We start from the raw sequence: 60,948 nt of genomic DNA on the forward strand, positions 1-60,948 counted from the left end.
CACTGCCTCAAGCAGAGCTCTATAAAGGGAGCTGGAAATGGTTCAGCGGCCAAAACCATGAACATTGCAGCCCATGTAGATTGCCCTGTGGTCAGGGCACACCTCCAAGACCTCCCACCCTACAAGGGTCTGACAAAGGCACAGCTCTGTTTGGACAAAGTCCTATTTTGTCAGTTATCTTGTGTTGAGTGGTGCAGAGAAACTAGTTCTAAATTCAGTGCAGGCTGGAGGTTGGGGTACCTTTGGGAGGGGGTCTGGCTGTCACTTGAGTTGGGGCTGGGATTGAAGTAAGGGGGAGTTGGGGGGCCAACAAAGTACCATGACAGGCTCAAAATAAACTGTAACCTAGGATCCGGGGAGGACCTGTGTGTCAGTCAGAACATACGAGCCTCCATGGAAGCTCGGGAAGGAAACAGGACCATTCCGTCCTCATACGTCTTTCAAATAATGGTGGTTGAGTCACTCATTCCATAGCATCCAGGGGAGCCACGAATGTCCCCCAGCAATTCTGCCCGGCAGTCACATTGCACCCTCTCTGGACTCAGATAGACCTGCATTTGAATACTGGCTCTGGCTCCCATTACCTATGTGTCTTGGGCAAGGGGTATAATCTTCTGAGCCTCAGTTTCTTCATATGTTAAAAAAATGGGGGTAGTAACGCCTCCCTCAAAGGGTTGCTGTAAGGATGAAATGAAATCCTGGATCAAGGCACAGTGTCTCGCTTATAGAAACACTGAACTGATAGTAATTCAAAAAATTCAATCAGGTCCTGGCAATAAACACACTGCCTGGGACTTAAAGGCCTATTAAATGCTGGTTGGCCCCTCGGCCCATGCCCCCGCAGCCCCTCTCCCAGAACCCTAACCCACGCTGTGCCAGCTGGGTTTTGTCCATCTCAAATGTATAACTGGTACAAGAAATTCTGGTTCTTTTCTGTCGGTGCCTGAGCCAACATGACAAGTAAGAGCTGAGGCGGTCATTCTGGGTCCTGTGTCCAAAGAAGCACAGAAAGCCTGTGGGAGGAGGGAAAGAAGGAAACAGAGAGGCAGAGTGAGAAGCAGAGATGAGAAGCCATTGCCAGGGGAGTGTGGCTTGGGGAGAAGTAAAGGAGGAGGAGAGAGGGAACCCAGATTCGCTTTTCATGAGACTCGCTAGGATCCTCCCACCGAATCCCGTTCGTGCTTAAGTGACTTGCTGAGCCCAATCTAAGACATCGTTCCTTCCCGTCGCCCCTCAGCTCGCTGATTCCTCTCCCAGCCCTCTGGTTATGGGCATCCTGGTTCCTCCTTCTGCAGATGACAAGGTGAGAGGTAGAGAGCTCCAGTGTCTTGTCAAGGGCACATGTCTGGTAAGCATCCGAGTCAGCACTCAAACCTCCATCGGTCTGTCTCTCTGAGGAACGAGCATGGATCCAGGAGTCAGAAGATGGGTGGAGGGGTGGTGCTGCCACTCACCAGCCACCTGACCCAATCAGGTCACTCAGTCACCGAGCATCCTGCCTGCCTGTTTTGCCAAATGGGACTCCTCCCCAGCCCTCCAGGGTTATGGGTGAAATACCATATGTGAATTCACTCTTAAATGGCAAAGTACTGTACACATCCTAGCCATTATTCATTCGTAGATCTTTCTATATCTTTGCCTGCCTTATTAGACTAGATTTGAGATAGGAGTCATGTCTATTTGAATGCCCCTCCCCCAAAGCTCTTGGAAGCCTGCTGGCCCTTGGAAAATGTTAAATAACTCCAAGTTGAGAAATAGCAAACACATTTATTTTCCTAACGCAGAGGATACAGATTTCATAAGGAAAATAAATATGTTAAGAAATTACTCAATGTCTTAACTCACGTTTCCAGCTGTTCTTTGGAAACACTGTGGATGGTATTTGGGGTGATTAACAAAGAAGAAATAATTTATGTGAGCGTCTGTGTGTTGTTTCTTAAAGTAGCTATTAAAAACACAACTGAATAACATGTGTTTTTCCATTCTCTGGAAAGCAAGAAATATAGAGCTGTTTTTACTCAAACTTTTCCAAGGCAAATCACCTTTTGTGATGGAAAATGTTGCCCTAAGGAGAGAGCTTTTCAGAAAAATTCTGAGTAAAAGAAAACAGCACCAAATAGAAGCCCTGTCTACTGAGAACGAGACCCTTGCTTAGCAGGTCTGAGTCTGTTCACCGCCTATGTCAGTCAGCTGTCTGTCATCGGCAGAAGCCTCGAAGTCAGACAGACCCGGATTCAAACCCAGCTGTGCTTGCTGTTAGGCGAGCAGCCCGGGATATCTCATCACCTCTCAAAGCCTTGGTGTCCTCATCTGCAAAATGGGGATGAAGTACTTTCTTCACGGGCTTCTGGAACAATCAAATGAGGCGACATATTTAAAGTAGCCACCATGTTATAAACTCTGAATATTTCGCTATTTCTATAGTGGTTCCCGAGGTGTATAATCCCAGTGAACAAACAGCACTGCCCTGTAAGGCACCTCCTAGGTCTAAAGACCATGCTCTTCCTAGTGGTGCTTACTAGAATATTCTGGTCCTCGAAACTGAGATTTTAGGTCTCTCATCCTAGTATCTAACAAAATAGGGATTGGGTATAGAAAAGTAAATTCTTTTGCTCGTTTTTATTGTTCCAAACAACATCAGGGTGCCTGGATGGCTCAGTCGGTTAAGCATCCCAACTCTTGGTTTTGGCTGAGGTCATGATCTCCTCACGGTTGTGGGATCGAGCCCTGAGTCGGGCTCTGCACTCAGAGCAGAGTCTGTTTCAGATTCTTTCTCCCTCCCCCTCTCATTCTCTCTCTCAAATAAACAAATAAAATCTTAAAAAAAATTGCCACATATAAAAGGAAGATGGGGAAACCCACTAACCCACGTGATACAGGCACCTGTAATGCATGAGGCAGAAAACATAGGGAGAAGAAGGAGGAAGGGGAAGTGGACTGAGAAGAAGGGAAAAGAGAGTCTCAACTTTATCTGTAACTTTTAAAATTTCGTTCATATAAAAATACTTAAAGCAAATAAGATAAAATGTTAACAGTAGTAATTCAAGGTGGTGGGTACACAGATGTTTGTTGTAATGTTTTCTGTACCTTTCTGTATTTTCCACTGTCAAAGTCATTTCCAGCTAAACAAATTATCCATTATAACCACAACAAATTCTCAGTGCAGGAACTTCTCCAGCATCCTGGCTACCCTAACAATCGATGTCATTTATATCTGGGTGCTATTTTTTTTCTTGTCTTTACGACAGACATAGATATTTTACAGAGCACGATGTATAATCCTCTTCCACTTAGGGGTCGGCAAGGAAGGCAGAGTAGCAGCCGCAGGGGGGCACTTTGCTGGGCAGTTTGCTTAACACACGTAAAAGGGCACAAACCTGATTGCTCGCATTACACCTGAGAACCTGATTGTTGGCCCCTATGGTCTCGAGGGCGGGCTGCCTCAAGGAGTTTTGATGTTGTTTTTTACTAGCCTGGTCGTTAAATTTGCAAGTTCTCCATCAAAACATGCCGTCTCCCTGCTCAAGTTCATCGTCACTCACGGACCCGTCGATTCATTCCAGATGTCTGTCGTGCACCTCTCTGCCCCTGCCCCGTGCTGGGCTCCAGGAAAGGGAATGAGTCAGGCCAGGTGCCCCCCCACCAATAACTCAGGGACAGACATGAGAGTCAGGCAGGTAAACACCATTTGTGCCAGGACCTTCACATGCCCCTTTGGATTTTCACAACTTTAAGAGGAAGGGCACCTTGGCTCCTCCAGGGAGAGGAGACTTGACCAGAGAGGCTCCGTTCCAGGATCTTTCAGGGCAGAGACAGAATTCAAACCGCACTTCCTGATCATAAGTCCAGGGCCCTGGCCCCCAGGCCTCCAGTCAGAGCCCTTCTCTAGGCCGGAGGAATCTCCCTAACAGAGAGATAATGGGCACCAAGAGGCCAGTCGGGGAGAGAGTTAAGGGGGACACATAAGCGTGTTCTCTCTAGACTATACCCTATGCCCACTTCCTTCTCTATGGCCTCATAGAGAGGTGTGCCTGGGTAAATGGAGAGAGCGAAGAGACTAGTAAGACATTCCCAGCCCAGAGTGAGCTGAAAAGAGGCAACAGCTGAGAAGAGTAATCAAAAAAGGCTTGACCTACTATTGATAAAAAGCCATAGAATGTCTGAAATGTTCGTAGACTCAAACTCAATAATGGGATATTTATTGTGGTGGTGGTGGTCGTAGTGGTGGTGGTGGTGGTTCAGTACCAGGCACCAGGCCTCATTTCAGCTCTGACCACTGGATCCTTATAACCTCTTGGCAGGGAGGCTTTTAACCCATATTTTAGAGATGAGAAACTGAACCTGAAAAACTGAGAGGGTATGTGACTTGTCCAGGGTCATCCAGCTACTGACAGCTGGAGCTGGGATACAGGCCCTGATTGTCTGACTCAGAGGCCTATGATTTTCCCATTAACCATAAGCAGCTGCCTCCAACTTCTGGGAACCTAGCCTAAGAAGATAATTTCAAACTTGGAAAAACTTTATAATGTATAAAAATGTTTGGCCTGGGTCTGTGTAAACTATTACAAAAATGGACACAACCTAAGTGTCTACAGTTCATATGGTGCCTGGCCCAGCCTGGGCCCTCGACAATCATCTTTCAGATGAGCAAAAAGAAAATAGTTAAATTCTGAGTCGCCAATCTTGACGAAGTAGTAGATGCCCTTTACTAAGTGCACTTGAGAAGAGTTTGTGATGGGGGCACTTGGGTGGCTCAGTCGGTTAAGCGTCCGACTCTTGGTTTCAGCTCAGGTCATGATCTCAGGGTGGTCGAGCCCCACGGCGAGCCCCACACCGGGATCTGTGCTCAGTGCAGAACCTGCTTGAAATTCTCTCTCTCCTTCTCCCTCTGTTCCTCCCCCTGCTCACGCACTCTCTCTCTAAATAAATAACTAAATAAAGTCTTCAAGAGTTTGTGACAATATCTTAAGTGCTCGTTAGAGGGAAAAATCAGGATACACAAGTATCTGTGTTCTGGGATCCCAATTATATTCAAACACATTCTGTAGAGACAAAAAGTATGCAGGAAAATATGACATGGGGCTTCAGTATCTGTATGTGGCTTCTTAGTTTTAGATTAATGAAGATTTCATTTTTTTCTTCTTTCCTGATTTTCCAGAGTTTCAGTTATAAGTATGGATCCCTTTTATAATAAAGAGGAAACACTTCGTTTTATTCCAAAGAGAACCTGCCTCCAGAATTCCCATCTCAGACAATGAGGCCGTGGAAATGAAGCCTGCTGGGAAAACTGGAACACTGGCCATGCCAAATGGCCAGCCCAACAGGCAGGCCCTGGGGGGAGCCTCGGCTTAGCAAAGGGGCCAGGCTGAGAAGCAAACCTTGTAACCTCTGTGCCACCCGGGCTTTGCAAGGTATGGCAGACAACCCAGAGCTGCGGGCAGTCTCATGAAGGAGACCCCCACCCCGGATAATCCCCAGATCCAGCAACCCAAGCCTGATCTTGCCAGCAGCCCTGAGTTTTTATAGAGTGTTTATGTCTCCTGTGCACACATGATAATCTCATGGTTGTGGAATACTAGACTCAGAAGACATCTTAGAGATGACTTAGTTCAACCCTCTCTTTGATGAACAAAGACAGTGATACCCAGGGAAGTAAAGGGACTTTCTCAAGGTCACATAGCTGAGCCCTAAGTCTGTCTTAGCTCTGCTGGGACCAGAACTTGAAGGCTCCGCCTTCAAGCCCACTTTCCGTTTTTCCCTCTCTACATGAAATTCTCCCCAGTTCCACTTCGTTCTTCTAAGGAGAATCAGTAGTCCCACGTGGAAGAGAAAGCAAACTTTTTTTGTTCCGTAAAGATTTCATTTCCAATATTCAAGGGATTATTCCAAACGACAATAATATTAAGTCATTAAAGCAACCCCAAGGAAAATGAAAAAGCCACTTCTCAGAAACTGGCTCCAAAGTCATTTTTCAAATTAGAAAAAACAAAACAAAATGAAGACTAGAAGAGGGCAGGGATAGCACATTGATCCAAACTAAACACACGTAAGGTCCAGAGCTCAGCCAAAGGGAGGCCGAAATAGCCAATTTCTTTGAATTACCCCCATTTTCCATCCCCTAATTTAAATGAAGAGTGTCATTTTGTTGGCTTGTCAGCTCTTAGGAAACTTGACCCTGTTCATGTATTCAGCTGCCTCCCCATCCCCAGCTCTCCAGCCAGAGGAAAGCAGGTGGCCCAGCTAACTTGCTCGCTCCTCCTGGGCTCCTCTGTTTACATCTCCGCCAAGGAGCCACTCATTTTCCTATTTGCTTACTTTTCGTTTTCTGACATCCCTAAAGTCCAACTTCTACCCACCCCTCCAAGAGCAGAAACTCCGGAGTCAGCCTGAACTTGGGTCTTAAACCCAGTAGGGCCATAAACTACCTGGATAGCCCTGAATATTTGAGCTCTCTGAGCCTCTGTTTCCCAATCCATAAAATGGGGATAATAAAATTATACATGACTTTTGTGAGAAAGAAATAAGATTATGTGTGTAAAGTGACTAGTACATAGTAAGCGCTCATTTAATAAATGCCAGTTTTATCCCACACGACACCTTGCGTGACACACATATCAATCATCCCTTTAGCTTGGGAAACCTTACTGGTTAACATCCAAAGTACCACAAAAGATTCCAGGTTCTTTAAGATTTAGAGGACACAAAGGGGGAATAGTTACCCAAAAATAAATGGAAAAGTAAAGTTTCCCCTTAAAAAGAAAGCAGGATTAGTAATCCTAATCATGAACAGAAATGGAGTTGGATAAGAGGCCAGCTAAAGGAACTGAGAAGTCCTGCAGAAAGAAATTGATATCCCTTGCTTAACTAGGCATGTTCTTTAAACTTACTTTTGACAAGTAATACCTATTTATTCCCAAAGAACCTGCATTTCCTTAACACACGTTCGGAACTGGTGTTCATTATTTTAAGAGTATTAATAGCTATCATTGGTCAAGTTGACGCCTACAAGTGGAGTTGTCTCCACCCACACATACATAGAGCAATTGCTGTCCGTATAAGGCGGTGGTCTCTAAGGAGTTGCCCATCATCCACAGACAGCAAGGCAGCCTGTCCCCAAGTCTGCCCAACTCTGCAGCCCATGACCTTTCCCCATAACAATATGAGCTCCCAATTTTATCTAATTTCTACCCTTTTCTCCCCAAACTGAGTTGTCACTATTTCCTCTCTTCCCTTATGTTCAAACATTTTACCAAAACTCTGCGATCAAGCTGGTGTAGAAAGGTTACCTTTAGTGAGCAAATACACACCGTGAGCTCTACAAGACACCGTCCAGACTGCACCTGCCTCTAGACCCTTCTTTCACAGATCATCTCATAGGACGCACTGCTGGAAATGCTTCATTGGCGTCTCCATCAGAAGTCACAGGGAAGGTGGAATTCTGGTTGTTTCAGTGTAGTGGAGTCTTGATTTTTCTTTACTGTGTGAGTGAAATTGAAGTCAGGGACCAGGTTCTTAAATAGCTCTGGTCACGAGAACTGTGCATCCTTGAACAAATCCTCAAAACTTCTCCTCTTGAGACTTCTGATGTGTCGGCTATGGAGTAAGCTGGGTATTCTAGGTAGTTCATCTGTGGCATCCCCGACTAGCACTTAGGCAATGGGATAATCCGAGTTTATTTCGTAGAAACTTAGGTTCTAAAGTCTAACTGCCTGGATTGGAATTCAGGCTCCACCTTTTACTGTGCGGCCTTGCACAAGTTACTTAACCTCTCTGTTCCTCAGTTTCCTCATCTGTCAAATGGGGTTAAAATCATAGAACGTGATTTGAAGGATAAAACAATTAGAACAATGCCTGGCACATTTAAGTGCTTGATGAATGTTATCATTGTTAGCTTTAGCCTTGTTCCAAAGTGATGCCCCAGAGATTAGAAATCCCCAAATGCCCGGGTTCGTGGATGGAGCCGAACTCTTGCCCAAAAGATTCATTCCCTCATCCCTTTCTCTCCCCTCTCCTCATCTCCGTTCCTTCCCACCCCCAGCCCTCCCCTCTGAGTTTGAATCCCTCCAAGAGGGGTCTCAGAGGAGCCTAAATGGAAGCTGTCCTCCCACAGCTGGACCGGGCTCACAGCGACCACTTGAGCCACACAAGGTCAGAGGCAGCAGCAGGTCACCAGAGAGATTGAACGGGTCGCCAGCCCAATCATGGACACCTGACTCCTGTCTGTCTTCAAGCCTTGGGGTCTCAGGGCCCATTGTGAGGGCGGAGTCCTCCTGCTCTGCTGGGCTCCACAGCACCTGGCTGCCCAGAGCTGCCCCCAGGAGGGGCTCACAGCAACAGGGGGGCTCCTTGCTGCCTCTGGACCGGGCAGGAGCCGGCAGGGGGAGGAAGGGAAAGGTGGGGGGTGAGCAACAGTTAAACATGCTAGGATTTCGGCCCTGAGCCGACTCTTCACAGGACGATCAAACACAAGTTCTGGGGAGGGAAACAGGTGAGCTCAAACACAGCTGACACCCCTGTGTCAACTACGTGTCCCCGTGTCACCTGGCCCTTCTGTGCCCCATTCACTGAAAGGATAAAATGAAATGATACATGGAAAACTCTCAGAAGAATGGGAAGCTGGCGCTAAACCCTAACTTATTAGGAACAATTACTCATGTATCCCTCACAACAGTCCTCTCAGATAGAATTACCATTTCCATTTTCCCCATGAGAAAACCAAGGTTCACAGAGCTCATAAGCTTTGGAGGCTGGGTTCAAAGGCAGCTCTGCCCCCAAGTCCGTGATGTTGCAATGTCCCTCCCACCCCGGGGTGTCAGACTGCCCCCCGTGCACACTCTTCTCCGGCGCACACACAAGCTGCCTAGTTTGCCAGCTCAGCCAGGATCCGCGATGCGCGGGGCGCTGACCGCAGGGTCAGGGATACAGCGGGAAGGGACCTGCGTCTACCCTGGTGGAGCGTAGGGTCTGTGACTGAGACAGAAACAGATCGAACCAACAGGAGCGAGGGAGTAGAATTCCAACGTGAGACGAACGCTGCAAGGCTGAGCCAGCCAAGGTGAAGGTCATGCCCCATGTGGCTACTGAAGTTCAACGTGGAACTAGTTAAGATGAAACAAAAGGAAGAATTCACTTCCTCACTCACAGGAGCCAAGTGCCCAACGACCAACGCAGCCAGTGGCTACCATGGTGGTCAGCACAAACAGAGAGCCTTCTCATCCTCACCGGAGAGCGGTGCTTGAGAGGAAAGGGACCAAGGCTGTGAGCTGGGGCGGGGGGAGGGAATCGGACAGGGAGAGGCTCCCCCAAGGAAGCGCGTTGGAGCCGGAACAGAAGGGGGAGGGGAAATACAGTGCTGAAGGAGGTGGGGGGAGAGCGGGAAAGCACGCGAGGTACGGAACAGCATCTGTCAGAAGCCCATGCTGGGGGGGGGGGAGAACCATGAGAATAAAACACAGAGAGGGAGCACAGTGGTTCAAATAGAGTCCCCAAGGGGCTGGCTGCCCGGGTTTGAATGCCAGCCCCAAGTCTTCCTAGCTGTGTGCTGTCGGACAAGTGATTGACTTCTCTGTGCCTTACTTTCCTCACCTATAAAGCAAGAAAAATAACAGTGCCTCCTTCTCAAGGGTTGTCCTGAGGTTTGAAAGAGCCGGACACGGCCCCGTGTGTGTGTGTTTGCTATTATCATCCCCAGCACAAGATGAGGTGGGAGAGGTGGGCAGGACTCTGGCCGTGCAGGCCTTATGGGCCATGGGAAGAACGTTGGTCTGTCCCTAAAAGCAAGGGGTAGTCTGAAAGCTTTTAAACAGTGAGGGCAGAGGGTAACGGTGGGCAGTGAAGAGTCACAGCCCATCTGAATCTCACCAGCCTGGCACGCGAATACGGGACAGTATTGCCGGGCCTTGCAATTTTCCTAAAGAGGCTGGAAATCCAGATTTTTGGATGTAAAATTTCCTAACTTTTATAAAAGTAGGCCTATTACCCCCAAATTTTTAAATGTCTTGAGGGACAAACCAGCCACCTGCTAGGACCTCTGGTCTACCCACAATCTGCAGGTCCCTGAACCTCAATAAGGCGAGGTCTCTAACGAAAGCCACATCCCCTGGCGAGCCAGCTGGCCCCAGGAAGAAATCAGTGATTGCCCAGAACACGAGCGGCACATCAAAAGAGTCGCCAAATGAAATTTAAACCCAATTGCTACACGATGGGGCTAGAGGCCCTCAGGGCCTGAATAAAAGGGCCCAGCGATAAAAATGTGCATAAGCTGCACAGACTTTTTATTTTAATTTTTTAAACTTTTGGTGGTAAAAAGAAAAAAAAAAGAAAGAAAATACATGAAAGCCAATATTCTCTTCTCGCTGAGGTTGTACAATTACTGTATGATTGGCCTCTGCATTGAGGTCACTCGCCCTTCCATTCAAAAAATATAGGGAGCAGGTGTTCGTTTGGGAGGTCTGCGGTTCCTGTCATTTCCCGGTGCCTGGTTATAAAACAAAACCACTTAATCAGGACATGGCTTTGGGTGGGAGAAAGAGAGGAAAGACGGGTGGGATGAATAAAAATTCAAATGAAAGCCTTAGGCCTGAGCAAGAATCGGGTATTTTAGGTTCTCATTCTGGAGATCTTAACCTTCATGAACCATTGCTTTTCAGTTGAAGTTTTCCTTCCAAAAATATTGAATATCTAATGTATACTAGGAAGTGGGGTACAGAAGCCTGGCCTTGTCCTTGGGTACCTTACGGTTAACCGGTGGTGATTCCATTCCTCCAGATGAAGGGGGAGACCCAGCTAGGCACGTGTTCTAGATGGTAAAAACACCTGTAACAAAGAGAATAAAGGATTTTCTGACTGTCTTTAGCTTCTGATTAAGTCGCTGCCTCCCTGTGCAATCCCTCAGTCAGGAAAGAAAGATGGCCATTAGGTTCCTCAGGGAACATTCAGGAACACCGGGAAAGTGGAAACTGTCTCCGAAGAAAGAAGTTTCTAGCACTTTCCTCCAAGGGTCAAGCCAGGGAAACATCAATGTAGAAACACGGGATTACTCTATATGAAAGGTGGGAATTTTATAGAGGGAAGTATGCCTGTTTGGGCTGGCACTGAATCAAGCTGGAGGTTGGGGCTGAGGCTGAGAGCTGTCGGCCTTCTTCCCCTCTCCCCCGTCACCCCCACGCATCCTATAGGTGACAGAAGGGCGGGTGATGGGCTGCCTTCCAGGGCCCGTCTGTCCCAGTCCAGCTTTGAGAGCAGAAGAGGAGAAAGGGCCCAGATCTGAGGAGAGGGGCATCTAAATCAGATTAGGACAGAGTGACTCACTGTGGTCTGTAGATTGAATTGAGGGGCTTCTTGAACTTGGACTAGAAAAAAAACTTATCTCGATTTTCACTAACCTCTAACTGAAATGAAGCATGCCTTTCTATTATGCGTGTAGGCAACAAACCACAGTGGTATTAGCAGTACCTGAGTCCTTGCCACGAATTGTAATCACAGATATTCTCATATCACATTTCATTTGCGGCAGAAATCTTAAAAGAACATCTATGTGCATCATTCCGTCGAAACTTGTTGTGGGATCTTGTTATGTAATGCATTAATAACGAAGCACATATATATGACCAGATGACTAATTCATTTTTTTTCAATAGGTTCCAAGGCATAAAAAGATTAATAGCCCTCAACTAGGGGATGCAGGTGTGTCTTTTGAAGTCCCGGCTACTTGAATTTAAAGGGCATGAATTCTAAGGGCAGGCAAAGGACGGGGGTAGGGGAAAGGCATCTGGGGTTAGGGAGTAGCATTCAGAAAAGCACATGCTATTCAGACACTGTAACTCTTCGGTGGGGAGAGTTGGGGAGTCGGAAGGTTGGAAGTGTGGCTGGAAGCCCCTTCAGCTTGGGCCTCACCATCCCAGACGACCCCCAATTCAGGCTCCTGATCCTGATCATGAAATGAGACCGTATGACCATTGAACGTTTCATGCATGTGTTGAAAGTGTTAATTAAGCAAAAACATCTAAAATACACCACAATTTTCCCAATCCTATTTTGACATGTCTTCATTTTTCTTCGAGGCTCTTCACCTCTGAGGGAATGAAGTTGGCTAACAGGGAAGGATTTACTGGAGGTGGGTAAGAAGATGAGGTCAGCAAGGTGAGGAAGGGGCAGATCAAAGAGTTGGGATATGAGCCTGAAAACGATTAATTTTTCTTAAGTTTCTGTTTGTTTGTTTTTGTTTTGTTAATGTCATGCAAATGACAATACCAGTATACTGCTCCTTTGCTGACTTCCCTGCCATCACCGTCCCCTTTCCCCTTGCAGTGGTAGCTCAGATTTCTTTTGGAGAATCACCCCTCTAGGGCTTTTAGAGGTAGGGAGCAGTGCATGTGACCCAGAACTGGCCAATCAGATCACAGTGATTGACTTAGACGTAAGCCTATCACCGTAATTTCATCCCTCTGACCCTACAGGGATTGTTTCAGGGATGGATACTCACCCACGATGGTCCAGTTGGAGTAAATCTTGGGATTAGTATAAGCACCACTGGTAAAAGAGTGTCTTTACTAGGCTGGCTTGGGCCTAGAAGGTTTAAGCCTAGAGTAGGAAGCTAATGTAGTTATCTTGCTGCCGTATAAAGCCTGAGAACGAGGCCAAAGGTGGGAGAGCAGAGTCAGGAGATGGAAAGAGGTAGGATCCTGATGATAACATTGCACCTCTGGCCAAATACATTCTGGACTTTTCAGTTCAATAAACTAATACGCTCCTTTTTTTGTTTGTTTCTTTGTTTGTTTTGGTCTTGTGCCCGTGGAGTTGGGTTTTCTGGAAATTGCAACCAAAAGAGCCCGATCAGATCCAAGCAGATCTGATTATAGAATGGACATGCCATCAGCTGGAAGAGGAGTGATCAAGGTGACCCTGCCTTGGTGGCAAGAGGACCCAGACTTCACAGTGGGAGACAACGAATCCACTTTCCCAGGGAGAAGGCTGAACTACCAGACAGCCCCAGCCTCCAATGGCCAACACCAACAATTTACTTCTCATTCACATTGTTTGTTGGCTGCAGGCTGACTCTGGCTCAGTGACTGCACTCCAAAGGTCTTCCCCATTCCGGGATCCAGGCTGGGGAGCAGCTCCCAACATCGTCTCAGGGCAGAAAGGAACAGAACCACACAGTGGCTCTTAATGCTTCTACCCAGTGGTGTCATGTCCGTCATTTCTGCCCAGACTCCATTGGCCAAAGCGAGTTTATAGCCAATTCCAACATCAATGGAAGAAGAGCTGGAATGTGTGTGGCGATGGGCGGGGGTGTATAATCCTCTTACGAGAAAGGCAGTGACTAATTGGAACAATAATAGGATCCACTGCCAAGACTTTGGGGTGATTTGTTTCAAGCACCTCATTTCCCAGAGAGGACACGGAGGCCTGGATTAGTTAAGTAACTCGCTCACGGTCACATAGTTTGCCGATGGCCAGGCAGGGATGAGGACCGGGGTCTCCTGACTCCCAGACTAGAGCCCTCCCCTGGGCCCCGGCTGCTCCCCTGAAGTCCCACTTTGGCAAGAGATTGTCCACAGTCCGCTGTTTGTCCGTCTCCATTCCCTTACACGATATGTTTCCCAAAACAGAGAGCAGTGCAAAAGAGAAAATTCTCCAGAATCTTCATTTGAGCTTGTTTCTCCCTGGCGTCCAGTAAGAACAGAAAGCTGGTTTGGGGTGATCAAACAGCTGTGGAAGCAAATGCAAGAAATTACGATTCTGTAACGTTTAGGGACTTCTGGATTTAGATTCGGAATTGGGGACTTGGGGCTCCTTCCTCTTATTCTGATTTTTTTTTATCAGCTTCTAATCCCACAGAGAAGAAAAAATAATGGTGAACTAAATATCTAGAAGGTATCAGACGCTGATAGATCTGCTACACACATAACCCTTATTACATTATAATCTCTCTGGTCATTTGGAATTTTTAAAAAATATTTCTCAAGTGACATGCTTGTCTTCCCTTTCTACCCCCTTTTTATAACACTCCTGAGAATACACAAAATATGAAAGAAGCCTGTTATCACCACCAATATTTGATCAGCCAAATACTCTATAAAATCTTTTTCAAACACTATGTGTATAAACTGATTACAGATGCTAAGAATTTTGGAGAAGTCGCAGTCTGGAAAACCCATTCACCTCCGTGCAACCGGAACTGAGCTTCCAGATCTGGGCAAGGCATCTCGGTTTGTGCTGAGCCTCCCCATGTGCTGAGATTCCACTGGACCCAGCGACCTACATCCTGTCCCAGAATTACTTCCAGCAGAAAGTCCCTCAGTGGAGTCAGGGGGCCCTGTGAGCCCCAGGCTAATTGCTGGAGCCAGGCAGGAGCCTTCTCCAGGCTCCCTAGCTGGACCTCTAAGTCTTGCCAGAAAGAGACGGTGGACTCGACTGCCAGGAATGGTTACTACTACCATTGAGGGAATGGATGAATCCTATACCCTTCACTGGCCCTCACCGTACCCTCTCCCCTACCTTCCTCTTCCTACCCTCCTCGCCCCGGTGCCTCTACTGTCTCTATATTCCTTTCTCCCAGACGCACCATTGATTCTTTGAGGGGCTCTCTTCACCGAATTTCCTCATTAACTAGCACATTAGCTTATCCAACCCTCCAGATAAGCGCTGTGCGACAGATGCTATTATCTTCATTATGCAGATGAGGAAAGTGAGTCTCACAAAGGAAAATGATCCGTTTCGGCCATATGGTTGCTGAGCCAGCATTTGAAACCACATCTGCTAGACTCCAAAGCCACAGATGCTGAAATTCATTCATTCCCACGTATGATAGGGCACCTACCATGTCCAGGTCCTGTGTGAGGCTGGAAATAAATGGTGGATAAGACCGAACCCTCATGTAGTGTATTCAAAGTTCACTCGACAAATATTGTCGAGCTCCTGCCATGGGCCTGGGCCATAGTAGTTTATAATCTACAGTAAATGCAGAAAAATGCACCTGCAGCTAACGGTGTGATTTGCTAAGTGCTACAGGACTGGCGAATAAGGGGTAGGTGAGAACAGAGAGAATGAGTGAGAGACCCAGTTTCTACCACTTGTCTAGTGCTGGGTTTGACAAACCTTGGAATAAGCCTACCCAACCCCACTCTCTCTAAATCTAATTATCTCCTTACTCAATAGCTCATCAAAAGCAGGGACCTGCAGGCATTTAGGGTGCACTGGCCTTTGGCCTATTCTTCGCAGCTAGAGAGAAATGTATTGGAGAAGTGCCTTAAGCCAGACTCAATTTCTGTTCAAGAAACCAGGCAGCAGCCTTGCAGCTCAGTAATAAGAGGATGCTGGGAGAAAGCCTGGTTCTGGAGCAGTCCAGAGCTGGCTCTGCAGTCAATTACTGATGGTGAGTGAAAAATGAGGTCAACCCCCGACAGCGAGGCCCAGGAGAAGCAGCGAAATACCACAGAACCCCCATTCTCTGTGGTCCCCAGGACACGGCATCTAAAAATAGACACACAATACCACTGGATCTGCTGTAGATTTCACAACTGCTGGCCCAGCACAAAATGTTTGGCTTTGGCCAAGTCAGGATGCAATGAAAACCAGCCGGGAAGCTGAGCATGCCCACGATCGACATTTCACCAGGACAACAGCAATCCCTCTGTCCATCAGGCCTTGACCGTGAAGCTAAGTTATCCACTGCCCGAAGTCCTTGCTCAACTTGCTCTGCAACTTACAGAAAACTTGCCTTGCAACGCCAGGGACTTTCTAAACCATTTCATTTCAGGGACACTGGGGCCGAGGTACTTGTGGAAGGATGCCTGAGAACTAGAAACGAAGTGAGAAACGTCCATGCTTTCAGTGTAAGGGGAAACACAACTGCGAGCGTGGGATGTGGGTGGGATGGGATAAGAAAACATTTTAAGGAGAAAATAATTACAAACACATGAGAGGGAGAAAGGGCATGGCCCAGGCTGGAAATGTGCAGGAAAAGAAAATTAAAACAAGAAAAGATTTGGCATTATGTTTGTGGGTTTAAAACCAATTTTAAAGTTGACAATTCAACTCTACTGGCAAATATCTGTTTCTATGCTTTATGAGATAGTATTTACTGAGTAGCTAGCATGTGCCAGGAGCTGCTGTCAACCTCCTGCATATATCATTCCCTCTCGTCCTCATACCAACCCTGTGCAGGCAGACACTCAGATTAGTCCCATTTTTTAGATAAGGAAATCAATTTGCACCCTTTAAAGCTTGAGCAGATCTTAGCAATCATCTTAACCAGCGGCTGCTAAGCTGACTTGTGCATCAGAATGACTGAGAAAACCCTAGAGCATCTGGGGCCCTATTCTAGACATCACCACCCCCAATCAGAATGGGGGTAGGAGTGGGTCCAGGAATCTGTGTTTACAGAGCGCCCCAAATGATTCACAGGTACAGCCTGCTCTGGAATCCACTTACCAAGCCAACCAACTTCTTTGTTTTCCAGACTAGAAAATTGAAGCCCAGAATGTTCTAGAGCTGAGATGTGCCCAACGTAAGCAGCGCTGGCGGCAGAAGCAGGACTAGAACCCGGAGTTTGTAACGTGGCACTCTGCACAACGTATCGTATGTTCCTCACTGGAATCCTGAATGGGGAAAAAGTTTCTCTCTCTCCCACCAAATCACTACACTTCACACTGCATTCACCCCACTCTTGCCTACACCCTGCAGCTGAACTCAGTGAACAAAGTTTCGCTGAGGGCCTACTATGAGCTACCCACAGTATTGGTGCAAGGAATCCCGCGATGAACAAGACTCGTAACAAGCCCTCATAGAGCTTACAGAAAGAACATCTTTAAAAATGCAACAGCTTACTGAATAAACTGGAATCGGCCAAAAGCAATTTTATTTTCTCATCACTGTCCCTTCAAATCTTCTCTGTCTTCCTATTCCCCGGAAATCTTAGTCATCTTAGATGGGTTCTGTGGCTATCCCAGTCACTCTTCAGTGTTAAAGGACAGCCTCAATGCCAGGTCATTTGTAAAGTCCCATTTGGTCTAATGACAAAGCTCCAACCTCTCATCCAGTTAAAAATTTCTTCCCACTGTGGACTTGGGACTGGCGCAGGCTTGGAAGCTGCAGGGGAGAAGGGGACTGTGCATGGTCCTTTGCTGGTTCTTGCCTTTCTCCCTAGCTCACTGTGCTCTTTTAGTCACCTCTGGGGCAGGGGCAAGGAGCAAGGGGCTCAGGAATCAGTAAGCAGAGATGGAGAGGTACAGAGGTGAGGTCTTTTGGAGCAGGGTCTTCTCTACTAGTTGAATGTCCTTACTAATGCCGAGGTCCAAATACTGGTTCTTTCTCACCCCAAGGACTCCCTCCCCGCTCCCTTCTGCCAGTGATGGAATTGGCCTCTTGCAGTTCCCTGATGTGGGCCATGCCTCCTCTGGCTGGCCTCTCGAGCTCTGGCTGCCAGCTCTCTATCCTGTTCACACGTTCTCTGTTGGGGGTTGCCTTGTGCCTTGCAAGGGATCTCTTGAATGTGGACCCCTTTCAAAATGACTCAAGTCTGAGTCTCCTTCTTGGGACCATATCCTGGCCCCCGTTGCCATTGAGAGGACCATTCATACCAGCCTGTGGTCCATCTTCCTGTCTTTCTCAGCAAGGCAGCTCTCGTCAGTCCCTCTCTCTAGACCCTCCAGGTATGAGTCGTGCACCAGTCACTGTGTCAGGTGACTTCAATGCCAGGGATTCTTCCAAATGATTCTTGGAAGTCCTCCTCATCTAGCCTGGAGGAAGGGGAGAGAAGCACACCCCTCCTTCCCCTTAGTCTGACTGTGGACTTTCCATCTCTCAATTGATCCTCCCCACCTCACCCCATCATATGCCCTCCACGTGGGTGATGAGCTAAGAATTTTTTTCAAGAAAAACTGATTTCACAATATCTTAGCAAGGACTACACAGATGGTCTCAACCTTTAGGTCCTTTGCCAAAACACCACAAGTCAAACTTAACATCCTGTTACACAAGAAATTACAAATTCAGGGTACAAAGGGAACGTAACAGCAAAGGCATTTGGGGCCAGCCCACTTTACCCAGTCCCGAGGTGAAGTACCAAGTCCCTGCTTTTCCAGAGCCTTTCCAGAGAGCAAATGAGTAGCTCTTTGCTATAGCTCCTACGTCACCTGTCTCACCCACTGAAACAGCAGCAGTTTTAATACTACAGAATTTATTTAACACTATGCATGTGTGGACTCTGTCTTTAAAATCCTAGACTGCACCCCAGGGTTTATAGCAGCAATGTCCACAATAGCCAAACTGTGGGAAGAGCTGAGATGTCCATCGATAGATGAATGGATAAAGAAGATGTGGTCCACATATACAATGGAATATTATTCAGCCATCAGAAATGATGAATACTTTATATTTACATCGATGTGGATAGAATTGGAGGGTATTATGTTGAGCAAAATAAGTCAACCAGAGAAAGACAATTATCATATCGTTTCACTCATATGTGGAATGTAAGAAATACGGCAGAGGACCTTAGGGGAAGGGAGAGAAAACAGAATGGGAAGTCAAGCGAGGGAGAAAAACCATGAGAGACTCTTCACTATAGGAGACAAACTGAGGGTTGCTAGAGGGGAAGTGAGTTGGGGGATGGGGTAACTGGGTGACAGGCATTAAGGACGGCACGTGATGTCATGAGCCCTGGGTGTTAAACACAACTGATGAATTCTTGAACTCTACATCTGAAACTAATGATGTATTACTATAAGTTGGTTCATTGAATTTAAGTTTAAATAATTTCAGTAGAATATTCTCAAAAGCAAAAAAAATTATATTAAAATTTTAAAAATCATAGATTATAAACTCCCTTGAAGGTAGTCTAGGACATCTCTAGAATGATGAGAATGATGATGACGATGATGTTGCCAATGACAGTGATGAGGTCAGTTAACAACAATGGTAATGATTAGGGGTGAAGGAGCAAGGAGAAATGATTGGCTCATGCGTCCTATCTTTTCTAACTATAAATATACTGTCCAGCCTTCTAGGTTCAACTTCCATCAATACCATTCCAAAGATGTGAAATATTTTATCAAATACTTTCTGTGTATTAAAGAACATACTGTAGTAGTCCGCCTCCAAGATAGTCCCCAGTGACCTTTGCCTCTCGTATTCACAGCTTTGTGTGGTCCCTTTCCTCCCTGAATGGCGCTGACCTATGTTACCAAAAGAATATTGTGGAGGTGACTGTGTGTGACATCTGAGGCTGGGTCATTTTAAAAAAGAAAAACCAAACCCGCAATTTCCACCTGGCTATCTCTTAGAACACTCACTCGCTAGACAGCCAGCCGCCATGCTGTGAGGGCACACAGGCAGCCTTCTGGAGAGGTCCATGTGGTGAAGAACTGAGGCCCCTTGCCACGGCCACATGGCCTGCTGGCCATGTGTGTGAGCCATGTGAGAACTGGGTCCTCCAGCTTCAGCGAAGCCCTCACAGGACTGTAGTTCCAACTGACACCTGGACTGTGACCTCCTGAGAGGTCCTGGGCCAGAAGGAGAGACCCTCAGCATCCAAGTTAAGCAACTCCTCCAGTCCTTACTCGGAGATACTGTGTGAAATAATAAATGCTCATTGTTGTTTTAAGCTGATAAGTTTGGGGGAAATTTGTGGCACAGCAGTAGATAACCAATATATTTGATGGTTAAAAGCATGGGCCTGGGGCGCCTGGGTGGCTCAGTCAGTTAAGTGTCCAACTCTTGTTTTCGGCTCAGGTTATGATCTCAGGGTCATGAGACTGAGCCCCGTGAAAGTCTCCACCCTCAACAGGGAGTCTGCTTGTCCCTCTCCCTCCACATCTGCTCTCCCCTCTCCCACCCCATTAAATAAATACTTAAATAAATCTTAAAAAAAAAAAAAAACTTGGGCCTGCATTTACAATGTGTGCGTTCCAATGTCACCTGTATTAGTCTTGACTGTATGATCTTGAACAAATAATTCAATGTTACTGAGCCTCAGTTTCCTCATCTGAAAAGTGAGGAAACAATGATGCTTGCCTCATAGACTCTCGAGAAGATTAAAGGTGCTCGTAAGGCAGTCAGCACACGGACTGGCATAAGGAATAAATAAATATTAGTTATGATTGTTAAACTCCTCAATAGCTTTCCTGATGTCCCACATAAAATGAGCCCTATCTTCTCTGAATGCTCAGAGTTTTCGCAATTGTTTTTGCAAAAACAGAAAGGAACGGGGATGGAGTTGACGTTATCTGGGCACGAGTCACTATCCCGGGGACTTGACATGCATTACCACAGCTGATCTTTGCACAGTCCTGGGTGTAAAGGACTTGCAGCCCAAGCATGAGAGGCGTGTTCAACCTAGTATTTCGCCATATGTGGCTTGTCCAGCAGATGGGTGGGGCCAGCCTGCCAGAAGTCCATGTGCATGAGGGACCAGGGAACACCCAGGAAATATGCCACCTTAAGGGAGCAGACATCCTTAACCTGGTTTAGCCAAGTAAAGATGACCACGAATCCTTTGATACTCCTCCCATTGAGCGGTGGGATCTATTTCACTCCCCGTGAAGCTGGACTGGCCCATGGCTGCTTTGACAGGTAGAGTGTGGTGGAAGGGACACTGTGCCAATCCCAGATCTAGCCTTTGAAGAGGACTCACTGCTTCCTCTTTGGTCTCTTGGAGCCTCCAGATCAGACCAGCCATCAGACAAATGCCACCTAGTGATTCTAGTGAATACCACGCAAGCAGCAGAATCGCCCAGCAGAGCTCTGGCCAAATTCCTGCGCACAAATTTATGCGATACAACCAAATATCATTGTTTTAAGCCACTAAATTTTAAGGTAGTTTATTATGTAGCATAAGATATATGTGGGACATCTGGGGTCCACTTATCCCAAAGTGTCTATGGAGAGAATTCAGGGAGTCCATACATTTGGAGAAGAAAAAATTCTATCTTTACTTACACAACCTCTAAGTCAAATATAGCATAGTTTTTTTATTTAGAATGTAGGCAGCAAACTGTAGCAGTATTCGCTGCATCTATGACTTGGACACTCAGGAGGGATTTATAGGTTTTACCAACTGCCAAGCGGGCTCACGGTACGTGCACCTGTACACACACATACACACACGGTGTGACAATGCTGGAAGAAAGAGTAGAAACACACGAGCGAGGATCCAGGGGCCATGCGCTAGGGTTACATGAAGAAGGATGCGTAAGAGCACGAGACCCTATTCCCAAACTGTCTCTGACTCCAGCCTGAGCCCTAGAAACAGGGAGACTGCTTTGAAAGTGGACAAAAGAGCTGTTTTACTGAGATAACAGCGAGACTCAGTCCAAAGCATCACTGACACGGCAGCTCAAGGAGAAGCAGACACGTCAACAAGAGGCGGAGCAAAGAGGAGCTTGTGGCCAACGTCTCCAGAGCCCCGAAAGCATTCTGGGAACGCAGGCTGGATCTTTCATGGGGCTATTCCGAAATAGTTGAGGATAATCGTGAACTAGTCTACAGTTTCACAAAATACTAGGGGGAAAGAGCAGAGATATTTGGGGGGCACAATTTGGTGACACAATTTTTCTCCCATATTGAAAAGGCTTTTTTTTTTTAAGATTTTATTTCTCTTTATTTGAGAGCGAGAGAGTGACAGAGAGAGAGTGAGTGAGGAGGGGAGGAGCAGTGGGAGAGGGAGAGGGAGATAATCTCCAGCAGACCATGCTGAGCACAGAGCCTGACATGAGGCTTAATCCTAGGACCCTGAGATCATGACCTGAGCTGAAACCAAGAGTTGGCTCAACGAAATGAGCCACCTCGGTGCCCCAAATAGGCTTTGAAAACTTGGCTTATATGACACAGGCAAACTGATCACCGTCTGGCAGGGACTCAAAGAGAGTCCATGACTTAAGAGAAGAGATCGAAGTGATAAGGGGCAGAACCAGGATTCAGTCTCAGGTCTGCCTGGCTCCAGAGTCCATGCTATTTCTGCAAAGCTGGTCCTGTCTCCCATCCTGTTGCTCCTTCTCAAGGTTTCTGGGCTTTCTTAACACATCTTGAGTTCCCAAACACCTGTGATGCTGCTCGTGGGGTTCCTTTCACTGACTGTTCTCCCCCAGTTCCTCTTACCCACCCCCCGCACTCCTGAAAATCATTTTCCTATGAAGCTTTTCCTTGTTCCATCAGAAGGGCCTATTGTTCTCCTCTCTGTGTTTCCATAACCCTTCATGCGTTATGGATTTTATCAGATTGTGAGATTTGGCCTCTTTGTCTCCCTGACTAGATTCATAACAGAATTATTAATAATAATAGCTGCCATTCACTGAGCACTTACTAGTTTTCTTTCCAAAGACCTCATATTTGAGTCATTTAATAACACCCGTATAAGAGAGGCACTACTATTATCCCTGTTTTCCAGACATGCAAACTAAAACACATACAGCTGGACCAACTTGCCCAAGGATACCCAGGAACTGGAGGGGCAGATCTGGGATTTGAACCCACGTCCACCTGACTCCCCAACTCATATTCTTCACCCCTAGGTTATAAGGAAGAGATCATGACATGTCATTCTCTGCTTTCTCTGCACCCAACACAGAATCGGCCCTCAGTGTAGACTGAGTAAACAATCACTGGATGAATGATGGCATAAACACATCATCTTTGCTTGTGTACTGCTGTGCCCAGCTCCAGGTCTGCTCCCTAGAGCACGGGAACATGCCCACTAATATTTGTTGGTTGACTGACCAACTGAATAAGTTCTTTTTCAGCTCTGTGCCCTGTGATGGGGGACAGGACTACAGAAATGAAATCATTCTCCTAGACAAGAGTTCTCACAACTCTTGATTCTGAAGTCTCTGTTCTTTCCCAGGGTCATCACCACCAAAAATCATTTTGAAAAGCCTAACCGAACCCAAACCCTGCCAAGTTCTTGGACTGACCCCCTGATATACTGGGGAGTCCAGTAAACAAACCAAAGAGGAACTGAACATGTCCTGTGTGGCCTTCATGCTACAACTATTTTCCAAGCCAGACCCAGAGGTCTGGTCTTGAGGAGAGCCAAAACTCATAAAAAGCAGACATAGCATTCTCGAGCCACGACTTCAATAAAACGATAATAATAATGAGTTGAAAGAATAACTCCTTCTAGGCCATTATTCATGAGCCCCAGGGCCAGCCAGGCAAATTCAGTGTAAAACCTTCTAGGTGTCACATAGGACGGGGAAAGAGGAAGTGTGAATACAGATAGAAAAGGATCCAGCTCGAGACTCAGAACATGACCAGCACCTTGGGCTTCCGGTCATCAGAGCCAGCTTCCCTGAGATGTGGGAGTCGGTGGGGATGTGGACCAAGTACTTCCAGCTCTCCACCCCCTGGATCCGAGGTCAGATTGTCCTTCTCCGGCCCCGGTCAGGCACAGCCATGGCTTTGCTCTGGCCTCTGCTATGGGGGAAGCGATGAGTGTTTCCTCTCCACGGCCCCTGCCGTGCTGTGGGGATCGAGGAGTCTGGGCTGCCATGGGGCCTCCATCAGCCTGGGTCCCCAGGGACCCCTGAGCTAACCTGGCTAACCCCTAGTAGGCATGCAGCATGAGGACAAGTACATCTTTGTTGGGCTAGTGGGTAAACCACTGCGATCAGGGGCCTGTTTGTTACCTCAGCCTACCGAACCCATCCTGACTGATAATGAAGGAGACCTCTCAGGAGGGATCCCAGGAGATGAAGGAGCCAGGCTTCAGGAAAGCAGGGCAGGAGCAAGCTGGGGACAGCAAATTCAAAGAAGCTAAAACCAGGGTGTGTATGAGGAGTGAGGAACAGTGTCTCAGGAGGGAATCCCCTCGGAAGCAAAACTTTGAGACAAGTATTTGGATGTAAGGGATGTATTTGGTAGTTGATCCCAGAAACACCGAGAAAGGAGAGAGGAAGGGAGATGGGAAAGGAGAGGAAGCCATTAGAGGGAGGGGTCTTTCGCGTGTAGGTTACCCTGGGGGCTCAGTGCCGCTGGGAACCTCTGAGAGCTGGTGCAGCATACACCCCAGAGCTGTTCTCTGGGCTATGAGGAGGCTGAGGTGTTAATTCCTCAACATTGGCCAATGGCAGAGGCTGGTCCCCAAGTGCCATTCCCCAGGCAAGCCAGCAGGCAGAGCTGTAGGGGCCCGTGCCTGCGGGGTGCCTCAGGCATGAAGGGGAATGAGAAGTGACAGGGGCAAAGGGCAGGACACAAACAGCATCTGTGACAAAGAGCGAGGAGGCCGGTGTGGCTGCAGAACCAGCATATGCCTGCAGAGAAGTATAAATTACAGGAACCACCCCAAAACCACTGGCCACCTCCCCAGACTAAACAAATTCTTCAGGCTCTTCCTCACTTATCAGGACAATGCAACCCCCTCCTACCTGTTAGCCCTGCCTCCAGCCTCGCCCTAGCCGAATCTGTCCTGCACACTCAACCGGGGGGGCCTATAAAACGTGAGAAGCTGACAATGCCACGTCCCTGCCCCAAATCCAATCATCTCTGTCAGGATAAGCTCGGAGCTCTTTGGGTTGGCAGACAGGGCCCTGCGTGAGCTGGCCCTGCCCATCTCAAAAACTCATCTCCACCCGCCATCTCAGCATTGGTACCGCAGCCACACCAGACAGCTGAGCAGCCCCCCAGCCCTGGTTCCCTCAAAGCCCGATGCCTTTGGGAATGCCGTTCCCTCTGCCTGGAGTTCTAGTGCGGCTCCCCTCCATCTCTGTTCCCCTGGTCAACTCTTACTCATTCATTCAACAAACACTTATTTAGGGCCTACAATGCACCAAGCAAGTTATATAGAGTTAGCCTGGGCCGTCCTATACACAATGAAGCTTATGGGGGGGGGGGGCGGTGGAGACCAATAATAAAGCATATGAATAAGAAAATCAAATAAGAGTAAATGCAGTGAAGAAAAAAAGAACAGTGTTACATGACACAGAGTGATGACTCCAAGTGGGAAGTGTTCTGACCATTTTGATTTAGTGATCAGGGAGGCCTCTTGAGGAGGTGGCATTTGAGGTGGCTGGGCTGCATGACGAGAGGTTGTCAGCCATTAAGAACCAGGGCAGTGTGTTCTAGGCAGAGAGGTAACAAGTGCAAAGGCCCTGAGGCAGTTGGGAATTTGGAGAGTTGGCGTAACTGAGAGAAGGCCAGTGTGGTGAAGCATACAAGCCAAGGGAGAGAGGAAAGAGATGTGCTTGGAAGGCAGGGTCCCTGTCATCATGGAGGCTTTTCTGGTCATAGGGACGGTGCTGGACTTTTTCCTATCATCTTCAGTTTAGGTGACACCCTCCCTACCCTCTGGACTAGGTGAGGGAAGGAGGGGCCGCTTCTCCTAGCACCCCTTTCGTACTGCAAATAATCCTTGACAAAGAGGTCCCAACGGTTCAATTGCTTCAGGCGCTCAGTCGAGGCCTTACCTCTGCCTGGCTGTGTGACTTTAGACGAGTTATTCAAACTCTCTGTGCCTCGAATGGCTCCATAAATTTCTGTTCTCTCCTCTGACTGGTATTGAATTAACTCAACCTTGCAGGTTAAATTAGGAGAAATAGTAAAATTTTGTCCGCCTTCCCCCAGAAAAGTGTTTTTTGGGTCCTTCCTTTGTACCACAGTCATTAAGATCTGAGTTTCGAAGTCAGACAGAACTGACGTTGTATCTGAATTCGCTGCTTTCTCGAGCAATTTATTTCATCTCCGCAAGCCTTGGTCTCCTTCGTGGTAGGACGCGGCTCATAGTTGGCCCTGCTGCATAGTGTTGGGGGAATGATTTTGTGAAGTCAAGTCTTTAATCACTCACCATAGCTTTTTCACAAAGTGAAGCTCCAACTATAGTTTCTACGGCTTTTTAAACCAATCCTCCTGACGCTGTGCGGGCTTGGGCCGTCTCACTGCTTCCCCTCTAAAGAGGCTAAGGTTTGTGCCGCAAGGACCTCCAGCCACCCTGCAATTCTGGTGCAGTGGAAAGACAGGGAGGGGGCCCTGAACTAGGAACGGAGTCCCATCTCAGTCAGTGACCAGCTCTCCCACTTACAGCAAGTCCCCTCGGTCCTCTGGGTCTCCCCACATGACTGACGACAACTGCCTTTCAAAAGGGCCTGTGGCAGACATGGTTCCCCACGTGGTAGATGTGATCCCCCGAAGACGTCCCCTTCGTAATCCCTAAAGCCTGTGAACAGGTCACCTTCCGTGGTAAAAAAAGGATTTGGCAAATGTGATTACGCTCACGACCTGCAATGGGGATATTATTCCAGATTATCTAGGCGAGTGCAATGTGATTACAGGTCCTCAAAAGAGTTAGAGAGAAGAGATGGAAAGAAGAAAGCAGTCTCAGCGCGATGCTATGTGGGTTCGCGGGTGCCTCACTGCCTCAAAGGGGAAGAAGGGTCCATGAGCCAAGGAATGTGAGTGGTCTCTAGAAGAAACCGATGAAAGCCCCTCTGGGCAGGTGCTTTATTCATTTATTTTTACTAAGTTCAATTAGCCAGCATAGAGCGCATCACGCCTTTCGGTGCAGTGTTCCATGATCCATCAGTCGCCCACGACGCCCAGTGTTCATCAGATCACGTGCCCTCCTCAGCGGGCAAGTGCTAGAAAAGCCCCTCTCTGCCCGCGGCTGTCCCGCTCCCACCTGTGACGCTGAAGGCGAGGGGCCCGCAGGTCAGCAGGTAGTTCCAGCCCTAGCAGAGGGAGAAGTATAAACAGCGCTTTAGTGCCCCCGGGCCGAGGGTCACTGACCCTTCAGGAGACCAGAGCCACACGTCAGCGAAACGGAACCGGGAGCTTCGGGACCGCAACTCCCCAGGACGCCCAGCACCCGAAGTTCAAGGAACTTAGGATCCCTCCAACAAACAGGCATTCTGCTTTCCAGCCTTACTCAGAACCAAAAGATTGTGTCCCAGCCTGGCGGAAAACGGGACCATCCGCAGGAATTTAGCACAACACTGGCTATTTCGTACCCAACGTGCAAAAGTGCTAAGAAAAAAAAAAAACAAAACCCAGCTTCCTTTCAACCATCACTGACAGGGTTTCACTCCCCTCTGCAATTATCCTGTGTTATTGCTGGGTTCCTGTGTTTTTCTTTTCCTTTTTTTTTTCTCCATAAACAATGTAATTTGGAGAAAGTTCCTTGGAGAAAGTGCAAAAAAAAAAAAAGTTGTTTTTTGGGCTCTCTCCCCATGGTTTAACACTGCTAGGCTCCAGGTTTTTCTGCGGAAAAGTTCCATAAACATTCTGCCACGTAGAGGGCTCTCACCTGGCACCAGGAGCGTTGTCTTTGGCAGCCGGACGGGTGGCCGGGGCACACCCGCTGAAGGCAGTCCTCTCTCGTGCCCAGCAGAAGCTGCGTGGCGAGGGACCCAGGTGGGCCCTGGCAGGTGGGCAGGGCGGAAATGAGAGCCGGGGACTGGGCTGGCCCCCCACCCCCAGGCTTAATGGGACACACCTGTTGGAAACAGCCTCACAAGGGGGCCCTCCAGTCAGCCAGGCACTTCTGGAAGACCAGGTGCTTTAGAAACGCGGACCAAGAAGGAGTGATAATAAAGACGAGAAGAGTCTAGTGTGAGGACAAGGGAGGGCGGGTTGAGAGAAGTGGGGGAAAGGGGAAAAGAGGAATGGGAGAGAGACGCAGAAGGAAGGGAGGAAAGGAGGGAGGAAGAAGAGAGAAGCTATTAATGTAGGGATGATACATATTATTTTTCAGAATTTATGGCTGGGAAAAAGACTCACCCCCACCCCAAACTCTGACATATTCTGAGAGATTCGAAGGTCTGTGTAGCTCGAGGTCTTCTCTGTCCTGGGATACCCAGGTGGGGGCAGCCAGTCCCCCTTCCTAGTTCACCCTTCATTGCAGACGCCAGGCTCATTGGGAGACCCCTCGAAGCTGCTCCCCAGGCCCCTGTCTCTCAATACTAAAATGTGCCCACCCTCGGGAACAGACAGACCAGACCCCACAGAGCAAGCTGCCAGGTCAGCTGAAGGCATTAAATGCCTGATAGAGGATTCGGGGCTCAGTTAGTTGGTAGCTGGGGAGTCGCTGGGGAGAGAGGCTCGAAGCGAACATTTGAAGGTCATGAAGCTGGTGATTCTTGGCTGGGTGGATTACAGAAAAGGCAAAAAGGAAAGTGTGGAGAACAGGAGAATTTTGTGATGTCCCGTAAGGAGAAGAAAGGGGTGACCAACAGAAGGGCTAGGTAGAGAGCCTTTACGAAATAGATGTCTCGGCTCTGTGGGTCCCATTTCATTGTGGAAAACAGAATAGGATAATGAAGAAGATGAAAGTGAACCATAATCCTGCCATCAAGACATCTCTCTTAGAGCAACTTCACTGAGTATACTTGACACACGCAAAGGGCTTGTTTCAAATGTAGCATCTGCAGGACGCCGGGGCGGCTCGGTCGGGTAAGCATCTGACTCTTGGTTTGGGCTCAGGTCATGACCTCAGGGTCGCAAGACCAGGCCCCACGTCAGGCGCCGGTTTGAGCACAGAGTCTGCTTGAGATTCTTTCCCTCTCCCTCTGCCCCCATCCCCCTGCTCACGTGTGCTCTCTCTCTCTCTCTCTAAAATAAATAAAATCCTTTTTAAAAAAATAAAATGTACTATTTCATAGATTCCGGACATCTACACCCATGAAACCACCACCACAATCATGCAATGATCATATTCGCCACGCCACAAAGTTTTCTCCCACCCTGTTCCAACCCCTCCCTTCCATCCCTTCACATTGCATCTCCGCTTTGGGCTTATTAGCTATAATATAACTCTTTGTTTGTGATTTTAGCGGATACTCTAGGGTTCCTAACGTACATCTTTAACTTCCTACAGTCTCCCAGGTGGGATTTTTTTTTTCTTTACATACCTTAGCCTTTGTAATAAATGCGTGTATGTAGATATTCAATAAATCTTTACCCGGTGCATAGCAGGTGCCACGTGTGGCATGAGCGTTGAGGATATAGTGCTCACCGAGGCAGACATGGCTGACATTCTAGGAGATACACCAGGCCAACAAATAATCACGTAGCGACCACGGTGCCTCAGATCTAAGATGGCGTTGCTCCCGAGTGGCACCATTATTTCACGTACCACTCAAAAAGAAAAACACCGGTAGGGAAGTGAAAAGCCAATGTGCTTCTAGGGTGAAGTTAGGGACTCCCGTGGGATTTTGGACTTGACCCTCAGAACAACACAAGGCACCATTGGTTTTAAGCAAAGGAGTGATTAGATGTGTCTTGTGAAAACATCGCTCTGGCTTCCAGGTGAAGGATGGACTGGGAGAAGCAAAGACACCAATCAGGAGGCAGTTACAAGGATCCGGAGCGAGAGAAGATGGCGGTGGAACGTAGGAACCGTTCTTGAGACATATTAAGTAAGTTGCATCCATCAGACTTGTGACTGGATGTGGGCCGTAAGGGGGGAAATGGTGTGAGAACTCATGTTTCTGACGTGAGAAACTGGGTAGTTGGAGAAGTCATGCTCTCTGACACAGTGCACTGGAGGAGAAGATTTCAGAGGAGTAAACAATGAGCTTATGAGGCACAATGAATTTAAGAAGCTTGTATCTTTCGTGGGTCTTGGCTGCACAAAACAACCCTGGCTTGGGAGGATATCCGGTGGCTTACCAGTTCCTCAGAAAGACTGGAGACCCAGTCACTAAAAATATTCCAACAAGAGAGAAGCAAAACTCATGCGAAAACATCCTTTGGTCGATGCTGCGGGGGCGTCAGCACCCCGGGACACTCATCACCTCGACCCTGAACATTCAATTTTCTTCAGCATCGATGTACCTACCCTCTGATTATCTCCGCACCTCAAAGACTCACAGCTCTAAGCAGAAAGTTCACGACGGGCTGAGAATAGAAGAAAGACTATCTGTGCCCCTTCTCCCAAATAGAAAGGGTATTCCAATGATGGGGAGTCAGCTGTGAGGTCTCTAGACAACAGGTAGAAATGTCAAGTATACATTTAACCAGAGTTGGTCCAGAACTCAGGAGAGAAGTCTGGGCTGGAGACAAAGCCTTGGTGTCCTCAGCTTAGGGAAGGGGCATGTTGAGCCCAGGAACAGATGGCATCACCCCAGGAGAGAGGATAGAGCGAGGGGAGAGGACTGCTCATGACCAAGCCCTTGGGTCTGGTCAAGGAAGAGAAGACAGCACAGAGCCCAAGAGGCAGTGGCCAGAAGTGTGGAGTAATGTGGATGCCAAGGAAGGGGGTACTTTGCTTCCGGGATTGTTTTCCCCTCTGGATACATCAGTCTCTGTAATGTAGGCACAAATGCATATTTTTAACAAATCTTTATCAGGTGCCTACTTATAATGTGTGAAGCACTTTAATCCTCCCAAATGCTCTGTGAGGTATGTCCTATTATAATCACCCCCATTTTACAGGTGAGGAATAGAGGCCACAAGGAGTTAGGTAACTTGCCCCAAGTCATACGCCCAGTCGAGTGTGCCAGAGCCAATGTGGTTAGCTGCTGCCTTTCTCCTGCCCCCCACTAGCTCCAGGAAGTCCAAGGGTCATAACAGGGAGTGAGGTAAGACGTCCACAGCCAACAGATGCAGGAACAGGCTGGAAAATGGGAGGCATGGTAGGAGGCTCCTGACTGAGGCTCACCTACCCAGATTTATACTTTTCATAGCGGGCTTTGGGGGGAGGTGGCAGCGTTAGAGGCCAATGGAGATACATAAAAGCCAAACCACCCAAAATACCCACTCATCTCTTAAGGACAAGCTAGATGAGATGTTCTTCTCATCTCACTGTCCCTGACTTCCAGGACACCCACTCAAATGGCTCCAATAGAAAAAGACACTGCCCAAAGCCAGTGGGGGCCCCCAGGACTCTGATGGGGTTTCTAAAGCATAACAAGGCAGGTTCAGTGGAGCTGGGCTGAGTCAGGAAGGGTTTTGCCTGCAGACTTCACTTTGTGACTCTGCCAAGGGTACCCCGAAGCCACCACAGCTCTGCAGCAAGTCACTTCTGGAAGGAATTTCCATCAAGAAACAAATAGACTCTCCTATTACCAAACGCAGAGACGGGCAAACCACCAGCGTGTGGTGTTTGTAACTTCGATTGCTTCTTTGGGATTACGCATTCGCCCCAACAAGGGCAGGAGCAGGCTGGAATGCTGAATTCCGAACTACTTGGGATGGTTTGACATACTGCCCATCCAGAGCACGTGACCCTAAGGGAGATGCTTTAAGGCCCGCCCCCCCAACCCTGCTGCATTCACTAACAGAGATTTGAGCCCCTACAAAAGAAAATTCCCAGCAGCATACACCACCACCCCATGCCCTCATTCCCTTCTCACCCCGACCCACCTCTCCCACTTCTTGTTTCTTCCTTATATAAACCTATTTGGAGTTCTCAGATAATTCACTCCAATTCTCTCCTGACAAGACCGGGGGACCTTAGAGCTAGAAGAGGCCATCAGGAAAATCCAGGCCAAGCTTATTCCACACAGATCACAGCTACTTCCAAGCAGTCTGGACTGGAAGCCCAGGCTCCCAGGACCAGTCCCTCCTCCGTCCTCTGCACCACACTGCCCTCTGCTGGCAGTGGTGGGAAATTGCCTTTAGGTTTGTGTCTCATTTCCCAGACTGTCTTGAGGCTCTGACCCACCTCCTCAGGCCGACTTTCTCTGCAGAGTGACTCCGGGGCTTGAGGCTCTAGGCTGTGCCTCTCTTTGCAAATCTCGCTCACTCTGTCTGGCACCCCTCCTTACCTCAGGGAGCCGTGTTCTTCCCAGGGTAGGATGGGAGGAAGGTAGACATCCGTGCAGGGAGGTAAGGAAGCATCACGAAGCTCCATCATGAAGCTGGAACCAGGCTGAGGAGAGGGGCTGCCCTGGGCATTGGTTCTTGGCTGGAAGAGCCCCTATTCCTGGCGGGAGAAACCAGACTGCACCATGACAGAACCCAAAGATCTCCTCTGATAGAAAACAGCGAAGTTGCAGGCCTTAAAAGAGACTCACAAAGTGCCCACCATGTCCATTTCTCGGGGTCACAATTCCTATCAATTTCATCTCATTCACTGCCAGGGTCAAAACTCCAAAGCTCCGGCTCCTTGAGAGCCTGACAGCTTCCTGAACAGAGGCAGAAGCAGCGTGCGTGCATGGCGGGAACTGTGAGAATCTAGAGGACAGAGGTCCGCCCAAGGGTGCTCAGACTCAAATTCGAAACGTGCATTTCATGGGCCAACTATAGGCAGGCTCACTTCGCAAGCCTCCTGTGTTCAACTGCCTGCCTTACTGTCCGTGTTTAAGTCATGTTTACTGAGCACCTTCTTATGTGGCGGGCACTGTTCTAAGCACCTTGGATGTAGTAACTAGCTGAGTCTCTGCCAGCTCTAAGGGGTAGGTATTATCATTAGCATCATCCCCATTTATAAAGGGAAACTGAGGCACAGGCACTTCAGTAACTTACCCTATGTCAGATCGAATGTGGGATGGCTGGGATTTGGACTCGGTCTGGCTCCAGAACCCAATTTTTTTAAAGATTTTATTTATTTATTTGTCAGAGAGATGAAGAGAGAGAGAGAGCACAAGCAGGGGGAGCAGCAGGCAGAGGGAGAAGCGGACTACCCGCTGAGCAGGGAGCCCCATGCTGGACTCGATCCCAAGAACCCTGGGATCATGACCCGAGCCGAAGGCAGACACTTAACCGACTGAGCCACCTGGGTGTCCCCAGAACCCAATTTCTTAACCTCCAGTATTATATACACAATAGAAGTATACGGAGTTGTCTCCTTGGACGTTATGGGGTGCCGATTTTATCTCTATAGGAACAGGAATGTGACTTTTAGTGGACACGAAAAACGCTAGTCGTTAGAGATAAACAAATGTGAGTCTGAATCCTGGTCCTACTGGCTATGTGACCCCAGGGCAAGTTAATGAAGCTTTCCTAGCTACAGGGACTGACCGGCAAATCAGAGATGGCCATTCTTACTCCCTAAAATAATCGCCAGGGTTAAGTGAGATAATATGTATTCAACTGACTCATGATATAAAACACAGATACACAGTTATGGGTGGTGACTGCTGATGGTAGTGACCGAGCATGCCACACTGGACTGGGCTCTCAGGGTCCGTGCCTGCCTTTCTGAACCAGCTGGACATGGGAAGGATAAAGGGCCTTAGGACTCTCTGAGTTTCTACTAACAAAAGATTCCAATTAACAAAACCCTTTATCATTGTCTAAGTTTTCAGAGGGAGCTAGAGGGAGAGTATTCATATTACAAAGGTATTTATGTCACATAATAATACACCCATTGGTCTTTTAAATAGTGGATTTTCATGGCGCCTGGCTAGCTCAGTCAGTGAACTCTTGACCTCAGGGTCATGAGTTCAAGCCCCACATGGGGCATGGAGCCTACTTTTAAAAAATAGTGGATTTTCTTGGTATATTTCAAAGGTGAACTGTATTTAGCCCTCCTTTCTGAAACACAATAGCGAAAGAAAGAAAGAGAGAGAGAAAAAGAGAAAGAGAAAGAGGAAGAGAAAGAGAAAGAAAAAGAAAGAGGTCCTGTGATTCCCAATTCAGACAGCAGATGGCGCTACATTCTCGCTTCAAATGGCATCTCTGGTTCTCACAGCCGCTAAAACTGACTTGGGGCTACCCCCGGCCCCGAAAGTTCAAGAGTTTAAGAACCATCTCCGATTCCTTGCTGGTGCATCCAGGCATCTTCCAAGAGTAAACAAACTTTCATATGAGGTTATACGAGATATCCGCCCAGCCTGGCATCTCTCCCCAGTAACAAATTAACACATCACTTGCCCGGCCCCAATGACAAAGAAACGGTTTGAGCACCCTGCGAGCACTAGACACTGATGGGAGGTAGGAACACAGCCTTGGTTAAGACAGAAATCGTCCCTGCCCCCCAAGGGATCTGTCCCCCTTCTCCCCCCTCCCCCCATCCTTCTTCTCTCAGAGAAAGCTCCTGCCCACAGAAGGATTCCTAAGAATCACATTCGATGATAAAGTCAAGGACAGTTGCTGCTGGAAGAGAACTTGGAGATCATTTAATCACACCCGTCTCTCCCTTTGCAGATGAGCGGACAGACAGAGGCCCGGAGAGAGAAGGCAACCCAGCAAACAGACCAGAACTAGGACCAGCTTCTGGAGTCCAGGCACGTTTCTACCCTGCATGCTGTCTTGCAACAGCTGGGGACTCCCCCCAACAAGAGTAAACCAGGACCCTGCCGGCAAATGAACAAGAAAGACCTATGTTCCTGCGATTCTAGGAGGGACTCGGTGGGACAGTCAGCCTCGGAACACGGGGCGGGTGCCCCCGATTGCTAACAGGCATTTCAACAGAACATGACCAGGTATTTAAACACAGAGAGGCCGCGGTTGCCCCACAGCACATTGCCCAACGGGTGTTGCCCCTGGGTGCTCGTGACCCACAGCTCAGCACGGCCGAGGTGCCACTCACCTTCTACTCAGAATGCAGCTCACTGCCTAAGGGAGCTCAGGGGTCCTGACCCTTTGCTTGCTCAGGGCATTTCAGAAATGTGCTTTGGCCTGGGGTGGAGCCTACACACAGTGGGGGAAAGAGAAGGAAGTAAGCCCTGTCTCCTTCACAGTTACTTCGTGAGCTGGGGAGGGGAGCGATGTCCTCTCTCTGAGTCTCAGTCTCCCCATTTGTAAAATAAGGGTTAGATTGGAGCCACTCTCCAGGCTTAGGTCTCTAAGACCCGCCATTTAGCCATCCCTGCTACGGAAAGGGATTAATCCTGCTGAAATAAAGCTCTGCACGAAGTACCTGGAGGTCATCGTCTGTGTTCTGATCTATGCTGTTTTTTTTAAATTTTTATTCAAGATTTTATTTATTCATTTGAGAGAGACAGAGAGAGCACAAGCAGGGGGAGCAGCAGAGGGAGAGGGAGAAGCAGGCTCCCCGCTGAACTGGGAGCAGGCCGCCCATGGGGCTCCATCCCAGGACCCTGGGATTATGACCTGAGCCGAAGGCAGACGCCCAAGCATCAGAGCCACCCAGGCACCCCTATGCTATTTTAAACAATAAAAATGTCAGTTTTGGGGGGGCGCCTGGGTGGTTCATTCGGTGAGGCTTCCAACTGTTAATTTCAGCTGAGGTCATGGTCTCAGGGTCATGGGATTGACTGAGCCCCATGTTGGACTGTGCACTCAGCTCAGTCTGCTTTTTTTTTTTTTTTTTTTTTTTTTAGAGAGACAGGCAGTGAGAGAGGGAACACAAGCAGGGGGAGTGGGAGAGGAAGAAGCAGGCTCCCAGCGGACCAGGGAGCCTGATGCAGGGCTCAATCCTAGGACTCCAGGATCACGCCCTGAGCCGAAGGCAGACGCTTAGCGACTCAGCCACCCAGGCACCCCTCAAAGAGTCTGCTTGAGATTTTCTTTTTCCCTCTGCCCCTCCCCCCACTTATTTTCTCCTTTTCCCTCTGCCCCTCCCCCACTTATTTTCTCCTTTTCCTTCTGCCCCTCCCCCACTTATTTTCTCCTTTTCCTTCTGCCCCTCCCCCACTTATTTTCTCCTTTTCCTTCTGCCCCTCCCCCTACTTGTGCGCGTATTCGCTATCTTGCTCTAAAACACATAAAACTTTTTTTAAAATGTGGGTTTTTCCCTGTTTCTTCCCCCTTTTAAAAAGTTTTTTTTTTAGACTATTTATTTGAGAGAGAGAGCACAGGCAAGGGGAGGGAGAGGGACAAGCAGACTCCCTGATGAGCCACCCAGGGGTGCAGTGAGGGGCTCCTGCTGGATTTCAGACCCGCCAGTGATGGAGGGAAGGTGAAGGTTAGGGGGCGGCGTTAGGGCTTCAACAGGAGTGGATGTTGAGAGGCAGGGACACAGGGCTCCCCCTGAGCTTCTGGCTCAAGCGACGGAGGGAGCAGTGGCCCCACTTACCCCTGGGGGGAAATGAGGACTTCAGCGTGGAACCTGAGATGTCTGGTAGGGTGTACCCAAATGTTCCTGGAAAAACAGATCAGAAGCTCAGAGGCATACTTTGAGGAGGACATAGAGTGATTTCAAACTCTTTGAGCCCTGGTAGAGCACGGGTGCACACTCATCAGAAGGAACTCCGGCCATGGGGCTGGAGCAGGGTCCTGGAGGTGTTATCCTATTCATTGCGGGACCGGAAGTCTAGTGGTCCCTGGGGAGGGAAGGGAGGGCTCAGGGCTGCAGCTCTTTACCAAGCAGCACAGAAATACTTCCATCTTTTAAGTCTGGTAGGACAGCCCTGGAGCTCTAGGTACCAGATGCTGTGCTAAGCCCTACCCTCTCCCTCCCTCCGTGCCTTCATTCCACCCCCACAAACACCCCGTGAGGTATCATCACCGTGGTCGCCTGCATCATCACCAGTCTCGGTGATCCGTGTGCTGACAGCCTTACCTGGGGAATTTCACTGCAGTCTCTTATCCTGGTGCGGATCGTCTGCAGTCTAATCAGTATCGCCAGTAACTTGTGTCTATTCCCTGTACAAGGGGCAGGGCGCCCGGTTTCCTGAAGGTTCCCATCACGCTTGGAGGCATTCCGGGAGTCTTCCCACGAGCCTCTGCAAGCCTGTTGGAACCAGCCCAGCTGAACCGAGGCAGAACTGACCAATCCCCGCTCTGTGCCCCATTATACCTGATGATAGCACCTGTAACTCCTTCCACATCTACCAGTTTACATGACCATCGCCCCCCACTGCCCTATAGGCCCCCTGAGGACAAGGATCCGGTCACGTGCACCCCGAATTCACTTAGCAAAATGGCTGGCTGTAGGCTCAGGAATGTTCCTTGAAGTAAGGAATGAGCAGACACAGGAACAAGACTTAACTGTGATTGTTATCTGGGGTGAGATCTACGTCTAACTGCCCTACCATCGGGAATATGTGAGTTCATAATGCATTCTTTTCATTTTCACCATCTGAATTTAAATTTGGTGATTTCTCTGACCCTTAGAGGTTTTCTACTATAACATTAAATGACAATCTATTAGGGGCACCTGGGTGGCTCAGCAGTTGAGCGTAGGACTCTTGATTTTTGGCTCAGATCAAGATTTCAGGGTCATGGGATACAGCCCTCTGCTCCCCCCCCAACACCCCCCAGCACACTTTCAAATAAATACTTTTTAAAAAATAAATAACAATCTATTAAATCACTCCATAGTCTGAGATTAAGGACTGCAGAAATGGTGTCAAGAGGAAGATCAAGAAAATGCCTGATACAACCAACCCACCTGAAAAGAAACCAAAATTTCATTTTCCCAAGCATGGAAATTTATGCTGCCCCGCACCCTCCACAAAGGAGGGCAACTGGTTTACTCAATTAGTTTTATCTATCAACTCATCCACTTTAAAATAAAATTACATATTATTTCTAACACCAATAAAGGGCCCACCCTGAATTGCAAACTGCTTTGGAAAAAACATCAGCCAGGAATTGTGACGCCTTAGCAGGGATGCTGCCTCAGGGACCCAGAATGACTGACCAAGAGTTCGGGGATGAGGGGCCCTCCCGCTAGAAAGGAGGGCAGGAGATCACATTCGCACTCACGCCCTCCCCTCCCTCTACAGCCTGGGTGGGAGAGAAGAGTTCCTTCGGAACGGGGCACCGGGGGCCCAGCCCTCGTGCTGGTGGAGTTTGCTGTCACAGTTAGGAGCAGGACTGGGTTCAAATCTCAGCCCTGCCACTTCCTAGCTAATAATGATCTTTCTTACATGACGCTTACCAGCCTGCTGCCCCTCTCTAAAATGGGGACCGATGCTGCCTAGCTCTGGGGAATATTAGGAGGAAGATACAGGGGCCTATTAAATGCTTAGCCAGAGGCAGGGCACACAGGGCCTCAATAAACAGCATCGGTTATCAGTTTCCCCAAGGAAACTGGAGGCTGCCGGTCACTAAGATGGTGTAAGACCACAGTTCCCAAACCCGGCTGCACTTAACGATCAGCAGGGAGCCTTCGAAATGCTAATGCAAGCCCTCTTTACAACCGCCAAATCAGAATCCCTGGGGGCAGGCCCAGGGATTGTTAAAAGTTCCCAGAAGATTCTGCTGTAGCTGGGAGTTGGGAGTCAGGTGAAAATCTACCACCAAACCTGCTAACAGTCCCCAGACCTAAGAGTGAGGCCATCTTCTTTTAGAATTGAAACGAAGTCTTACAATTGAAAACTTCCCAATCTTTCTAACCTAATTAACAAAATATATTGCAATTGCTAAATTCTCAGAAAGCCACAACTCTAGAAAAGTCATAACAAAGCTCAAGTGTTTATTAAGAATTAAAAATACTGTAAATAAGCCATACAGTTCATTTCACAGTAAACTAAACAAACCTTTTTTTCTCTTAATTTTCTTTTTTTTTTCTTTTTTTTCTTCTTTTTTGAAGGGCAAGACAGCCATTAAAGAACAGTACAGTTCAAAGGGAAACAGCAAAAAACTACAGAAAATGCACACATTCCTCCTCACTGACAGATGGGGGTCTGCTCTGACAGCAAACCTCTTCATGGACATCGTAGGAAAATAAAAACACGTGGCCTCCATTCTCCGGGGAGAGACAGTCCATGCCTTTGTGGACCGCTCTCCTCACACATTTCCTGAAAGAATCCAAGGAGTCCCCTTTCCAGGATTCTAAACCTATGTATTATTTGGGGACCCTAACAAGAGGTGATGCGGGTTGGCCACAGGGGGACTGTGAGGTGTTGTGCCTTCCCATTCAGAACCATCTGGATTCTTTGCATAGTTACCTTTGAGATCACGAGATGATTCAGGAATGGAAAAGACACCCCACACCTCACGGGAGGTGACCATCAAGTCAAGCAGCTGGTTCGTATCAACTAAAAACCGAGGGGCTTGTCCCCCTCCCAAATCAGAGCTGACACTTGTGAGTTTTAACCAGTTTCAAGTGGAAGACAAGAAGTGAGCAGCAGCTCATGAAAACCTCGGCCAGAAGTATTAAAAAAAAAAAAAAAAGAAAGAAAAGAAATTAATTTTCCTTAAAGAGAATTAGAAAGAAAAGTGCCTCCTCCCCCCCACCTTCTTTTTTTTTTTTACTCGAAATCTGCCAGTCAGGCAAGGTTTTCTGAGGTTACACTTAATCTGCTTCTGTTAATCCTCAGTGGAAGCCATTCTTCTCTGACACTAGAGACATCCCTTCTAAAAGGCACCTCTGATTTGCAGGGGCCAGGCCTTGAGGAAACCAACCAAAAGCAGAAGCAGAAAACTTGAGAAACCAATGGTGTGTGGTAATTGTCGTAAATAAATTAACTGGGCACAAAAACATAAAATGCCTTGGTGTTGGGGGGGAGTGTCCCCTGCTTTTTAAGAGGGGACAAGAACATGGGGGGCGGTAGGGCGCATGGGAGAGAACAACACATTTTTTGGTCATGAGAAGCTGGACTGAACTCCGCACCCTGCACACGCAAGTCATTCAGACTTTTTCGTGAATCTTCTCCACTTTCAAAAACAACCTGTCCAGGTCATTCCTCAGGTCATCTAACAAGCCCTTAGCTGATTCCAAGTTGTTCTCATTGGTTTCTATTTTCACCGAGTAGGCGACCAAGCTGTCCACGGCAGTCCTGAGCATCCTCAAGTCCGACTCCACTTGGCTGACGGAGGCTCTGAGGTTGTCTAGAGAAGACAGTCTGTCCAGGAAGTCCTGAGGCAAGGGGCCCGTCCGGGCCGGGTCCTGGCCCAGCAGCGTGTGCACTTGCTCCTGCACCTTCTGGAGAGCCTCCACGGTGCTGGGGAGCTCGCCCATGCTTCTCTTCAGCTCCTCCACGTCGCTGTAGAGCGAGAGCTGGGCCTCCCCCAGGCTCCTCACCGTGCTGGCCAGGCCGCCCGCGTCGGCCTCCGAAGGGCCCAGGCCCGCCACGCGCTCCTGCAGGGCGGCCAGGCGCCGCTCCTGCTCCACGCTCCTGGCCAGCAGGGCCTCCAGGTTCTCGCTGTGCCGCGCAGAGGCCGTCTGCACGGCGTCCACGCCGTCTTCCACGCTTTGGAGCCTGGAGTCCAATCCCTGACTCTTCTCCTGGAGCGCGGCTAGGGAGGCAGAGTGTTTGTAAACCCCATCTTCTTCCGGCCTCAGGGCCTCGGTTTCCAGGTGGTGCAGCTCCTCCTTGAGTTTCCTGATCTCCTCAGGAAGGCGGGAGGTGACCTCCTCGGACTGGAGCAGCTTCTCTGTGAGGGCCTGCAAGGTGAGGTGCTCCGAATTGGCCGCCTCCTTGAACTTCTGCTGCTCCTGCTTGAGGCTCACCAGCTCCTTGACCTCGGTGTAGACGTCAGACTCCAAGGTCTGCAGGGTGCTTCTCAGGGCCTCGATGTCCTTTTCTCTGGACTTCACAGAGAACTGTGTTTCCTTCACAGCTTCCTTCAAGGCTTTTAAATCCTGCTTGTACACCTCGGAGTCTTCCAGAGACGCAACCTTCGCCTTCACATCGTTGATTTCCTTCTGGCTCCTCTTCTGGACCTCGGTGAAGATGGCAATGTTGTCGTTGATGGACTTGGTGAGTTCTGTCAGCCTTTCCTCCACCGTGTTCTCAAGAGACGTGAAGTCCCGCTCCCGGGCATCCTTCACCACGTGGATGCCGTCGGAGAGGTCCTTGAGGATCTCGTTCTGGAGCTTCTGCAGAACCTCACTGATCCGGCTGATCTCACTCTCCCCTTGCTTCACAGCTTTCTCCGTGAGGTCTTGTTTATGCTGGGAGCTTCTCAAGATGGACTCAAAAGTCCCAAATGTGGCTTGAAGAGACTGCACCTGTAACCAAAATCCACATGTTAACTGCTGAGAAGAGCTGATGAATCTTATTCAATACTGCTATATTTCTTTTCGTCTGCCCAGCTTCCAGGTCCCTCTTCTAGAACAGAAAAATAATTGTTCTTGGAGAACCTTCCCTCCACACACAGTCCATATGGTTTGGGGGACCAACCTAAAGACCCTTTCCAAGTGCTCCAGGGGTCCTCCCTCTTGAAGCCACAGTGACTAGTCCAGGAATGGGCCTAAGGCCAGCCAGTCAATTCTAAGACTTCTGTTAAAACTACCGGTAAAGAAAACCTTTTTCTACTGGGATTGCTGGCTATAGGATGAGGGAAGCCTGGAGAGGCTCAGACTGGCCCACGAAGAACGCCAGCCTACGAATCAAACCAGCACAGTGGGAAGCAGAACTGAGAGACGGCAAGATCGAGTTCTGAAGACACACTCTGCATCCCTGGATACAGCTATAGCTGAAGGACTCTGCTCCTGAACTTTTTAGTTCAAGCCAGTAAGTTCGCTCTCTCACACTCTCGCTCGCTCTCTGTCTCTCCCTCTTTAAGTCAGTTAGGCTGAGTTTCTAGCTCTTGCAACTGAAAAGTCGTACAACTTTTCACAGGAAAAAAGCTGAGGCACTTGGGAGACACTGGGCTGGGAGGCAAGAGACAAAGGTCAGGTGCCCAGCTTTTGCCACTTCTAATTGGGCGGCCCTGACCAAATCACTGTCCTCACCCAAAAATATGACTTGGGCCGGATGTCCCCTTAGCATTCTCTGGCTCTGTGAGCACATCATTTTCCTGTTTGCCATGACACACTCATTCTAAATACATTCTCCCCTAACCAAGGTCTGATGTGGGAACCTCTCCAGGGAGCTGGTTTGATGTGCCGAGCCTGACAGGCCAGTGACTGCTGGCACACAGAGCCACCCAAGATGCTTTCTTGCAAAAAAAGAAAAAAAAAGAATTTGAATCTCTCAAGTCTCCAGCTCTAACCACCAAGTCACAGGAACATGCAAGAGAAAAACATGCTACGAGGGCCAATCAGCCAAACCCACAATGTGGAAAATTCTACACGACAAAGAACCAGGATCTTTAATAATTAAATGGCATTTTTAAGGGGAAAGTCAGGAAAATATTACACATTAAAAGAAATTTAAGAGATTCATCAACCAAACGTAATGTGCAGACTTGTATGGATCCTGATTCAAGCAAAGCAGCTATAAAAGAGATATTTTTTAAGGGGTCAGGGAAATCTGATACTGAACTAGGTATCAGATGAGAAGCAAGCATTACCGTTAACTTTGTTAGGTGTAATATACTGTGTTTTGCCAAAAGAAAAGGGAAGAGAAGGAGCTCCTATTTGTAAGAAATAAATCTTGAAATACATGGGGTGAACGATTATTGGTCAAAATTAGATCCTGGCTCAATATCCACTGGGTCCGCCAGAGCCTCGAGGGCCCTCCGGAGGGCCTGCCCCCACCTGAGCCCGCTGAATCTCTCGACTCAAGACAGGCCATCCTCTCTACCCAGGCTGCAGCCATTCCCCAGACCTGGGCTACTTCCCCACACCCAGAGCATCTGAGAACAAGAGAGATAGGTGGGCACCTGACAAGGGGGGAATGGAAGGCTTGAGACTCTGCTCTGAGTAAAACAAAATGGGAGGGAAGAGGTGGTGATGGAAAGAAACAAGAATAGCAAAAAGAAAAAAAAAAAAAAGGGAGAGCAAGCGAGCGCATTATTGAAACCAGGGTTTGTTATATTGATCTCTTCTGTTTACGCCTGAATACTTCCATGGCAACAAGGTAAAAAATAAAATAGCATGGGCTCTGGAACCAGACCGCCTATGTTCAAATCTTGGCTTGGGACACTTCCTAGCTGTGTGATCTTGGGCAAGTTACTCAGCATGTCTGTGCTTTGGTTGTCTCAGCTGCAGGATGGGAACAAAATAGTACTTGACTCGTAGGCTCATCTTGCGAGGATTAAGCGAGTGAATATATCTAAAGCTTCGATCGTGCCTGACACATAGTGAATGATCAAGAAGCGACAGCCACTGGGGCGCCTGGGTGGCTCAGTTGTTAAGCGTCTGCCTTCAGCTCAGGGCATGATCCCGGAGTCCTGGGATCAAGCCCCACATCAGGCTCCTCCGCTGGCAGCCTGCTTCTTCCTCTCCCACTCCCCCTGCTTGTGTTCCCTCTCTCACTGGCTGTCTCTCTCTCTCTCTGTGTCAAATAAATAAATAAAATCTTTAAAAAAAAAAAAAGCGACAGCTATGGTCTTCCCTGTTTACTCTTTCTTCTGGGAGTAGCTCAGAAGTCAGGAGATTCTGAGACCATCCTTAGCCCTATGCCAAAGGGAAAAGCTGCAGAAACGAGGACAGGATGCCTGGGCTCTGGTTCCAGCCCCACCTAAAACCAGCTCCATGAGCACAAATAAGTCACTCACTTTCCAGGCCCCAACTCCTCGTCTATTAACAAATAGTTTCTAAAGCTCCTTTTGGTTTCCAACAGTCTGTGATTTTAAGACAGATTAGAATTAGGTCTTCAGGGACTCCAGAATACTAGACAATTTCCCTGTTCAATTCAATATCACCTGAGTCATAAAGGGTACTTTGAGAAGGTACCATGGAGAACTCACCTCCAAAACTTTTAAGTTATTCAATCACAGCACCCGCCTGTTCTGCATGGCACTCAGAACGAATGGGTGAGCACAGTACCTGCGATGTTCAGTGTTTTCTGAATGAAGCAGGAATTAATTAATGAATAGCGCAAAGCCTGGTGAAGAGTGAGTTGGTCCATTTCCCCTCTGATCCCTGTCACCCCTAACTTGGGCTGGCTCTTGGCAAATGGCTAGGAAGGGGACTAGATCAGAAATTATGGATGCAACCAAACACACCAATCCCCAACACTATGAAAAGAATAAAGAAATTGCCCCCCTACTGAGGGTGCTGTGAGCTGTTCATCTTTACATGCAAGGACCTCATTATAATCAATATGCAACGGACACACCTGTTCCCCCAACATATGTGGGGTGCCCCCAGAGAAAAGTAATGGCTAGAACAGGATCCCTGCACTCGAGGAGCTCACAGCACGAGGGGAGACAGTGGTGGTCCCCGTGGAACAGGGCACTTCCTGTATACCAAAAAATATGCAAAGTACTCTGTAATAATCTCATGAGTTGGTGGCTCCCACTGATCTCCAGTTTACAAATCAGGAGACTGGGAAGTGGTCATGCTGAGCACCAACATCCCAGGACCGGTGACGTCACAACCTGAGCTCTCAACCTCTCGTGATAAGCTCAGCAGAAGCCTGTTCAAAGTGCACCGAGTGCCTGGAGGAGATGCTGCCTACCTCAGAAGCCCTGGCTCTCCCGGAGTCAAGAGAAGAAAACAAAGAAATAACAACCAGAGAACTCACTCTTCCACAAATAGCTGCTCATCTCATTCAACTGTCCCTCCTGGGCCTAAGCCTACTCCTGCCGTCACTCCATGCCAGCCTGCAACTGCCAGGGCAACACGGGCCCTTCCCGGCCTCCAACTGAACTGCCAACGTTTTCGGAAGCCCGCACCTGCTGTGCCCGCTGAACCTTCCTTGCAAGGACAGGCCAGCTTCTCTGTCCAGGCTGCGGTCATTCAGCAGACCTGGGCCATTTCCCAACACCGAGAGCAAACACAGAACGAGACCAGGTGAGCGCCCCGTGGAGTAGAGTGCTTCAAGTCACGCTGCTTTGACTCGGATCCCAGTTTCCCCACTTAGGGCGTGTGTGTGACCCTGAAGGAGGAACACGACTGCTCCAGGCCCAGCTGGCCCACCTGTGAAACAGTGCTAATGAATGGGTCCTGCCTCGGAGGGTGGCTGGGAAGCACTTAATAGGACGCCCAGCCCATAATGAATACTAATTATGAATAATAATATTATAAGTATACGTTCCTGCTAAGAACCAAACCCCACCCTGCACCAAGCATCACAGAGTTAAAAAGGGGCTCAAACGTCGGCTGTCAGAGGAGCCACAACTACTCACTCTTCAAAGCAAAATCACATATTCACTGGCCACCTCAGAGGTACACACGGAAGTGGCCACACACAGTGACAAATCTCAGTACTGCTCTGGGCACGTTCTGAGCGCCACATCACTGGACTAAGCATTAACTGAGCACCTACTACGCACCTAGCGAGGCATGGGCAAGATAACAAAATGAACAGACCAATGGGGAAGAGTGTCCTAGGTGCTAACTGCAGTAGACACCCTGGCCCCGCCCCTTACTAGCTGCGTAACCTCGCAGTCACTCTGCCTTCTTGCTTCGCACTCTCCTCATCTGCGGAAGGGGGGTCTACTGGTGCTTACCTCTCGGGCTGCTGTGAGAGTCAAAAGAGATGAGAGCACAATAAATACGAGGTATTACATACAGCTTGATGACACCGCTAAATTAAAAAGAAAAGTCATGGTTTCAACAGTGTACAGCCGGGTGGATGCTTAAAAATCTGGACAGAGCCCTCCCCTCGCTCTGTAGATGGGAAGACTCAGCCCCAAAGCGGAAAGAGATCTACACACAGCTTTGACGGAGAAGAGGTAGGAGCCAGGAAGGTGGGAATAAGGGAGAGGCACGGGAGAAGCAGAAAGAATAAAGCCCAATTTCTTCAACGAAGATTCAAGACCTCCCCCCATCTCACTACTTCCTACATGTTACTTTGCTACAGGCCGGACAGCCACCGGCTGTCCCTCCAACATACTCAAGATAGCCCCCCTGCCTGTGTGTCTCCACTCCTCTCAACAGTCACCACCAGCAAGGTCTAGACTGGCTCTGCCCTGGCCACTGGGATACAGGCCTAGGCAAACTCCACACCCTCTCTCTCCTGAACTCACACAGCAGCAACCCTCCACCGAAACCTACTTGTCACTATCAAACTTCAATATATTGTGATTGATCGGTAACTGGGTGGATGAAAGAGAGGAAACCAGGGGCTAGTGATTATATTCCAGCACTAGGTCTACTTCTTAAGAATGATTTGACATTCAGGATAGGCAAAGCAGCACTGCCTACTTAATTCCCTTCGAAAAGTCACCTCCCTTGGCCTGCAGCATAGAGCAGGCTGACTCATTGAAGTTGCTCTGCCAGTCTTAAGAGGAAATTCCTAGTCCTGCATACTCCACAAAAGTCGATAGAAACTTGGCAGGGCAGGCAGCATGCTGGGAAAAGGAGGCAGCAGTTCCGGGCTCAGAAGCGGTGGCGGGATTTTTTGTTTCCATCATACAACCAACTTTCATTGAGCAATGACGTTAGTGGAGGACAGAGGAGGGATGAGAAGGGATGAGACTGAGGGAGATGCACTTGGTGTGGAAAACCACAGACACGGTGGAACCTAAGAGGCTTTGTGGTGAAAGTTGGGTCCATCCATACCTGAGACAGGCCTCAGTGGACCCCAAATCGGGCAGTGGCCTAGACATACTCATGTAGTTTGCCACCCACCAGCTGGGTTCTTTATCAATTCACTTGATTTCTCTAAACCTCAATCTTCTGGTCTGGAAAATGGAGTCAACACTGCTACTCCTCCCTCCCCACCAGGGTTGCTAAGATGATTAGATGAGTAAGCCCTCTTCACATCATGTAAATGTGTCTTGTGGTATTACTCACCAGTACCCTCTAGTATTCTGGGGCCTTTTCTTTCCTCTGAAGCTGGTTTATGCTACTTCAAAGGCTCACACGGGGACACTGGTCCACTAAAAACCAAGGGGTCTGAAGATAGGGAGTATTTCATTTGAACTTCGCAAATGAGTATGATCACTTGCTTTTCCTTCCCCAGATCAGGATTTATTAATACCTGGCTTAGATATCTCCCACAGGGAGAGCCCAGGTGCGGCCTTGCCCGAGGCTTCCAGGGATGCGCCGGCGTCCCTTCCAACCTCCTTTTCAGACAACTCTGCCCATTCAGCGGTTCCTAATCCAAAAAGAATGGGCTCCGCAGAGCCTGGCGGCTTCCTTACAGGTCACCGCTAATGCCCTGTGACAGGCCCTTGGCCCACCCTCGCCGGCTGGCCTGACCATCCTCCCGGCGGCCCATCCCTCGGGGCCGATTCTTCCGCGGCCATTAACAAAGAGGGTCTAGGGACCGCCCGGGGACTAGGGACCCGGGGACCGGGCATCCCCGGCCCGGGCCGCCCGAGGAGGGGGCCCAGCTCCGGTCCCGGCCCCGGGGCCTGGGCAGAGCCAGAGGCCCGGCTGCGGCGCGGGGTCTGCGGGTGGGGGGCCGGGGTACCCACCTTCTGCTCGACGCCCTGCAAGCCCTGGCCCAGCTCCTCCCTCTGCCGGGAGAAGTCCTGGTGGCCGCGCCGGACCTGCTGGACCTCCTCCAGGACGTGGTGGACACACCAGCCCGAGAAGGCGGCCGCCGCCACCAGGGCGAGGTAGAAGAGAAAGTTGAGCGCCCGGCCGAGCCTGCGCGAGCAGGACGCCGAGGACGAGGCGGCGGCTGCGGCGGCGGAGGCGGAGGAGGAGGACTTGCCGCCGCGGTGGCCGCCCTTGCCGTGCGCCTGGTTCTGCGGATGCTGCGGCGGGTGCTGCTGCGGGTGCGGCGCGGGCGGCGGCGGCTGCTGCGGCGCGGGCGGCGGCTTCTTCGCCACGTCATCCGCGCCGCCCGACGGGTGGGCGCCCTTCTCCGAGGGGCTCGCGGCGCCGTGGCCGCCCTTGGAGCCCCTTTGTTTGGCCGAGGGCATGGCGGGCGCAGCGGCGGGTGAGGCCGCGGACTGCGAGGCGAGCGAGCGGGGCACGCGGCCCGGGAAACTTCCTCGGGCTCCCCCGGGGCTGGGCGAGCGGCACGCGGGCGCTGCTGGCGTCGGAGCGGCCGAGAGAGAGCGGGCGGCGGGCGCGCGAGGAAGGAGGTCGGACGAGGGAGGAAGGAGGAGGGGGCCTGCCTCCGCCGCCGCCGCCGCCGCGGCGCCGACCCCGCCTCCCGGGAAGGGAGGCCGGGAGAGCCGAGCCGGGAGAGCCTGCCACGCACGCGGGGGCCGACGCGGCCCCTCCCCCTGCCGCCACGACCCCAAGGAGGGGGGCCGAGCGGGGGCCGGCGCCGCGGGGTCCACGCGGCCGGGGTGGGGGTGGCCCAGGCGGGTCTACGAGGCCTCGGGGGGCGGGGGCGAGGGGAGGGTGGTGGCCGCGCGCGGTCTGCGGGGGCTGGGGGGGGGCTCCCAGCGGGGTCTACGGTGCCGAGGTGGCGGGGGGAGGGAGTCCCAGCGGGGTCTACGAGGCCTGGGGTGGGAGCGGAGGGAGCCGAGGGGAGGGTGGTGGCCGAGCGCGGTCTGTGGCGGGCGGGGTGGGGGGCAGGGTGTCCCAGCAGGGTCTACGGAGGCCCGGGCAGGCGACTGAAGTGGCCGAGTGGGAGGGGGCAGGAGGCGCCGAAGTAGGGAGGGCAGCTGGCCTGGCTCTACCGAGGCGGGGGCCGGGAGTCGAGGTGGCCAAAGGGAGGGGTGCAGGGCTGGGTCGATGGGGGGGCGGGACTGGCGACTGAGCGGGGGCCACGAGGGCCCCAGGGATAGGCGGCTGAAGTGGGGGTGGCCAGGCGGGTTGGAGGGAGGAGAGCTGGGCTTGAGCTTTTGCCGTGGGCCAAGTTCGAGTCCCCTCCCTAAGACCTGTTGAGAGAGGAGCTGAAGGGGGGCGCCCAGGAGCCCTGCCCCTGGGAGTGGGAGTAAGGAGGAGGGAACCGGACCACGCCCCCCATCTTTTCTCCGGGGACTTGGGGAAATCCCGCCTCCCCATCCCACCCTCCCAACCCGACCCGAATTGGGCCTTGACTCTTTCGTGGAGTTTGAAGGCGGAGGCAGAATGAGCTGTCGAGAAACCAGTTGGCTCCGCGGAGGCATGTTTAGGGAGAGTTAGCAAAGATTCTTGGACTGCAGAAAGTCTATTCAAGGAAACACATTTATTGAGCATCCCACTTACCCTGGTCAGTCCACTGTCGATGCTGTTTACTTTTTTTCTGAAGCTCTTTCAACTCCATTTTCTCTTTAGGGGTCCTGCAGTCTACCCGAAGCCCCTACAACGGACAGGCTCTGTGCTGTGTGCTGTGTGCTGGGAAACCGGGGGCGGCGCAAGGAGAAGGAGGTAGATCGGGGTTGTCACCCCTACTCTGGTAGAAGGAGATACAGTAACGCCAAGCTCTGCATTTAGCAACTTAAATATGTTCTTAAAACCTCACAAAAAGTTTGCAAGGCAAGATTATTTTGCCCATTTTATTGGAAGGAAACTGAGCCCCCACCCCAGCCGATTGGCTGAAGGTCACACAGCTATGATTTGAACCTTGACCTCTTCCAGAGCGCATCCTGCTTTGAAGTGGGAAGGAAAGGGGAGGGGGCAGGGAATTTAAGCAACTTGCCCACTCTCAACTGAGACTAGTTGGTGCTGGGGCAGGGACAGACCTCCACTGCTTCCCCCCCGAACCTGGTGCGCTGTGTGTGCCAGGAAATGTGCGTGCCTGACAGTGAGCTGTAGGAACGCCGTTTCTTCTGCCAATTCTGTTTTTAAAGCAACCGTTCCTTGTCCTTAAGGCCCAGTCAAATGCCACTTCTTTCATGATGCCTTCACTATAACACCACCTCTCATGGCGCTTAGAGACAGCAAATAGTTGCAATAAGGGGCATCATATGTGTTAGTTCAATATAATAAACCTTTGTGGAGGGTCCGGTATGCACCAGACAGATGTCTGCAAAGTACTAGTCTCCCCTCCTCCAGGACAAGAAGCAGCCAGCGCTTATATATCTCTTTGTATCTCACCATATGAGGTGGCTTTAAAAATCTCTAGGGAACCAATGAACACGTGGGCCTGCCCTCAGGGGGCCTGCATTACATTTGGAGGAATGTGCGGAAACAATTTGAGGGCCAAATTATGTGCTTGAGAAAATAAATGTAAAGGGAGCTCATCATAGGGCTGTAGGTACGTGGGGAAATATGGGGCAGGAAGATCTGAGCAAAGCCTTGAAGAGTGGATTTGCACAGGGGGAGAGCCGGGAGGATATTTCTGTGGCAGAAATAGGGTGAGCCCAGGACTCCAATCTGACAAGAAGTAGTGTGTGTCACGACGTAGGGAAGAAAAGATGAGCTGGTGGAATGGGTCCAGATTGCAGAGGTCGGTAGAAGGCAGCCAGGCAGGCAGAAGAGTCCGTATTAGTGTGGGAGGCCAGAATAAATTACGGCAGAATCTGAACCAGAAATACAACCATCTGCCCCAGACAGAGAGGAACATCCACTCCAGCTAAATACAAGGAGAAATCGTAGGAATCTCCTAATTGAAAAGAGCACATGACCTGGGAGGGGGGAAAGGAGATAGCAGAGACTAACTCATCAGAAGGTGCTAGAAGAGCCTTGTTTAAAAACTGTTCAGCTGAGTTCAGCTTGTGTTTAAAATCCCTAGTGTGCAAACAGAACGGTCATGGTCCTTCAGGCAGTCATCTGTCAGGGCAGTGATACCTGCACAGCAGCTCTGGGCTCCGCCGGGCTCTGGTTCTTAGTCACCTTAGTTCTGCCACCAACCTAACTCTGTGACCTTGAGAAGTGTACTTACCCTTCTCTGTGGATTTCAAGGTCAGCTCTTCTGCATCTCTAAAGACCTTTCTTATTCTACTCATCTGTTTCCTAGAGAAAAATAGTCATCTCTGGTATCAGAAATAATTAAATATTTACATTTTTTGAAGTTGAGACAGACCTTAGGCCAGAAAGCATGGAAGGTTTCTCAATTTTCGGCCTCTGCTGAGCACCGGAAGCATAGCAGGTGGGGGAGGGGAGTGTTGGTATTTTCAGTGTTTCCCTCTTGACCCTTTCCTCTGGGAAGTAGTGAAGTATAATGGTTAAGACACGGGCTCCCAAATAGACTGACGTGGGTTCAAATTCAGCTTCCATGACTGACTGGAGAGTGTGACCTCTCTGAACGTCTGTGTCTTCATCCGTGAGAGGTGGGTAATAAGGACTACCTCACCAGGTCGCTGCGAGACAGCATATGATACGGGGCACATAGCAGGGCTCAGTGACTAGAGGGTAGTTAATACGACTTGCAGAGTCACTGAGCAAAAGCAGAGCTACATAGAGCTTCTATGTCTAGATTTCAACCATTTTCTTTCATCGTTATTTCTGGGCACTCCCGGCACCGTATGTGGCTTTTAGACCACAGGCTCTGATGTGTTTGACCTGAGAAAGCAGGCAGTGTTTGCCCGTGAAGCGTGGTTCTGCCGTGGTATGTGGCTGCACCCAGAGGAGATGAGTGCCTGGTCGTGGAAGTGCATCTCCTAGGGCAGGAAGGCAGCAGCGGTGCTGGGAGATGGCCATTCTCCTAGCCCGTCCTCTGCACCGCACACCATGCGTGTGGAGTAGGTTTCCTTGCTCTCCGCCACCACCGAGTTTTTTACCTCTATCCCTGGTGCTCTTCTTCCCCCTGAAAGCATAGTAGATGGTCGGGAATGTGGGTGGAGAAGAGGAGGAAAAGCTAGAGACATCTCTTCCTTTCCCCCAGCTTGTGCGAAGACACTTCTGAACACCTTCAGGCTGCATGGACATAAATTATAAGATAGAGATTTGTAGGCCTGCAGCCCTCTTGGTTTTCCGTATTTCCGTTGGAGTGCCTCAGCAGAAAGCCCCTATCACCTACTGTCGATTGCCTCTTCTCGGTTCCAGGTTGACAAGACCTCCAGAGGCCAAGACATGGGCCTGAATGCCCTGCAACCAGGGTGTGTGTTAGAGGTGGGGGCCTCCTTTGTACTTGGCTCTGGAACGCTAGGACACGGCCTCAGCTCTTCCCACCCCCAGGAGCTCCCTAACTCCAAATGCTGTAGCTCCATGCATAGGGGGATTCTTTCTCGGAAGACAGAAGATAACAACTGCCCAACCCAAGCTACTGTCTGTCCGTCTTCCCTGGCTTCATTTTTCTCTCTAGTATTTGTTTTTCTCTGACAAACTGCGTATTTGCTTATTTAATTATTATTGTCTGTCTCTTCTCATTAGAGTGTGAAGTTCCATGCCTGAAAACTTTCTTGAGCTCACTCTTGTACTCCCTAGTACCTAGAACACAATGTCTGGCACATAGCAGGAGCTCAATAAATGTCGTGAATTTCATGTGAGTCAAATCCCTCTACGTAGGGCCTTCCCTTTCATAAGAAGACCACAAGGAGGGACAATGGAGGGAAGGATCCCAGTGAGGAACGACCTTCTTGAATCTCAGTATCATTACAATGGCATCGGGAATGATGGCGGGAGGGGTGACAATGGGTGATGATGATGGGGATGGCGAAGATCAAGAGGGTGATCGCTAACACGGTTAGGCTGCGGGGGACCTGTAGGGCCACAAAAGTTACCATTTACTGATCACTTCCAGTGTGCCAGGCATTATGCCAGGAGCTTAACATGCATTACCTCCTTCCAGCCTCCGTGAGCCTTCGATGGAGGCGCTGCAGGAGTGCTGATCCAGTTTACCCACGACAGGGGACAACCTGCACAAGGGGACACAACTTGAGAATGGTAGGAGTCAAGGCTAGAATGGAGGCAGTTGATCTGAGAGCACACTCCCAATTAGCCATGCGTGGAGAGACTGATAAGGAAACAAACCTAGTCTGATGGAGTCATTCATCCAAGGCCTTCTGATAAAATCCAGACGTTTAATGAGCATCAGGAATCTCGAACTGGGAAGGAGAGGACAGGGCCGTACCTCAACCTGACACTGGTAATTCACCTCTGCAACGGCTCCCTCTCACCAGGCTGCTGGCGGAGATGTTTTACGCATACGTGTGCTGTAGGGAAAAAATACAAAAATAAAATAAAAGTATGTATTTTAAAACTCTTGACAGTCTGACTCCTGCTTCTCTCCCTAGCCTCATTTCTCCCTCCAATCCCTTCCGACTCTGGGCAGCCAGACTCAGCTTGCCTTCAGTTGCCCTAATTTGCAGTAACCTCTAAGGACCTCAGTTTCCTTGACCCTTGTCACGCCCCACCCCAACCTGGATAAGACGTGCCTCCCTGGTGCCCCCCCAGCCCCCAGATGCTCACAGCACCTACCAGGATGTATTGTGATTGCCTGCTTACGTACTGTCCTCCACACTAGAGCTTTCGGAGCAGACACTGATCAATTCCTTTGCTTATCCCTAGTGCCCAGATTGTAGGAGGCACTCAAAACATGACGGATGGCTAATTGTATGGATATGACTGTACATAACGTACGATTGCCTTCTGATTCTCAGCACCCCGCACTGTCAGAGTACCCACTCTCTAGGGGTGGGGTGTTGGGAAAGTCTCCAAGTTTTGAAAATTTAGTAGAAGTGGGTAATATGTGGAAATGCAATGTTGTAGGATAGGTTCAGACAGCCTGTAAAAAATGTGTTGCTAATTTAACCAAATAGAAGAGATGCATGGCTATGATGGATTCCTTAGTGAATGAGATAAACAAGTCTATAAAAATGCTGCCCCAACCTTGCTCAAGAGATCTCCCACATCTTATCACAGGCAGAGGGGGTAGGGATGAGGGCATGAGAACAACGCCTCCTCTCCCATCTAGGATTCCACTCTCCCTGCCCCACAGGCACCTGCAAGCCCTTGTTCTTTGTTCAAGCTCTTTTCCCCAGCTTTCCAATCTGGAAGTCCCAGCAGCCTCCTTCCAGGAAAATCTAGTCCCTGACCACCTGTCCCCTCCCCTCCCTCAGTCCCTCAGAATGAGGGAGAGTGGTAAGGATACGGATTGGGTTTGATCCTATCTGGAAGCCTTACAAAATTGTGCGGTTCTGGAAAGTTACCTAACTTCTCTGGTCCTTGGTTAGGGGAAGATGAATATTTTTCAGGATCCACGGGAGATAAATACAAAAGAGACCATGATCACTGCAAGCTCCAGATACATCATGATCATTAATATGTGCCAACTAAATAAAGCCAGCCCCTCTACAATTCAGAGCCTAGCTGGATATTTTCAGCCCTGGAAAAAACTAAAATAGCATCCGTAAACCGTGGCTTACAGTACCACCAATGGCCTAGAATTGTGGTAAGATTCCCGTGAAAGAATATCGGTAAAGCACCCAACATGCTCTGTTTCAGCAGAATGGAGATCATTATGTAATTAGGGTACTATCCTATCCCCACCAGGCCATGGATCTCTAGAGGGCAAAACCTTGTCGGCTTCATTTCACCGCACTACCCTTAATGCTTATAGTTGCATGGGTAACTGACCCAGAAAGTATGATTTTCATTTGATTCACAAATTGCACAAATTTGAGCACCTGACCTAGGCAAGGGGGCTACAGCCATGAATAAGCAGCTCAAAATCCCTCTCCTTGTGGAGCTTTCATGCCAGCAAGGGAGACCAGGTAATAGCGCATCAGTAAAACACAGGATGCTAGGTAGTGCTAAGGGGGAAAAGTAAAGCAGAGAAAGGGAAACAGGAAAGCTATGGGATTGGGATTGCTATTTTAGATTCCGTGGTCAAGGAGACCTCACTGAGAAGGTAACATTGGAGTAAAGACCTCAAGGAGGTATGGGAGCCAGCCATGCAAATATCCAGAAGAAGAGTCTTCCAGGTAGAGAAAAGAGTGAGTGCAAAGGCCCTGAGGTGCATCTGAGGATCAGAGAGGAGGCCAGTGTAGATGCAGCGAGTGAATAGTTCACCAACAAGTATTTATGGAGCCCCTACTTTTTAGGGAATAAACAAATGAGCACAGTTCCTGGCACACAGTCAGCCCTCAGCACATGCTGCTCTTTTCATCATCATCATTAGCAGTATTATCTCTGGATCTCTCCTACCACCACCACCACCACCCAGTATCCAGCCCCAGATCTGGTGCCTAGTAAGAGCTCAGAAACTGCCTGGTGAACTGAATCTCACTATTCTGTGTAGGCTGGGTCCCTAACCATTAACACCCTGTGATCCCTTGAAGTTTCACTGCACGGAGACTTATTGTTTCCTTACATAGGCCTTTTGCTCTGAAAATCCTTAGGTCAACATGATACCAGAATTGTAGGTAAATGCAGTATTCTATTGCTTTGGTGGAATTCCTCAACCTTCAAAAAGGTAGAGAAGGGAGTCCAGCAGTTTGGATGCTGTGACCTCTCCTAAGTCCTGGGCCCCTTCACTTTATAGGGACACCGTTGGGGTGGGGCAGGTGCAGGGTTCATCAGTTTTAGGCTCTCACCTGGGACCCAGCAGGCAGAACTAGGGGCCTGCTGTTTACAACCCAGATGAGCCTTGGAAAAGATTTCACCTAGAAGGGGGTGGATGAGAGTGAGGCCACTAGGTGTTCATCAGGAAGCCTTCAAACACAGTGATCATCACAGGAATTCAGGAGACCTGTCCAGGATGTGGAAGAGATTGAGTCAGTAAGGAACTAATGAACTCCTCTCTGCACCTCTATCAGCCACGAGATTTTCAAGTCTCTTAGAAAGGCAGATCCTTAATGACTTAAGGCCCTCTTGCTCCGATAAAGCCTGGGTCCTGTTATTTTTCAAGTGAAAGAAATACCACCCTTCTTTCGACCTATTTGTCAGAAGTGAAGGCAAAGCAGACAAGCACTCTACTCAGAGAAAGCTTTCAATTCAGTTGCAACGTGACTCTTGGTGCACACGTCTCCCACCACAGCTCAAGCCCCTCCATCATACAGAGACTTCCAAGACCACATCTTAAAGCCTGGGCTTTTGGGGTGTGACTAGCGTACCATGCAGAAGGGCCCGTCCTCCACTGTCCCAGTGTTACCTCTCGTTCCCAAACACAACCTCCCTGTGGGCAGGCTGGCCTCTTTCTCCCTCCTCTCTGATACCATGCAAGTTTCTGTCTTCTAAAAGGAATAAGGTCGTTCCTCCTTTCCACCGACCCAGTCTGCTCTTCCAGGAAGAGAGCACTGACTTCAGAGTAAGAAAGACATTCTCATTTGAGAGAAAAGTAAGACCTGAGCCCAGTGTGTTCTAGCCAGCAGCTTAAAGTCACATAGTCAGGAGTCCAGGTTTGAGACATGTGCTTCTGATTCCAAACTCCTCTCCCTTTCCACTCATCCTAACTATCTTTTGGCTGGGTGACCTCCAAAGAAGACAGATTAGCATTCTAATTAGCATTCTTCCAAGGAGTACTGATTAGCACCCAAAAATAAATATTTGGCATCAACTTGTATGCAGGGCAGCATGGAAAACCGGTTTTAAATGAGTACTGTGCAGAGGCAGTTCCAAAGTACTCGTCAAACAGAAGTGATATCAATAAATATTTGTCAAGTCGCTGAATGAATACCAATGATACGAAATTAAGGCAGGTGGGTCTTCTGAGAAGTAAAGGCATTTTCCATTCCGGAGAAAGGAGCTCCTTCACTCTGTAAACAGATTTGCGTGAGAATTTTCTTTCATTAAAGTGACTACGCCTGCATTATTTTCACAACAGCTGTGCTTGGTTTACTAGCTAAGCTGCCCAGGAGCTGGGATTATCTCCGCTACCGAGCCGAGGTGGCCTATAGTAAAGCCAGATTTTGCCTTTGCCAAGCTTATGAAGGCAAGGCCTTTGTGACGTTCAAAGCATTCTTCCATTTCTCTGAGGAAGGAGGATTCCTCTCCAAAAAGGTACAGCCTCTCTGAAGGCTTCTAAAACCTCTGGGACTAACGGACACTTGGACCTGTTTTCGTTTCTTATCCTGACATGTATTTGCATGTATCTTCTGGAAACGTCTTGCATCAGTTCATCCCAAAGGCTGTGAAGCAGGCCTGGCGTGGGCCAAAGGCTCATTCAAGAGGAAGAAGGGAGAATTAATTAAAATGTCAGGTGCTGAGCCAAGCATTTTACACTTGATTTCCCACTGAATCATCACAACCCTGTGAGGTAAATATGATTAAGTTTGTATAGGACAGAAAAATAAGACTCAGAGAAGACCAGCGGTCTGCCCCAGTAACAGCCTGCAGGTGGCAAAAATGATACTGAAACTTACACCTGCCTGAGTCCAAAATCCATGCTCCTACTCTCCTCTCAGGGGCTTCCTGGACCTACAGTTATATTCAGCTTGACATTGACACCTCTCTCGGTCTGCTCCAACTAGATTTATCCCCCACAATTTCCCACATCAGTGGTGCCCAGGGAGCTTTCTAAAAAGTAGATGAACCTTTGTCTCATATCAGCCTACCAATGGAAGGGCGCAGGCTTGGGTATTTCGTGAAAGCTGCCCAGTCCACAGGATGTCCAGCCTGGTTAAGAATCATTACAATATATGGACCCTTTATTCCAAAAGAACTCTACCCTCCCCCATTTATGCTCATTATTCCCCCTTCCTCACCGTTTCCCACACCAATTTCCTAAACTGAGCAAATCCAGTTTCCTTCCAACAACACGTACCTCGCCCCCCCAGCGATCAAAATTCACTTTGTTTCATGTTGGCAGAAAATGACCCATTTAGACTCTCAGCTCACCCACACACTATGATAAATTACAAATAAATTAAATCATTTAATACAAAAGTTTCCAGCCTAGGAAAACAGGAAAGAAATAAAGGAATATGATCTCAAAATTTTGGTGGGGAAATGGAATTCTGAACATAGAAGAAAAAGTTTTTAAATAAAACGGGGAAAGTACACCCCCAAAAAGGAGGGGGAAAGTAGATCTGATTTAACTACATGAAAATGTAAAACTACCCAGGAAAGAATAAGGAAAGCACACAGAAAGAATATGACAAGCAAAGATTAGTAATATTATTGTCTAAATTTATTGTTATTCGATATTAATATCTAAAAAGACCATACAAATAGGATAAGTGCTCTGAAGGTAGAAACCTTGTCTTTCTTGTTTGGTATTGTATTCCTGTGTCTGCAGATGCTTGGCCTATAGTAATATTTGTTGAATGAGGAGATTTTTTTTTTAACTGAAAACCCCAGGAGGTAAGTGAGAAAAAAATGACATGAAAATAAACTCACAAAAGAGGAAACACGATTACTCAACGCATGGGGGCATATTGCAAATCTCACTTGTGCTTTGAGAAATAGAAGTATTTAAAACACTGACGGGTTATTATTTGTGTCTAAGAAATTAGCTGAGATTTTTAAAAAACTATAAAATGTAACGCTAAAGTGGGTAGGGTGAAACAGCTCCTTCATGCTATCATTGAATCAGCCACTTTGAAGACTAGTAGAAATGGGAACCAGGTTCTGATGGTATCCAGATGGTTAGTGTAATGGGTATTATTGGTTTTGTCTGACCAGCAACTAAGCCTCCCCCTTCTAACAGACCCCACAACCCTCAGACAATGCGCCTACCCTGGTCAACCTTCACTGGGGTTCTTCAAACCAGCCCTGTCCGGAAAAGAGGCCTTCTTTTTTTCTCTGGTTGTGAATCACACGAGGACATGATTCTAGAAGCTGCCAGTAGTCATGTCTCTTGAAACATGGAGAGAGTGTATCTGTAGTAGAAAAAAATACTAAGTTGGTTTGCAGAGAATCCTGTTGGCATTGGAATCCCTGGTTCCCATCATTTCTGAGGTCATTTTCTGTGTCTGGGCTCTTCCCAAAGGTCGATGATCTGAGACTGTCATCTCTACCCCGCTGAGTGTACCAGAATAGGCTCCTTCTGGCTTGCAAGAGCCTATTGTTCACTTCTCAGGAACTTTGTGAACTGGTTGCTAACCAGTCCGAGCTTGAAATCAGCCTGGTAGAGGTATTTGCTCTAGCAGCCTCGGGGTGTTTCTAGCCCATGGAAATCTGAAAGCGCTGCAAATCAGGAGTTTCAACAGCATAAACCCCCCACCCCCACCCCCACCCAAGAGCCAGTTGTTAACCATTTACGAGAACGTCACTTTCCTTAAGGTACCTGGTGCGGATTTCCGTCACTAGCAATCCTGAGAACCAGTTGGGCAATGCAGCTGGAGTTGCTGAGACCCAAATCCCACCTGAGACTTTTATTTCCAGTTTATAAATGAAAAACCCTCTCCAGGTGGTCCCCAAGGGAGACAAAAACCACAGGAAGCTTTATTTTTAGCTGGGTGTTAGGCTAGGCATGAAGCTCTTCTGCGAGGTCACAACTAGACATTTAAGAGGCCGGCCTTCTCCGCTGACCTGGATATTGGGTAAGTCGTTTTGCAAGGAAAGATGACACAGAGAAAGAGAAAGTAATGTTTGTCTCTGAACCTAGCAAGGAGCCCTGGCAGGAGCCAGGGAGGGTCCCAAGCCTGCTGGCCATTAGGGAGAAAAGAGAGTTAAAAAAAAAATAAAATGCTCAGACCTCCTCTAGGAGTTCAGGCTCTGAGTCAGCTTTTCTCTCAGACTATATTCAACAGATCGGCCAAAAAAGGGTCACTATACCCACCTCCAGATGCCCGCAGAATTCTGCGTAAGTGGGAGGTTTACAACTGTTGATTCCTTCTACATCAGTGATTTTATGTCTAAGAATCATTTCTGAAGAAATAATACAAAATAAAGGAATGGGTTTATGTACAGACTTATTACTGAATTATTTAAAATAGGGAGGGGAAGAAAAGTCTGGAATCCACACAAATGACTAACAATAGGGGAATGACTACGTGAATTATAATACACCATTATAATGTATCACAGGCATTAAAAACCGTTTGAAGGGATTATAATAAGATGAGGAAAAATCGTATGTTAACTAAATACAAATTTGGATTTAAATTTTATATTCAGAATGACTGGGAATCGGAGAAAGAGTAAAGGTCAAAAACTAAAGTGTGCGCTGACTGAAAACTGCAAAGGTGTCGTCCCAAGTGTTAACTGTGGTTTTCTGCTTTGGGTAGTGAAACTATTGAAGGTTTTTAGTTCTGCTTTTCTCTGTATTTTCCAGGCTGCATTCAATAATCTTACATAAAAACGGATAGCCCTCAGTGAGTATTGCTTAGTAGTCATCTTGTATCAGGCCCTAGACGAAGCACTTTTCATAGATTATTTTATGTACATCTCCCTGCGACCCTCCGAGGTGGGTAATTTCATTACTTCCAGTTTACAAATGGAGAAACTGAGGCTCAGATAACCTAAGGTGTCTCGCCCAAAGTCACCCAGCTGATAACCAGGGTGAAGAGCCTGGTCTATTTGATTTCAGAGCCACAGCATCTTATCCACTCCACTCTCCTCAAGAAGAGAAGAAACTAGATAATAATTTGCACATAGCTATATAGAAATATAGATGTTAAACTTTCTTGTAAGCCGGAGATCCATCCTTCAAGGCTAGTTCAAGGCTTACGTCTTCTGCTTCCTGTCCCTAAACTCTTGCCCGGATATCTGCTCCGTCCAGTACTCTTAGACTGTCCTACACTGTTGACGGTCTTTTCCTGGACAGCAGGTACACGTCAGGTAGATCGGAATGCCTGAGGGAAGGAAGGGCACCTTCTCCTCACTCTGGTTCTTTTCTCCTTTTCTACCTCTCCTTCGTCCGGCACTGTTCACTTTAGCTGTGATCTCTCTGCGCTGTAAGATGAAACAAGCCAGGACTCCCAAATGCATGTCCTAAGGGAAGATGGAAAGCCTCACCCAAGACTTCCGTGTACTTTCTTAAGCTTACTTTGTTATGGCTGCCCTACCGCCAACTCCGGGCTCCACTGACCCAGTTCATTCAGGAAACGGTCTCGCCTTTCTATCCCGCCCCAGATGGAAACTCAGCCCCTTCCTTGGCTTCTGCAGTGAACCACACAACAGGGCCATCCGAACACGTAGACTTCATGAAGGATATTGGAGGGCAAGGAGAGGTTTATGCTGTTGAAACTCAAACAACTTCAACATGAATATTAAACAACCCTGTGAAAACAAAACAAAACAAAACCCTTTGGCTACCAGGCCCTGGAGAAGTATTATTTATTGGCTGCTTTGCTCTGTGAGTATCTCATGTAATCTCTCCCTCCCTCCCCATTGCTTTTCTACCCCACCCTCACCCCACACCCAACTCTAAATCCTCTCTCTGTAATGCACAGCCAACCTGTTCACTCAGGCCCCAGCCTCCAGACTCAGCTCCTGACCCTTCCAGGTGCCCAGCTGACTGAAAGGACCTTTCACTGAAATCTAATCCACTCTTCTTGGATTGTCATGTTGGTGGACAGCAAACATTTTATCGTCCTCAATTACACTTAAATATAGAAATTGAATTGAGAACTTGCTTTGTGCCAGATGCTGAAGATACACAAAATTGGAAAAACGCACAAGCGAGAATCCTAAAGAACTTAATCATTAATTTCCTTAAGAACTCATAGCTTACAGAGCAGGGCACCACCACAGCAGACCACTGGTGCTCTAACAGAGCAAGAGGCAAAGGGCCATGGGGCTCAAGGGGATGCAGCAGCCTGTAAATGCGGGCCTCGTAGAGA

The 60,948-nt window shown here is 48.8% G+C and overlaps 1 protein-coding gene and 3 long non-coding RNA genes across 7 annotated transcripts; 2 read left to right on the forward strand and 2 right to left on the reverse strand.

The window, feature by feature from the left end:
• Positions 1 to 38,183: 38,183 nt before the first annotated feature.
• On the reverse strand, positions 38,184 to 47,499 carry CKAP4 (cytoskeleton associated protein 4). The gene is made up of 2 exons (XM_040637418.1): positions 46,930 to 47,499; positions 38,184 to 40,681 (listed from the first exon to the last, which is right to left on the reverse strand). Exons 1-2 carry the CDS (start codon positions 47,380 to 47,382, stop codon positions 39,359 to 39,361), a joined length of 1,776 nt encoding a protein of 591 aa, XP_040493352.1. The 5' UTR covers positions 47,383 to 47,499; the 3' UTR covers positions 38,184 to 39,358.
• Positions 47,500 to 48,464: 965 nt separating this feature from the next.
• Positions 48,465 to 52,486, forward strand: LOC121104419. The gene is made up of 2 exons (XR_005836742.1): positions 48,465 to 48,766; positions 51,326 to 52,486. It is a non-coding gene; the product is annotated as an uncharacterized LOC121104419 (long non-coding RNA).
• Positions 51,838 to 58,763, reverse strand: LOC103676469. Of its 4 annotated transcripts, none has more exons than XR_005836739.1 (3): positions 58,449 to 58,763; positions 57,899 to 58,041; positions 51,838 to 52,434 (listed from the first exon to the last, which is right to left on the reverse strand). It is a non-coding gene; the product is annotated as an uncharacterized LOC103676469 (long non-coding RNA). The 4 variants fall into 4 exon arrangements; XR_005836740.1 differs by lacking the exon at positions 58,449 to 58,763 and adding an exon at positions 54,817 to 54,971 and having other exon boundaries at positions 57,899 to 58,418; XR_005836741.1 differs by lacking the exon at positions 58,449 to 58,763 and adding an exon at positions 58,194 to 58,414.
• Positions 58,764 to 59,885: 1,122 nt separating this feature from the next.
• LOC121104353 lies at positions 59,886 to 60,716 on the forward strand. The gene is made up of 2 exons (XR_005836637.1): positions 59,886 to 60,461; positions 60,559 to 60,716. It is a non-coding gene; the product is annotated as an uncharacterized LOC121104353 (long non-coding RNA).
• Positions 60,717 to 60,948: the final 232 nt, after the last annotated feature.

Source organism: Ursus maritimus, unplaced genomic scaffold (assembly GCF_017311325.1).
Source record: "Ursus maritimus isolate PB19 unplaced genomic scaffold, ASM1731132v1 scaffold_21, whole genome shotgun sequence".
Classification (NCBI taxonomy): Eukaryota; Metazoa; Chordata; class Mammalia; order Carnivora; family Ursidae; genus Ursus; species Ursus maritimus.

What these genes read in the sequence shown, in the direction of transcription:
- CKAP4 (XM_040637418.1), bottom strand. Translation starts at nt 47,382, where the DNA reads ATGCCCTCGGCCAAACAAAGGGGCTCCAAGGGCGGCCACGGCGCCGCG. An exon ending in TGCAGGGCGTCGAGCAGAAG is followed by an intron (nt 40,682 to 46,929) that starts GTGGGTACCCCG and finishes TTTTGGTTACAG; the next exon opens with GTGCAGTCTCTTCAAGCCAC.